This window comes from Rattus norvegicus, chromosome 19 (assembly GCF_021556685.1).
Source record: "Rattus norvegicus strain SHRSP/BbbUtx chromosome 19, alternate assembly SHRSP_T2T, whole genome shotgun sequence".
Taxonomy (NCBI): domain Eukaryota; kingdom Metazoa; phylum Chordata; class Mammalia; order Rodentia; family Muridae; genus Rattus; species Rattus norvegicus.
Genome location: NC_141552.1, coordinates 34,525,344 through 34,597,432, shown reverse-complemented (window position 1 = coordinate 34,597,432; position 72,089 = coordinate 34,525,344). Strand labels below are relative to the sequence as shown.

The 72,089-nt window shown below is 44.2% G+C and overlaps 4 pseudogenes; 2 read left to right on the top strand and 2 right to left on the bottom strand.

Moving 5' to 3' along the window:
* Window positions 1–13,163: 13,163 nt before the first annotated feature.
* Rpl36-ps5 (ribosomal protein L36, pseudogene) lies at window positions 13,164–13,479 on the top strand (annotated as a pseudogene).
* Window positions 13,480–35,255: 21,776 nt separating this feature from the next.
* Window positions 35,256–36,199, bottom strand: Abhd10-ps1 (abhydrolase domain containing 10, depalmitoylase, pseudogene 1; annotated as a pseudogene).
* A 451-nt stretch (window positions 36,200–36,650) lies between these two features.
* Window positions 36,651–37,121, bottom strand: Rps15a-ps3 (ribosomal protein S15a, pseudogene 3; annotated as a pseudogene).
* An 18,566-nt stretch (window positions 37,122–55,687) lies between these two features.
* Window positions 55,688–56,346, top strand: Rpl19-ps19 (ribosomal protein L19, pseudogene 19; annotated as a pseudogene).
* Window positions 56,347–72,089: the final 15,743 nt, after the last annotated feature.

Genomic DNA, 72,089 nt, shown 5'->3' with positions numbered 1-72,089 from the left:
AGTAGGAGTCCCATAGGACCAGCATGACCACCATAGGACCAGGAGTCCCACCATAGGACTAGCAGTCCCACCATAGGACTAGCATGACCACCATAGGACCAGGAGTCCCATCATAGGACTAGCAGAACCACCATAGGACCAGTAGAACCACAATAGGACCAGTAGAACCACCATAGGACCAGTAGGAGTCCCATAGGACCAGGATGACCACCATAGGACCAGCATGACCACCATAGGACCAGGAGTCCCACCATAGGACTAGCAGTCCCACCATAGGACTAGCATGACCACCATAGGACCAGGAGTCCCACCATAGGACTAGCAGAACCACCATAGGACCAGTAGAACCACAATAGGACCAGTAGAACCACCATAGGACCAGTAGGAGTCCCATAGGACCAGGATGACCACCATAGGACCAGCATGACCACCATAGGACCAGCAGTCCCACCATAGGACTAGCATGACCACCATAGGACCAGTAGGACCACCATAGGAAACCATGTTGCCATTAAATTGGCAGAAGTAAAAAACACAAGAAAATCTGAAAGCAGTAAGAGAAAGTGACATGGAAGGGGCAGCCTACACGAGACCATCAGTGTTTTGCTCATGCCCAGCCGGGGCAGATGGTATATTCAAAATGCTGAAAGGAGCTGAATATGGTGGTACACATCTGTAATCTAGCATCCAGGAGGTTGAGGCAGGAGGAGGGTGAGTTCGAGGCCACTGTGGGCCACATAAAGAGACCTTGTCTCAAAACCAATGCTTCACCAAATGCAGTCAAATAGGCATTCTGTGGTGGACAAAGATCGGCTTTTAAAAAAGAAATTTAGATTTCTTCTAAAAAAAGAAATAATGACTTCTGTCCCAGAGAACAGCTGAGGTTGGCTACCATGAGCCCTGCCTTCTGAGAAATGCTTCAGAGAAGTTCCCGAGAACTGCAACATGAGTGCAAGTGTAAATCATGTGGGCGAAGGTTAGAGTTTCGCTGCCTCACAGCAGTGTGACACTCAAGGCGACTATTCACAAAACAATCAGCTTTAACAAGTGTTGGTGTGAGTGCCGACAAAAGCTAACTTTCAACTTCATCATTGAAAGCATAAATTGGTAGAGCCATTATGGGAAGCAATATGGAATTTCTACAGAGAGTTATGAATAGTGTCACACCAGACGAAGACAAGGGAGAACATGCCGTGAGTAAAGTACTTGCCATGCAAGTGTCAAGACCTGAGCTTGGATCTCCATATGTCTAATATTCCTGCACTTCTATGATGAGTCGTGGAGACAGGAGAATTCCTGTAAGCTAGCATGCTAGCTAGCCTGGCATAGACAGTGGACAACATTAAGGACTTTATCTCAGACAAAGGGGAAAGAAATCCGAGTGTGTCCTTTGGCTTCCACATGCGTATATGTTGTGGCTCATGCCTGTCCACCTTCACACATGTGAATGCACACACACACATTATACACACTATTCATATACACAAAGATTATTAAAAATTACCATAAGGTCTAGCAAACCTCACACTGCATATGTCCCCCCAAAGAAATGTACTCAGTATTCCAAAGAGGGGTGGACGGCCCATGCACAGTGCAGCATTGGTGACAGCAGTCAAGATGAGAAATAACCTAAATTCCCACTAACAGATAAGAAGTGTGTCATGTGTTCAGTAGAATATTATCCAGCCCTTAAAAAGAAGGATAGCTTTCTATTTTAGTCAGCTTTCCAACTCTGTGGAAACACCAAGAGTGAATTATAAAGAGAGAAACCCATGGCTCCAGAAGTTCCTGTCCATGGTCTCCTACTTCTTGCCTTTCAGCCTGTCATGAGGCTCAGAGCATGACAGAAAATACAAAGGCAGATATGATCATGGAGAACACTGTGCTAAGTCGACAGAGCTAGAACCAGAGGACAAACATCACGTGATTTCACGTACTGATGTGCAGTATCTGAACAAGTCAACAGAATACAAGCAGAGAGTGGAATGGCAGCTGCTAGCACTGGGAGGGGAGGGAGGAAGGAGCTGCTGGTCAGAGTGTGCAGGCTTTGCTTTGTAGAATGAGTAAACTCGTCTTTTCCTATATGGCATGGTGCCTAGATGCTGTTGGCTTGAATGACTTTCGAAGGTTCACAGTGATAAGGTCTTTAAGGGTGATACCTAGTTAGATGTGGCCTGGGACCCCAGCCCTGTCTCTTTCTTTGCTTTCTCAATGCCATGAAGTGAGCATATTTCTGGTTTATACTCCCTGCCATGCTTAGATTTATCGCAGGCCTAAAAGCAAGAGGTGGGAGGTTCATGAGGTAAAACATCTCATCTTTATAATGATCTATTCCATGTATCGTCACAGTGGTGAAAAACTGACTAAAGAAGTTAAGAACACTGCATTGTCCATCGTGTACTTGGAACACACTGAGGATGGATATGTATTCTGACTCCACAAACCCAAAAGGTAATCGTTCAGTGTCATCATGTGTGTAAGGATAATGGATATACTTATTATTTCTCATCATGTGAATATCAAAATATCATACTATGTATTTATATGATTTTTGTGTTAAAAATTTTCCAAAGAAGATGTAAGAAAAAAGTTACGTTTTCTATTCAAAGAAAGTCCTACTTCTCAGAATCCATGGGTACAAAAAAAGAAAAAAAGAAAAAGAATTCTGCACTTGGTGCAATTACCTTTCAGAAGCAAAGGGGAAATGAAGAGTATTTTTATTTCCAGAAAAAAAGTTTCAGGAAATGTGTGGCTGGTAGATACGCCTTTCAAGAAATGTAAAAAAAAAAAAAAGTTCTTCAGAGAAAAGGGAAGGGATATGACGTAGGTCATGAACTGAGCTCACAGGAGGAAAGGCAGGTAAGCAAAGATTAGGTCAGAGGAGGACAGAGGAAAGTAAATTAAGACAATTTCATTTTCTTTTAAACGTTTGTATTACATTTACTCATGGGGTGTGTGTGTTGGGTGGGGGAGGGTCGTGGTAGAAGTTGAAAGTTTTCTTCTATGTGGTTTTCAGGGACCAACTCAGGTCATCAGACTTGGTGGCGAGTGCTTTCATCCACTGAGGATTATTCTGTCTTGTCAGTTCTCACTTGATTTTCTTACTCGTAATTGATGCTGTAATTTGTTTGAATCAATAATAATGACTCACAGTTATTTATGCATGTATATTTCGACATGTCTTCACATTTATGGGTGTATATATAATTATTTATACTGTCATTCAAGGGAGATAAGTAAGCAGTGAATTTAGGGGTGAGAGGAGGAGTTAGGGTTACTTTGTCACTACCCCATGTTCTTATGCAACCCAGGAGGTGGTATAGGGTTGTCTCAAAGCTGCCGTGTACCCTGAAAACTGTAGGACAAAGGAAAAGTATAAAAGAACACATACATAAACCTAAGTATGTATTTGCTAAGAAAGGAGAAAATTGAACTATGTGAATGCAGAAAACTAGCAGAAGACAGAAACAAGAGAGAGGTAGGGACTCAGTAGAAAACAGGATAGAACACGTGCTGGATAGAACCAACTGTGCTCAAATCACTCTCAAGATTGATGTAAATATGGCCACTGACAGACAGACTTAGTGAGAAACCAGAATCCAAGACTCAGCTATGAATTCAACACAAGAAAAGCTAAATGTGCCTTACATCTATGTAAGCATTTGACCATAGATCTAAAGTAAATAGATGGACGAAGTGATACTAACACTAGTCAGCTGAAAGTGGGGCTAGGGATGCAGTTGGTGGAGTGCTTGCCTAGTGTGTACCCAGAGCCCTTGGGTTCAGTCCCCAGTATTTCATAGAACCACATGTGAGGGTACACACTTTGTAACCCAGCACTCAGAGATAGTCACAGAACCAACAATCAAAGTAATCCTCAGCTACGTAGTTTGGAGTAGCCTGGGCTTCACAAGACCCCACTTAAAAATATACATAAATAGGTCAATTAAATTTGGAATTTCAGAACAAAGAAAGTTGCAAGAACAAAGAAGGTTATGATGTAACATTAAAAGGAAACTTCCCCAACAAAATGTAATATGCTTGTATATGCACAAAACAGCAGAGCATCAAAGTATATGAGGCAGACGCTGGTTGAGTTTCAAGGAGAAAAGAAGGAATATGTTTAAGCAATTGGCAACTCCATCATCTCCATCAGAAATGCACCAACCTAGTAGGCGAAAGTCAATAAGGACATACTGGAGTTAACAGAAGCACTAGTCAAGTGGACACAATGGTCATCTCATAGAACAATTAATTCATGAAAAGCAGAATAGCCATTCTTGTCCAGCTCACATAGATCATTCTCAGCCATGTTAGTGTATCTAAGAGACAGAAGTCATGTGATGCCTATTCTCAGTTCATAACTAAATTACCTAGAAATCAGTTACAGAACGATAGCTGGGGATTTCCTATGTTGTTGGAGATTTAATAACATACATTTACCTTCCAGTTTCCATCTTTGCCCAGAGCTGACCCTGTTCCACAGCCTTCTGTGCTCTGATTCTGCTGAAAGAGAGCTGGTCTCCCAGGAATGCTGACACACCTGAGAGTGCAGGAGGGTCAAGTCACTGTCAAAGACAGCAAGACCAGCTAACACCAGAGATAAGCAGATAGCGAGAGGCAAGTGCAAGAACATAACCAACAGAAACCCAGGCTACTTGGCATCTTCAGAACTCAGTTCTCCCACCACAGCAAGTCCAGGATACCCCAACATACTGGAAAAGCAAGATTCTGATTTAAAATCACATCTCATGATGATGTTAGACAACATTAAAAAGGACATAAATAACTCCCTTAAAGAAATACAAGAGAACACAGGTAAACAGGTGAAGGAATTGAACAAAACTATCCAGAATATAAAAATAGAAATAGAAACAATAAAGATATCACAAAGGGGGACAATCCTGGAGATAGAAAACCTAGGAAAGAGATCAGGAGTCATAGACACAAGCATCACCAACAGAATACAACAGATAGAAGAGAGAGTCACAGGGGCAGAAGGTACCATAAAAAACATTGACACAACAATCAACAATCAAATACATCTCTCTCTCTCTCTCTCTCTCTCTCTATATATATATATATATATATATATATATATATATATAAACGCACATATATATATATATATATATAAACGCACATATATATATATATATATATATGAAACGCAAAAAGCTCCTCACCCAAAATATCCAGGAAATCCAGGACACAATGAGAAGATCAAACCTAAGGATAATAGGTATAGAAGAGAGTGAAGACTCCCAACTTAAAGGGCCAGTAAATATCCCACAAAATTATAGAAGAAAATGTACCTAACCTAAAGAAAGAGATGCCCATAAGCACTCAAGAAGCCTACAGAACCCCACATAGATTGGACCAGAAAAGAAATTCCTCGCATCGCATAATAGTCAAAACACCAAATACACTAAACAAAGAAAGAATATTAAACCAGTAAGAGAAAAAGATCAAGTAACATATAAAGGCAGACCTATCAGAATTACACTAGACTTCTGAACAGAGACTATGAAAGCTAGAAGATCTTGGAAAAATATCATACACACCCTAAGAGAACATAAATGCCAGCCCAGGCTACTATACCCAGCAAAACTCTCAAGTACCATGGATGAAGAAACCAAGATATTCTATGACAAAACCAAATTTACACAATATCTTTCCACAAATCCAGCCCTACAAAGGATAATAGATAGAAAACTCCAACACTAGGAGGGAAGCTACACCCTAGAAAAAGCAAGAAAATAATCTTCTTTCAACTAACCCAGAATAAAATAGCCACACAAACATAATTGCACCTCTAACAATAAAAATAATAAGAAACAACAATCATTGGTCCCTAATATCTCTCAACATCAATGGACTTAATTCCCCCAATAAAAAGACATAGACTAACAGACTGGATATGTAAACAGGACCCAGCATTTTGCTGCATTCAGGAAGTGAACCTCAATGACAAAGACAGACACTTCCTCAGAGTAAAAGGCTGGGAAGAAAGTTTCCAAGCAAATGGTCCCAAGAAACAAGCAGGAGTAGCCATTTTAATATCAAATAAAATTGACTTTCAATCAAAAGTTATCAAAAAAGATAAGGCAGGACACTACATACTCATCAAAGGAAAACATTCATCAAGGTGAGCTCTCAATTCTGAATATCTATGCTCCAAATACAAGGGCACCCACATTCATAAAAGAAACTTTACTAAACCTCAAAGCACACATTGCACCTCACTCAATAATAGTGGAAAACTTTAACACCCCACTCTCCTCAATGGACATATCATGGAAACAGAAACTAAACAGAGACATAATGAAACTGAAAGAAGTTATGAACTAAATGGATTTAACAGATATCTATAGAACATTTCATCTTAAAACAAAAGAATATACCCTCTTCTCAGCACCTCATGGTACCTTCTCCAAAATTGACCATATAATCAGTCACAAAACAGGCGTCAACAGATACAAGATGATAGAAATAACCCCATGCATCCTATCAGATCACTATGGACTAAGACTGGTCTTCAATAACAACAAAAACAACAGAAAGCCCACATACACATGGAAGCCGAACAACGCTCTACTCAATGATAACTTTGTCGAGGAAGAAATAAAGAAAGAAATTAAAGCCTTTTTAGAATTTAATGACAAGGGGTTGGGGATTTAGCTCAGTGGTAGAGCACTTGCCTAGAAAGCGCAAGGCCCTGGGTTCGGTCCTCAGCTCCGGAAAACAAAGAAAGAAAAAAAATAGAATTTAATGACAATGAAGGCACAACAAACCCAAACTTATGGGGTACAATGAAAGCTGTGCTAAGAAGAAAACTCATAGCTCTGAGGGCCTCCAAAAAAGAAACTGGAGAGAGCATATACTAGCAGCTTGACAGCACACGTAAGAGCTCCAGAACAAAAAGAAGCAAATACACCCAAGAGGAGTAGGTGACAGGAAATAATCAAACTCAGGGCTGAAATCAACCAAGTACAAACAGGAAGAACTATGTAAAGAATCAACAAAACCAGGAGCTGGTTCTTTGAGAAAATCAACAACATAGATAAACCCTTAGCCAGACTAACTAGAGGGCAGAGAGATATTATCCAAATTAACAAAATCAGTAATGAAAAGGGAGACATAACAACACAAACTGAGGAAATAAAAAAAATCATTAAATCCTACTGCAAGAGCCTATACTCAACAAAACTGGGAAATCTGGATGAACTGGGCAGTTTTCTAGACAAATACCAGGTACCAAAGTTAAATCAGGATCAGATAAACCATCCAAACAGTTCCATAATTCCTAAAGAAATAGAAGTAGTCATTAAAAGTCTCTGAAGCAAAAAAAGTCCAGAACCAGATGGGCTTAGTGCTGAATTCTATCAGACCTTCATAGAAGACCTAATACCAATACTGTCCAAACTATTCCACAAAATAGAAACAGAAGGAACACTACCCAATTCCTTCTATGAGGCCACAATTACACTTATACCTAAGCCACATAAAGACTCAACAAAAAAAGAGAACTTCAGATCAAATGTTGATGCCAAAATACTCAATAAGTTTCTTGCAAACTGAATCCAAGAACACATCAAAGCAAACATCTGTCATGATCAAGGAGGCTTCATCCTAGGGATGCAGGGATGGTTCAACATACAGAAATCCATCAATGTAATCCACTATATAAACAAACTCAAAAGAAAAAAAACCACATGATTATCTCATTAGATGCTGAGAAAGCATTTGACAAAATTCAACACCCCTTCATGATAAAAGTCTTGGAAAAATCAGGAATTCAAGGCCCATAACTAAACATAGTAAAAGTAATATACAGCAAACCAGTAGCCAACATTAAACTAAATGGGAAGAAACTTGAATCAATCCCACTAAAATCAGGGACTAGACAAGGCTACCCACTCTCTCCCTACCTAATCAATATAGTACTCAAAGTCCTAGCTAGAGCAATCAGACAATAAAATGAAAGGAGGTCAAAGGGATACAAATCGGAAAGGAAGAAGTCAAACTATCACTATTTGCAGATGATATGATAGTGTACTTAAGTGACCCCAAAAATTCCATCAGAAAACTCCTACAGCTAATAAACAACTTCAGAAAAGTGGCTGGGGGGTGGGTTGGGGATTTAGCTCAGTGGTAGAGCGCTTGCCTAGCAAGCACAAGGCCCTGGGTTCGGTCCTCAGCTCCGAAAAACAAAAAAACAAAAACACACACATACACAAAAATTAACTCAAACAAATCATTAGCCTTCCTCTACTCAAAGGATAAACAGGTTGAGAAAGAAATTAGGAAAGTGAAACCCTTCACAATAGTCACAAATAATATAAAATACCTTGGTGTAACTCTAACCAAGCAAGTGAAAGATCTGTATGGTAAGAACTTCAAGTCTCTGAAGAATGAAATTGAAAATGATCTCAGAAGATGGAAAGATCTTCCATGCTCATGGATTGGCAGGATTAATATTATAAAAATGGCCATCTTGCCAAAAGTAATCTACAGATTCAATGCAATACCCATCAAAATTCCAACTCAATTCTTCACAGAGTTAGAAAGAGCAATTCTCAAATTCATTTGGAATAACAAAAAACCCAGGATAGCAAAAAACTATCCTCAACAACAAAAGAACTTCAGGGGGAATCACCATCCCTGACCACAAGCTGTATTACAGAACAATAGTGATTAAAAACTGTGTGCTATTGGTATAGAGATAGGCAGGTAGATCAATGGAATAGATTTGAAGACCTAGAAATGAAACCACACACCTATGGTCACTTGACCTTTGCAAAGAAGCTAAAACCATCCAGTGGAAAAAGACTGCTTTTTCAAGAAATGGTGTTGGTTCACCTGGATGCCAGCATGTATAAGAATGCAAATAAATTTATTCTTATGGCTTCTTACAAAGCTCAAGTCCAAGTGGATCTTGGACCTCCACATAAAACCAGATACACTGAAAGCAATAGAAGAGAAAGTGGGTAAGAGCCTCAAACATGTGGGCACAGGGGAAAATTTCCTGAACAGAACACCAATGGTTTATGCTCTAAGATCAAGAATTGATAAATGGGACCTCATAAAATTGCAAAGCTTCTGTAAGGCAAAGGACATAAAATGGCAACCAACAGATTGGGAAAAGATCTTTACCAATCCTATATCCGTAGAGGGCTAATATCCAATATATACAAAGAACTCAAGAAGTTATACTCCAGAAAATCAAATAACCCTTTTAAAAAATGGGCTTCAGAGCTAAACAAAGAATGCTCAACTGAGGAATATCGAATGTCTGAGAAGAACCTAAAGAAATGTTCAACATCTTTAGTCATCAGGGAAATGCAAATCAAAAGAACTCCGAGATTCCACCTCACACAAGTTAGAATGGCTAAGTTAAAAAACTCAAGTGATAGCAGATGTTGGTGAGGATGTGGAGAAAGAGGAATACTCCTCCATTGTTGGTGGGATTGCAAGCTGGTACAACCATTCTGGAAATCAGTCTGGCGGTTCCTCAGAAAATTGGACATAGTAGTACCTGAGGACACAGCAATACCACTCCTGGGCATATAGCCAAAAGATGCTCCAACGTATAACAAGGACACATGCTCCTCTATGTTCATAGCAGCCTTATTTATAATAGCTAGAAGCTGGAAAGAACCCAGATATCCTTCAATAGAGGAATGGATACATTTACACAATGGAATACTACTCAGCTATTAAAAACGACTTCATGAAATTCTTAGGCAAATGGACGGAACTTGAAAATATCATCCTGAGTAAGGTAACCCAATCATAAAAGAATGCACATGGTATGTACTCACTGATAAGCAGATATTAGCCCAAAAGCTTGGAATACCAAAGATACAATTCACAGACCACATGAAGCTCAAGAAGGAAGGCCAAAATGTGGATGCTTCAGACCTTCTTAGAAGGGGGAACAAAAATACTCATAGGAGGAAACATGGAGACAAAGTATGGAGCAGAGACTGAAAGGCCATCCTGAGACTGCCCCACATGGGGATGCATCCTATATGTAGTCAACATTTGCGGATACCAAGAAGTGCATGCTGACAGGAGCCTGATATTTTGGTCTGGCGAGAAGCTCTGCCACAAACTTACAAATACAGAGGCAAATGCTCACAGCCAACCATTGAACTGAGAACAGAGTCTCCAATAGAATAGTTAGAGAAAAGGACTAAAGTAGCTGAACAGGTTTGCCTCTTAAAAAGAACACAATATCAAACAACCAGACCCCTCAGAGCTCCAAGGGAGGAAACCACCAACCCAAGAGAACATAGGAATGGACCTATGGCTCTATCTGCATATGTAGCAGAGGATGGCCTTGTCTGGCATCAATGGGAAGTGAGGTCCTTGGTCCTGTCAAGGCTCGATGTCCCAGTTTAGGAGAATGTCACGGTAGGGAGGTGGGAGGGAGTGGATGGGTGCATGAGGGAGCACCCTAAGAGAAGTAGGGAGGGGTGGGAAAGCCCATTTATGGAGGGGAAACCAGGAAATGGGATAACATTTAAAATGTAAATAAAAATGCAATTAAAGAGCAAAAAAATTAGAAAATAAAAATTTTATACAATAAACTAAAAATAACACACATTTAAATAACATGTGAATTAGAAAGCATATATCAAGAGTAATTTAAAAATATTTTGGGTTGGGGATTTAGCTCAGAGGTAGAGCGCTTGCCTAGCAAGCCCAAGGCCCTGGGTTCGGTCCACAGCTCCGGAAAATAAAAAAGTTACAAAAATAAAATAAAAAAAATATTTTGAACTCAATGAAAAGACAGAAAGCATAATTGGAAAAAGAGGAATAACTTCTCTACAAAATTTTTCACAAGATAGAAACAAGAACTATTCTGTAATTCATCCTACAAGACCCGCATTACCTAATGCCAAAGAGACAATGAGAAAGAAATGAGATAGACAGAGATACAATGAAAAAGAAAAGACACGTGCAATATTTCTCATCAAGTCCACACAAAAACCTGCAGCAAACAGTTGACAAATTGAACACACTGTTGTTTACAAAGATTTCTCCATTGAAGAGAAGAGGAATTTATTCCAGACACGCAGGATTGATCTAACATTTTAATATTAGCTGGTGTAATCGACATCTTGTGCAGACTAAGTAGAAACGCCATATTAGTGTATAATAGATGAAGAAAAGTTACTTGACCGGATCCAACCAACAGTCATTCGGGATTTTAAGGACTGTAGAGGTTAAGAGCACTGACTGCTCTTCCAGAGGTTCTGAGTTCAATTCCCAGCAACCTCATGGTGGCTCACAACCATCTTAATAGGATCCAATGCTCTCTTCCAATGAGCATGTCATCTACTTCATAAGGAATAGTGACAATGACGCTATTCCTTATGTTCAGCCCAGTGATGCCAACAAACCAATTCTCCTGCTCACAACAGAACAAAACAGGGATTTCTGGTCTTGCTCACTCCTTCTCAAAATTATACCAATAGACCTAACTCAGTATTTGTCATAGGTAAAATAAGAGATTGAAGAAATTAGACTGTCACTGTTCACAGATTACTAGATTACCTATCAAAGATCCAAAAGAATAGAGAAAAGTCTTCCAAGAAAGCAGCAATGACCTACCTCAGGGCTTTGGGGTATAAATTTAATGTGTTAAATAAATTGTTATATACTACATATTACTAGCAAACAAATGACTTTGACACTTAAAAACATATTAACATAGGCATGAAATACTTGAGCATATATCTAGGAAAATATAAATTTAGCTGTCAGAACTCTGTGGATTGGAGACCAGATTGGTCTATGTAGTGAATTCCAGCAAGACCCTGTCTCAAAAATATTATATGAAGTGGCAAAAGGTTCAGTAAAATCAACTCAATATCAAAGGCAAAAAAAAGTCAGAGGACTGGCGCTATGGTGATTTCAAAATGAATTATTAAACAACACTGGTCACAAGACAGGGAGGTATTGTCGAATAAAGAGACAGACAAATAGAAAGGAGCAGAGAGCTTTTAATAGCTACACAGAGATAGCACTTCATCTTTGACAAAGAGCAAAAGGTTTTTGTCAGTGGAGAAAATATTCTTTTTTCAACAAATAGCACCAAATGATTGGATATCCATGTGTAAAACACACATCTGGGCACAAGTCTTGCATCTGTCATCTAAGTTAAATCCAGTGGGTCATGAACATAAATGTAAAACCACAAAATTTGTAGGACATGATTTAGGAGGTTATTCATATGATGTTGGGTTTGGCAACAACTTTTTATAAACTATAGACTCTTATATAGCTGCAGCTGGCCTTAGGGTTACTATTAACCAAGACTGGCCTTGAACCCCTGAGCCTCTTGCCTCAGTCTCTCAAGTACTGGGGTTAAAAGCATGTGTCACCATGCTCAGCCGTGGATAGCAAAGGTATCCACTTTTGAAAGGTAATACAAAAGGCATGGCTTATGAATGAAAGAACTGATGAGCAGGTCTTCATTACAAACAAAATTTTCTGCTCCGTGGACAAAAGAGAAGGAAAAGACAAGCCATCATCTGGAAGAAAGTATTGTCATAAGATGTATCTAATGAAGGACTGTTATCTAAAATATAAAAATAATTCTTACAAAGCTGATCAACTAGAATAGAAACAACCCTGTTAGGACCAGTTAAGAAGATACACAGATAGCAATAATTATATAAACAGATATTGCATGTCATATATTCCTAGGGCAATGTAAATGAATATAGCCACTACTATTGGAATGCCCAGGTCTAGAACAGAGATCATGTCAGATGCTGATGAGAACACAGTCAACAGGAATGCTAGCTTGTTTATTGAGTGGCTTCTGTAAGAAGCAGGCATGTGTTTACTGTATGTGACAGGCAATGTCAACAGAGTGACGAGAACTAGAATCACCTAGGACACCTGTGATCACACCTGAGGCCACACCTGTGAGGGAATTGTTTTTATATTAAGGTTAAAGTCAGTGAAGGGATTATCTTGATTAGGTTAGTTGATGTGGAAAGACTATTTTGGGTGTATGTGTGCATCTTGGTGAATCTGTGTGCATATAGTGCCTGAACGCCTAGAACTAGATGTGAGTCACCTAATACGGGTATTAAGAGCTGAAGTTAAGCTTCCTGTCCGGCCGCCATCGGAGAGCTGCAGCCATGACCCTGCGCAACCCCATGGCCGTGGGCCTCAACAAAGGCCACAAAGTGACGAAAAACATCAGCAAGCAGAGACAGCCACCACCGCGGGCGCCTCACCAAGCACGCCAAGTTCGTGCAAGATATGATCTGGGAGGTGTGCGGCTTCGCGCCCTACGAGCGGCGCGCCAGGGAGCTGCTCAAGGTGTCCAAGAACAAGCGAGCACTCAAGTTTATCAAGAAGCGGGTGGGCACGCACATCCGCGCCAAGAGAAAGAGGGAGGAGCTGAGCAACCTGCTGGCAGCCATGCGGAAGGCGGCAGCCAAGAAGGATTGATGACTCCTCCCCCAATAAAAGATGGTTCTTAAAAAAAAAAAAAAGAAGAGCTGAAGTTAAGCCTTCTGAGAGGAGCAGCAAGTCCTCTTGACAATTGAGCAACCTTTCTAGCCTCAGAAGGCCCATCTTAACTGTGGTCCAGACTCGGGACTGCATACAGTAGAGAACATAAGCTGGGCCCCAGTATCCACTGCCTTGTTCTTTCCGAGGGCAGAGGGAACGTGGTTAGCGGCATCAAGCTCTTACTGCCCCAGCTTCCTCCCCGTGATGGGCTGTGAGCCAAACAAAGCCTTCTTCCCTTCAGTTGCCCCTGATACACCCACTAAGGTATATAATATAACTCGGTAATCAATGTTGGTGTTCCTCCGAAAGAGCTCACTTGTAATTGGCAAGATTTAGATGGAATCAATGTACCCTTCAGGAATCAGCTGTGGTACACCTAGATGCTGGACTATCACTCAGCAAAAGAGAGAAATGAGATACTGAGCAATGCAAGGATATAAAGGACTCTCCACATATCCAAAAGTAAAGGAAGACAATCTGAGAGCGCCAATTATCACCATTATTAATTAATACTAATGAATTGCTTATTCATTTTAATTAAATTATTAATTATTAATTAATCAGTACTCTATTACACCAATCATATGATATTCTGGAAAAGGCAAAACAGTGCTAACAGTGAAAATACTGGTGGTGTCTGTGAGTTAGAGGGGCGGGGCCTGGAAGATTTGGAGGGCTGCGAACCTGCTCTGTGTGACACGGTCATGGTGGATACATATTGTTCGTTTATTCAGGCCCAGGGAATGCAGAGTAAACCTGACATTGTAGCCGACAGGCTTTGAGCGACAAGCGGTGTGTCAATTCAGCCTCACTTCCTGAGACTATTCAGGCAATTGCTTGCTGGGCCGACAATAGAAATGTATTGTTCCGCAGCCTGGAAAGTCCAAGAGGGACACCCCAGAAGATCCATTGTCTACAAGTGCACGTTCCTCACAGCTGGCATCTTCTGTGTGCCGACCGTCACGTGGCGGAGGAGGCAAACATAGATTCCCCCTACCTCTTTTTTTTTTTTTTTTTTTTGGCTTTATTTTTTTTTTTATTTTTTTTTTTATTTTTTTTTTTATTAACTTGAGTATTTCTTATATACATTTCGAGTGTTATTCCCTTTCCCGGTTTCCGGGCAAACATCCCCCTCCCCCCTCCCCTTCCTTATGGGTGTTCCCCTCCCAACCCTCCCACCATTGCCGCCCTCCCCCCATAGACTAGTTCACTGGGGGTTCAGTCTTAGCAGGACCCAGGGCTTCCCCTTCCACTGGTGCTCTTACTAGGATATTCATTGCTACCTATGGGGTCAGAGTCCAGGGTCAGTCCATGTATAGTCTTTAGGTAGTGGCTTAGTCCCTGGAAGCTCTGGTTGCTTGGCATTGTTGTACTTTTGGGGTCTCGAGCCCCTTCAAGCTCTTCCAGTTCTTTCTCTGATTCCTTCAATAGGGGACCTATTCTCAGTTCAGTGGTTTGCTGCTGGCATTCGCCTCTGTATTTGCTGTATTCTGGCTGTGTCTCTCAGGAGCGATCTACATCCGGCTCCTGTCGGTCTGCACTTCTTTGCTTCATCCATCTAGTCCAATTGGGTGGCTGTATATGTATGGGCCAAATGTGGGACAGGCTCTGAATGGGTGTTCCTTCAGTCTCTGTTTTAATCTTTGCCTCTCCCTTCCCTGCCAAGGGTATTCTTTTTCCTCATTTAAAGAAGGAGTGAAGCATTCACATTTTGATCATCCGTCTTGAGTTTCGTTTGTTCTAGGCATCTAGGGTAATTCAAGCATTTGGGCTAATAGCCACTTATCAATGAGTGCATACCATGTATGTCTTTCTGTGATTGGGTTAGTTCACTCAGGATGATATTTTCCAGTTCCAACCATTTGCCTACGAATTTCATAAACTCGTTGTTTTTGATGGCTGAGTAGTATTCCATTGTGTAGATGTACCACATTTTCTGTATCCATTCCTCTGTTGAAGGGCATCTGGGTTCTTTCCATTTTCTGGCTATTATAAATAAGGCTGCGATGAACATAGTGGAGCACGTGTCTCTTTTATATGTTGAGGCATCTTTTGGGTATATGCCCAAGAGAGGTATAGCTGGATCCTCAGGCAGTTCAATGTCCAATTTTCTGAGGAACCTCCAGACTGATTTCCAGAATGGTTTTACCAGTCTGCAATCCCACCAACAATGGAGGAGTGTTCCTCTTTCTCCACAACCTCGCCAGCATCTGCTGTCACCTGAGTTTTTGATCTTAGCCAATCGCACTGGTGTGAGGTGAAATCTCAGGGTTGTTTTGATTTGCATTTCCCTTATGACTAAAGATGTTGAACATTTCTTTAGGTGTTTCTCAGCCATTCGGCATTCCTCAGCTGTGAATTCTTTGTTTAGCTCTGAACCCCATTTTTTAATAGGGTTATTTGTTTCCCTGCGGTCTAACTTCTTGAGTTCTTTGTATATTTTGGATATAAGGCCTCTATCTGTTGTAGGGTTGGTAAAGATCTTTTCCCAATCTGTTGGTTGCCGTTTTGTCCTAACCACAGTGTCCTTTGCCTTACAGAAGCTTTGCAGTTTTATGAGATCCCATTTGTCAATTCTTGATCTTAGAGCATAAGCCATTGGTGTTTTGTTCAGGAAATTTTTTCCAGTGCCCATGTGTTCCAGATGCTTCCCTAGTTTTTCTTCTATTAGTTTGAGTGTGTCTGGTTTGATGTGGAGGTCCTTGATCCACTTCGACTTAAGCTTTGTACAGGGTGATAAGCATGGATCGATCTGCATTCTTCTACATGTTGCCCTCCAGTTGAACCAGCACCATTTGCTGAAAATGCTATCTTTTTTCCATTGGATGGTTTTGGCTCCTTTGTCAAAAATCAAGTGACCATAGGTGTGTGGGTTCATTTCTGGGTCTTCAATTCTATTCCATTGGTCTATCTGTCTGTCTCTGTACCAATACCATGCAGTTTTTATCACTATTGCTCTGTAATACTGCTTGAGTTCAGGGATAGTGATTCCCCCTGAAGTCCTTTTATTGTTGAGGATAGCTTTAGCTATCCTGGGTTTTTTGTTATTCCAGATGAATTTGCAAATTGTTCTGTCTAACTCTTTGAAGAATTGGATTGGTATTTTGATGGGGATTGCATTGAATCTGTAGATTGCTTTTGGTAAAATGGCCATTTTTACTATATTAATCCTGCCAATCCATGAGCATGGGAGATCTTTCCATCTTCTGAGGTCTTCTTCAATTTCTTTCTTCAGTGTCTTGAAGTTCTTATTGTACAGATCTTTTACTTGCTTGGTTAAAGTCACACCGAGGTACTTTATATTATTTGGGTCTATTATGAAGGGTGTCGTTTCCCTAATTTCTTTCTCGGCTTGTTTCTCTTTTGTATAGAGGAAGGCAACTGATTTATTTGAGTTAATTTTATACCCAGCCACTTTGCTGAAGTTGTTTATCAGCTTTAGTAGTTCTCTGGTGGAACTTTTGGGATCACTTAAATATACTATCATATCATCTGCAAATAGTGATATTTTGACCTCTTCTTTTCCGATCTGTATCCCTTTGATCTCCTTTTGTTGTCTGATTGCTCTGGCTAGAACTTCAAGAACTATATTGAATAAGTAGGGAGAGAGTGGGCAGCCTTGTCTAGTCCCTGATTTTAGTGGGATTGCTTCAAGTTTCTCTCCATTTAGTTTAATGTTAGCAACTGGTTTGCTGTATATGGCTTTTACTATGTTTAGGTATGGGCCTTGAATTCCTATTCTTTCCAGGACTTTTATCATGAAGGGGTGTTGAATTTTGTCAAATGCTTTCTCAGCATCTAATGAAATGATCATGTGGTTCTGTTCTTTCAGTTTGTTTATATAATGGATCACGTTGATGGTTTTCCGTATATTAAACCATCCCTGCATGCCTGGGATGAAGCCTACTTGATCATGGTGGATGATTGTTTTGATGTGCTCTTGAATTCGGTTTGCCAGAATTTTATTGAGTATTTTTGCGTCGATATTCATAAGGGAAATTGGTCTGAAGTTCTCTTTCTTTGTTGTGTCTTTGTGTGGTTTAGGTATAAGAGTAATTGTAGATTCGTAGAAGGAATTCAGTAGGGCTCCATCTGTTTCAATTTTGTGGAATAGTTTGGATAATATTGGTATGAGGTCTTCTATGAAGGTTTGATAGAATTCTGCACTAAACCCATCTGGACCTGGGCTCTTTTTGGTTGGGAGACCTTTAATGACTGCTTCTATTTCCTTAGGAGTTATGGGGTTGTTTAACTGGTTTATCTGTTCCTGATTTAACTTTGATACCTGGTATCTGTCTAGGAAATTGTCCATTTCCTGAAGATTTTCAAATTTTGTTGAATATAGGTTTTTATAGTAAGATCTGATGATTTTTTGAATTTCCTCTGAATCTGTAGTTATGTCTCCCTTTTCATTTCTGATTTTGTTAATTTGGACGCACTCTCTGTGTCCTCTCATTAGTCTGGCTAAGGGTTTATCTATCTTGTTGATTTTCTCAAAGAACCAACTTTTGGTCCTGTTGATTCTTTCTATGGTCCTTTTTGTTTCTACTTGGTTGATTTCAGCTCTGAGTTTGATTATTTCCTGCCTTCTACTCCTCCTGGGTGTATTTGCTTCTTTTTGTTCTAGAGCTTTTAGGTGTGCTGTCAAGCTGCTGACATATGCTCTTTCCTGTTTCTTTCTGCAGGCACCCAGCGCTATGAGTTTTCCTCTTAGCACAGCTTTCATTGTGTCCCATAAGTTTGAGTATGTTGTATCTTCATTTTCATTAAATTCTAAAAAGTTTTTAATTTCTTTCTTTATTTCTTCCTTGACCAGGTTATCATTGAGTAGAGCATTGTTCAATTTCCACGTATATGTGGGCATTCTTCCCTTATTGTTATTGAAGACCAGTTTTAGGCCGTGGTGGTCCGATAGCACGCATGGGATTATTTCTATCTTTCTGTACCTGTTGAGGCCCGTTTTTTGACCAATTATATGGTCAATTTTGGAGAAAGTACCATGAGGAGCTGAGAAGAAGGTATATCCTTTTGCTTTAGGATAGAATGTTCTATAAATATCCGTTAAGTCCATTTGGCTCATGACTTCTCTTAGTCTGTCGACATCACTGTTTAATTTCTGTTTCCATGATCTGTCCATTGATGAGAGTGGGGTGTTGAAATCTCCCACTATTATTGTGTGAGGTGCAATGTGTGTTTTGAGCTTTAGTAAGGTTTCTTTTACGTATGTAGGTGCCCTTGTATTTGGGGCATAGATATTTAGGATTGAGAGTTCATCTTGGTTGATTTTTCCTTTGATGAATATGAAGTGTCCTTCCTTATCTTTTTTGATGACTTTTAGTTGGAAATTGATTTTATTTGATATTAGAATGGCTACTCCAGCTTGCTTCTTCTGACCATTTGCTTGGAAAGTTGTTTTCCAGCCTTTCACTCTGAGGTAGTGTCTGTCTTTGTCTCTGAGGTGTGTTTCCTGTAGGCAGCAGAATGCAGGGTCCTCGTTGCGTATCCAGTTTGTTAATCTATGTCTTTTTATTGGGGAGTTGAGGCCATTGATATTGAGAGATATTAAGGAATAGTGATTATTGTTTCCCTTTATATTCATATTTGGATGTGAGGTTATGTTTGTGTGCTTTCATTCTCTTTGTTTTGTTGCCAAGACGATTAGTTTCTTGCTTCTTCTAGGGTATAGCTTGCCTCCTTATGTTGGGCTTTACCATTTATTATCCTTTGTAGTGCTGGATTTGTAGAAAGATATTGTGTAAATTTGGTTTTGTCATGGAATATCTTGGTTTCTCCATCAATGTTAATTGAGAGTTTTGCTGGATACAGTAACCTGGGCTGGCATTTGTGTTCTCTTAGGGTCTGTATGACATCAGTCCAGGATCTTCTGGCCTTCATAGTTTCTGGCGAGAAGTCTGGTGTGATTCTGATAGGTCTCCCTTTATATGTTACTTGACCTTTTTCCCTTACTGCTTTTAATATTCTTTCTTTATTTTGTGCGTTTGGTGTTTTGACAATTATGTGACGGGAGGTGTTTCTTTTCTGGTCCAATCTATTTGGAGTTCTGTAGGCTTCTTGTATGCCTATGGGTATCTCTTTTTTTAGGTTAGGGAAGTTTTCTTCTATGATTTTGTTGAAGATATTTACTGGTCCTTTGAGCTGGGAGTCTTCACTCTCTTCTATACCTATTATCCTTAGGTTTGATCTTCTCATTGAGTCCTGGATTTCCTGTATGTTTTGGACCAGTAGCTTTTTCCGCTTTACATTATCTTTGACAGTTGAGTCAATGATTTCTATGGAATCTTCTGCTCCTGAGATTCTCTCTTCCATCTCTTGTATTCTGTTGGTGAAGCTTGTATCTACAGCTCCTTGTCTCTTCTTTTGGTTTTCTATATCCAGGGTTGTTTCCATGTGTTCTTTCTTGATTGCTTCTATTTCCATTTTTAATTCCTTCATCTGTTTGATTGTGTTTTCCTGGAATTCTTTCAGGGATTTTTGCCATTCCTCTCTGTAGGCTTCTACTTGTTTATTAATGATTTCCTGTGTTTCCCTAAGTGTGTTCATGTCTTTCTTGAAGTCCTCCAGCATCATGATCAAATATGATTTTGAAACTAGATCTTGCTTTTCTGGTGTGTTTGGATATTCCATGTTTGTTTTGGTGGGAGAATTGGGCTCCGATGATGGCATGCAGTCTTGGTTTCTGTTGCTTGGGTTTCTGCGCTTGCCTCTCGCCATCAGATTATCTCTAGTGTTACTTTGTTCTGCTATTTCTGACAGTGGCTAGACTGACCTATAAGCCTGTGTGTCAGGAGTGCTGTAGACCTGTTTTCCTCTCTTTCCTTCAGTTATGGGGACAGTGTGTTCTGCTTTCGGGCGTGTAGTTTTTCCTCTCTACAGGTCTTCAGCTGTTCCTGTGGGCCTGTGTCTTGAGTTCACCAGGCAGCTTTCTTGCAGCAGAAAAGTTGGTCTTACCTGTGGTCCCGAGGCTCAGGTTCGCTCGTGGGGTGCTGCCCAGGGGCTCTCTGCAGCGGCAGCAACCAGGAAGACCTGTGCCGCCCCTTCCGGGAGCTTCAGTGCACCAGGGTTCCAGATGGTCTTTGGCTTTTTCCTCTGGCGTCTGAGATGTGTGTGCAGGGAGCAGTCTCTTCTGGTTTCCCAGGCTTGTCTGCCTCTCTGAAGGTTTAGCTCTCCCTCCCACGGGATTTGGGTGCAGAGAACTGTTTATCCGGTCTGTTTCTTTCAGGTTCCGGCGGTGTCTCAGGCGCAGAAGTCCTGCCGCTCCTGGGCCCTCCCCCACGGGAGCCCAGAGGCCTTATACAGTTTCCTCTTGGGCCAGGGATGTGGGCAGGGGTGAGCAGTGTTGGTGGTCTCTTCCGCTCTGCAGCCTCAGGAGTGCCCACCTGACCAGGCGGTTGGGTCTCTCTCTCACCGGGTCTGGGAGCAGAGAGCTGCTGCGGGCCGGGATCCGCGGGTGTGGGACTTCCGGTAAACACAGAACGTGCCTCCTAGAGAAATTCTGCTTCCGTGTCCCAAGCTCACCAGGCAGCTTTCTTGCAGCAGAAAATTTGGTCTTACCTGTGGTCCCGAGGCTCCGGTTCGCTCGTGGGGTGCTGCCCAGGGGCTCTCTGCAGCGGCAGCAACCAGGAAGACCTGTGCCGCCCCTTCCGGGAGCTTCAGTGCACCAGGGTTCCAGATGGTCTTTGGCTTTTTCCTCTGGCGTCCGAGATGTGTGTGCAGGGAGCAGTCTCTTCTGGTTTCCCAGGCTTGTCTGCCTCTCTGAAGGTTTAGCTCTCCCTCCCACGGGATTTGGGTGCAGAGAACTGTTTATCCGGTCTGTTTCTTTCAGGTTCCGGCGGTGTCTCAGGCGCAGAAGTCCTGCCGCTCCTGGGCCCTCCCCCACGGGAGCCCAGAGGCCTTATACAGTTTCCTCTTGGGCCAGGGATGTGGGCAGGGGTGAGCAGTGTTGGTGGTCTCTTCCGCTCTGCAGCCTCAGGAGTGCCCACCTGACCAGGCGGTTGGGTCTCTCTCTCCCCCCCTACCTCTTTTATGAGAGCACCATGAAAGCCAGGAAGCAGAGCCCTCGTGACCTTGATCTTTCAAGGTCTCTCTTATATTGTAGATTACTCTCCAGCATAATGAATTTAGGAGAGGGCCTCGAACATTAAGACCTCAGAAACTGTGGCACTGCTGTGGTAGGTGTTGGGTATGGGGAGGGGGGCTATGCATATGTGCAAAAACTGCTCTAAAAACAAGAAAACCTATTTTAGAGGAAAAAGAAAAAGGAGGGAGAGAGAGAAAGGCCAAAACAGTATACTTGAAAATGTCTATGCCTTTAAGCTAGGAAGTGAATTCCTATTGAATCTGTAACTGAAATAAACAATTCCAGAAGATAATAAAATAAAAAAAAAATCCTCTCAGCCCATGTCACTCTCCAGGAGAACATGGGTGAGAAGGAAAGAGAGAAGAAGGAGGCACCAGAGCTTTAGTCTCCTCTTTCTACAGGATTAGGGCCGTTCTCCAAAGTGCTAGATAGAGGTGTTTAACCTTGGCTCTGGCTCTGGCTCCCTTCAGGTGTCAGGCATTCGATGGCCATGCATACAAGATGGTGATGGCCTCCTGCCACTCTGTTCCTGTCACACAACCCCAACTTTCCGGGTCTCCGTTTCCCCATCTGAGAAGTGAGATGGTTGTATTATAGATGATCCTTGACCTGCTGCGATGTGACTTAAAACTTTCCCAGATTTCTGATGTTAGCACAGTGATTCACATTCAGAAGAAATTCTCTGACAATTTGAAGTCTGGCCTTTTCTAGGCCAGGGTAGAGAATGAGAGAATGAAGGCAAATACCCAATATTCTGAAGTGCACCCTGCGGTCTGTCAGTGGGTTTTGGATGCCTGGTTTCCTTTTTGCATAGCTTGTCTATGAACCACCCATCTCTGCATACTAAGGAGACCATCGACTGCTCGGAAGCCTGCCTTGCATTACTTGATTTTGCCCAGGTGGAGGTTAACGTGAGCCCCTTGGGCACGTCAAAGCCAGGCTAGGCTATGATATTTGGTAGGAAGCTACAGTAAATGGATCTCAGATTGTGTTTTCAATTTACCCTGGCTATACCCAGGTAAACTCCTCTGCAGCTACAACCTGCCTTTTGTCTCCTCTGCCTTAACCCATTCCAGATTCTGCTCCCAAGTCGAATCAACAGCTGGTGGCTTTTTGTCTGTGTGGCCCCTCTGCTCTTCGGCTCTTATCAAGGTTCTGGCCCCCCATTGTGCTCACCCAGTTGTCTGATCAGAGTTCCCTCAACTGAGGACGTTCTCACAGGGGCAAGCAGACAAATTTACACGCTCCCCTCAAAGGAGTATCGAGCCAGTGGACGAAAGATTTATGCAGCGGGAAGTCTGAGTTTCCCACAATAATCATTCTCTAGCCGAGGTACTTGATAGACAGAATACTTCGTTTCCTTCTGGATCTGGTGAAAAACTGAGTGTGGTGTCAGGAGCTGGAGATGCTGACGTCAGAGGTCCGGCCCAAGCCCTGGCTCCTCACTATTAGTGTGCAAAAATGTTTCCTCTGTGAAATAAACATAACACCACCAGCTTGAGACGTGCTATGCGCGTGTCCATAAACAAAAACGGGTTAGCATCGTTATTGGCTTCTATTCAGTCACTTGCGTGTGGACGGAGAAAGACAGCATTGAACTTCAGGGGTCAGGCTCCTATCTCAGCTAGAGCACAATTCTGATGACTCTCTGCTACAACAGACACAAGGTCCCTGTGCTTCGAGGAGCAAGCTGGCAGAATTTACTGCCCTGGAATTTCTGGGACAGAAAAAACTCAGAAGGCACAGTGACCAGCCAGTGGCACAGAGGCGGAATCCTTTGGCCTGGGAAGGGAAAGGGTGGGCACAGGGAACAGGATGGGGGTGTGACAGCCTAGGCAGGGAGAGGCCGAAGCCAGGCGCAGTGCTTGGCCTCCCGGGGACGGCGGATGGCTGTGGGGTTGGCGGGCAGGAAGCCGGGACATGCTCCGCCGCGGGCCCGGCCGATTTAGACACTCAGCTCTAATTGCGCCGAGCTGAGCCCCGGCACCCGCGCCGAGAGGATGTGCTTCTCTGTCGCCAGGCCCAATTGCTCTCACTTATCGGGTTTCGCCAGCCCGGTGGGGAAGCACACAACCGCGCAGGCCATCGATCTGACGCCAGGGATCGAAGAGACCGCGGAGACCTCAGCCCCACGGGACGCGGTCGATGTGTCTCCAGACTCCTGGAGCCAAGGGACACCTGTCTGTCAGATCGCCACGCCTCCGGGACCCTGGATGACCCAAATGATGAGATGATCGGATGATCCTGGGGATGGGGACCCTGGACTTGGTCCCCACAGTCGCTTATTTTTCTTCCCTCTGGTGTCAGTCATCTTCCTCTCCTCCCACGGCTCTTTCGCCTCCCTTCCTCCCCATCTTCACCTCTCCAGGTCCCTCTTCCCTCACTCTGACAGTCATTCTCCAACTGCTTGGATTTCAAGACTCCAGCAGTGCACGTTGTAGGCGCTTTCCTTCCTTCCCCAGAGCCTGATTCTGAGACCTGTTGCTGCCAGGTTGGGGGATTGCTGGAAGATGGCACACCTCTCCCATCCTCTTCTCAAAGAACCAGAGTAAGACCACAGCTTTAAACTGTCAGAACACGGGCTCCCTCCCTCCGCAGTCATGGTCCCAAAATCCTTCAGCAAATCCCTTCTCGCTTATTTACTCCCCCTCCTCCTATTCTTCTTTCCCCTTCACCCCATGTCCTTGTGCAAAACACAGGGCTGTTCGGAACACCCAGCTCTTGGCAGCCTCCACCTGAGAACGCCTCTTCTCCCCAGGACCCCACCCTTAGAGCCCAGGGCCCAAAGCCTCTGTCTAATTTCTTCAGGGGAAAGAGGTCTGTACCCGAGTGTTTCTCCTAGCAATTAAAGCTGGAGGCTCAGCTCTCTGCTTCCTAATGTGTCCCCATTAGGAGCCTTAAAGCACATCGTTGAAGCTGTTCTCTTCTTTTTGGAGCTGGAGCAGCCTTGGGCTCTCCCTGTGTTAGATCAATCTGTTTCATTATCTGCAAACCTTGTGGCTTCACTAGCTGGGAAGGCTGTCTCTGTCAACCCTCAGGGTCACCACTGTGTTCCGCCAAACACTACGGCCTTTTCCCTCATCTTGCCCTAGCTTATTTCTGACCTTTAAAGAAAAGAAAAGAAGTAAGAGAAAAAACAAAAAAACCACACCGTAGGTGGCTAACATAACATTTGACCAATAAGACCACCGAGGACGAGCACAGTCCTCCCTGCCCCCCCCCAACTTCCCACCCCCTCATCCCCACCCCCCACCCCCACCCCCACCCCCGGTCCCCAATTACCAGCTGAGGTTTCTGCTATCTCCCTGTTTGCCGAGAAGAGGGAGAGTCTCACTTTTACAGGAGAACCTCAAAGCTGTGGTGGTGGGGTTTACCTGTGCCTTGCATACTCTGAGGGTTGAGTCAGGATCACAGCTTCCTGGCCAATGTGGATTACACAGTGATATCCTGGTTTTTTGGTTTTTTGTTTTGTTTTTGTTTTCCTTTTTGTTTCGTTTTGTTTTAAACAAAAGAAGAAAGGAGAGAGACACAATTACACATTTTTGAAGAGGTTGGGTGAGAAGGGATTCCGTGTCCATGTGTGGTCCTTTGAGACACTAGCCTAGAACTCATGATCCTTCTGCCCTCACCTCCAAAGTGCTTGGCTTACGTGTACTACCACTCTGACTCTGAAGTCACACCTAATTTTCATTGGGTATATCGGCGTTTTGCAGTAGTGTACGTCTGTGTGTCAAGTATGTGCAGAGCCTTTGGAGGCCAGAAGAGGGCACTGCATCCCCCAGGAGCAGATTTATTGTTGTGAGCTACCAAATGGGAGCTAAGAATTGAATCTTAGTCTTTTAACCACTGAGCCATCACTCCAGCCCCCAAGCTGTGCTGTTCTTGGAGCCTCGTGAGATTATAGACACACGGCTACACACTCACAGAACAGCTTTGTGTGCTCATGAAAAGGACTTGCTTTCACATGACAACTTACATTCAGCAGTAGGGTTTGGGGATTTAGCTCAGTGGTAGAGCGCTTGCTAGCAAGCGCAAGGCCCTGGGTTCGGTCCTCAGCTCCGGAAAAAAAAGTTACATACAACAGTCAGAGAGATGTCAGTATGGTGTGGCTCCTGCTTGTAATCCCAACACTCAAGAGGCTGAGCCGGGAGGATAGCGGCAGCTTCAGTGCCAGCCTAGGTTACATAGCTAGCCATGGTAGCATAGGTTAGGCAGGCTAACCCAGGCTACTGTGTGAGACCCTGTTTTAAAACAAAGAAAGAAAATTGTCACAAACACCAGCTGTCTTCACAAGAGCTTCTGACAGCATTGCCCTACAGCTTGGCTGCAGGCAGGGATTTACCCACACCATGGGGAAATATGCTCCTCCCTCAAGTATGAGTGAAATGTGAAGTTTGTAGAGCTGTGCAAATTCTTGTTTCTGGTCAATTCTGCATTTAGTCTGTGGTTAGCAACATTATATCGTGTTGGTGTCTCGCTTGGCAATCATCCCTTCATTGAGAGTCTCCATCAAGAATTTACTGAATAATATTTGATTTGGAGGGTCAACTGAGGAGTCTAATGGCAGAGGGATGGATAAAGAAAGTATAACACATACCACACAGATACATACATACACATATACAAATACATACATACATGCATACACATATTCATATACACTTACATACATACAAACACACAATACACATATTCATACACACACATACATAAATATACATATACACACAAGTACACATATACACACATACACATAGTCATACACACATACATACACATATACACACATACAAACACACATATACATACTCATACATACTTACATATATGCACACATATATAGACATGTATACAATACACATACACACATATAAACACATAAACACACATATGCACATACATACACAGGGTTTTTAGCTAGGAAGAAGAATGAAGCTTTATTGTTTGCAGGAAAACAGATACAGCTGGGGATAACCATAGGAAGTAAGCTAGCCTCCAGGAAACATGTGTTCCCACTCATTTGCAGATCCTAGATTTTATAGTTACATAAAATCATGTGTGCACATTTGACATAAGCATAATTGCTAAATTGTCCAGGAGAAGAAAGGGCACAAGTGGGATGGGAGAGGGAAAGCTAGAGGAACACGAGGATACTCAATATAAAATATATACCTGTCTGAGAATGTTCTCATACAATAGCAGGTACAATGAACCTACCCAATGAAGACAATTTAAAAATAATTTTCTAAATGGAAAAGAAATATGTCATCGCTATCGTGGTTTGTGCCTACAATCCCAATACTCAGAAGGCTGAAGCAGAACTGCTTAAGTTTGAGGCTAATCTAGAGACCTCCCTGGTGACAGAGTGAAACTCTATGCCAAAAACCAAATGTGAAACAAAGCAACAACAGAACCCTCATACCTTTTGTAGCTACCTTCTGGTATTGTCCGTGTATTTTAATACAATAGAACTCCCACAGCACCACTTTACCCGATGCCTCTAACTCTCAGCATCAGGAAATCCAGTTTCCATCCATTCCAGATCTGTACTAGAGAACTTCCTTTCTTCCCTCCATATTGTCTTCCTTTTGGGGTGTGTGTGGTTGAGACAATGTTATACTCTGTAGCCAAGGCTGGCCTAAACTTCTGGAAACACTCCTGCTCCAGCCCTTGAGCATTGGAATTACAGTGAGACCATGCCCAGATTTCACTTCTGTTTGATATGGAGCCTTGAATATAGCCAAGGCTAGCCTCAGACCTCTGGCAATTTTCTTGGCTTAGCCCCCCCTGGGTCCCAGGGTTACAGATATGAACCACCACACCTACCCTGGAGAACCATTTACTTCCCAACTTTCAGCCTATGAGGCTATGGTATGGGTGGGTCTTGCAATGGCTGGACAATCTGGACGTTTATTTCTCCTTAGCATGTGACTTCATTTTCTCTCAAAATGTGTTGACTCAGATGTATCAGTGACAGCTTCAGCACACCCAAAATGTGTTGGTGTCACATTGAGGAAAGAAAACAGTGCCTGTCCTCTTGAGGGCATTTGGCTGGGAGTGAATCCAGACGTGAATTCTTGCCTTCTCTTCATCTCTGAAGCTTATAGCTTCTGGCCTGTCCATAATCTGTCTTGTTGTATGGGTCTGATTCTGTGTCCCTATGCCTTGCTAAAAACTGTCTGTCTCCTCTTTCTGTACCTAACAAAGGGCTGTCCTATGGGGAAGGAGGAGTGAGGGACACTTTACAGAAATGTTTAACAGGTTTAGTTGCTGTTTTACAAAGGATTGAATTTTCCTGATTCCGACTGACCCCAACAATAACAGTATTGCAAACACTGCAGCAACACAGACTTATCAATCTGTATCCATGATGTCTCTTCCAACACTTATGCTGGGTATTTGCTTTGTAAGGTTTCTTTTCAACCTATTTGTTGTTCTTAGCATTTATATGACCACAGTGCATGTGAATGTGCATGTGCACACACATACACACACTCACACACAAAACCACACACATGCATGCCTTATTCACGGGTCAGAGGAATGGAAGAGCCCATACCACAAGGTTACAGCTATGTATTAGCTTAGGGTTGTAAAAGTTGATTACACGGAAAATCCAATGCAAGTAAAATTGGCTGTTATGTTCTCTTAAAGGCAGGTTAAACAAACAGGCTGGGCACACAGTAGGATAATAGTCTTTTTTTAAAGATTTATTTTATTTTATTTATATGAGTACACTGTAGCTGTCAGACACACCGGAAGAGGGCGTTGGATCCCATTACAGATGTTTGGGAGCCACCGTGCAGTAGCTGGGAACTGAACCCAGGACCTCTGAAAGAGCAGTCAGTGCTCTTAACCACTGAGCCATCTCTCCAGCCCCAGGACAGCAGTCTTCAGTCTTAAAGTGCTATTAACTCTGGCAGTGAGGTCCAGCAAAATTTCCAGTGTTTTAGAATGTAAGATATTTTCACAATAATTTACTGCTACAGCCTTTATTCAAACCTACCTTGGAGAACCATTGCTTTCCGACTCTCAGCCTATGGGGCTGGGTTATGGGTGGGTCTTGCTCTTGCTGGCCAATCGGAATGTTGGATTCCCTAAGCACATGACTAAATATGCACGTAGAGACTGCATCTGGTGCTTGGCTTTATGCAGGGCTCTAAGTAGCATCCGGCCACCAGGAAGTGAATTCTGAGATGGATCCAGCAGCAAAAGGGACAGAGAGGAAGCAGTCTCTGGCATCTTTCTCTGGGCACTGTGTGGGTCTCAGTCTGAGGGGCTTGTCTTCTTAGCCTGAATGGCTTGGCTGGTAGAGCTTTTAGAGGTCAAAGTGCAGTAGTTCCTGTGGCTTTCGGAGCTTCTGGCAGAGCTGAGATGCTCCTTCATATCCCTCTTCTCATCTATGGGGGTGACAGCCGTGTTGAAGGCTAAGTATGTGCTGTGCCCAGGCAGTGTGTGTGCTATAATAAGAGAAAATAGACTCAAATGGAAGAGGTCCCGGGCTGTGAAAACAGCTGTTTAAATTGCTCACTGCTCGACTCAGGGAGGATCCACAGGCTCTGGTGTAAATGGCTCACCCTGGCATTGTGCGATGTAGAACAGTACACGGCTCCAAGGGATCAGGCCAAGATTCTTTTGTTCCCCAAACCTGGCTCGATGGGTAGCAATGCAGAAGACACAGAGACTGCCTGAGCCCCAGGGACGTTTGCTCTAACTCATGTGTGCCTCTGTGGTCCACTTGCAGGGTCTGCCGTCAGAAGGCTGAGTTCCCTGCCTTTAGGGGCACCAAGGGTAGTGCCAGGGGCACACGAAGTAAGCTTTGTTGTGTTCTGTTTAATGCCAAGCGTTCTTAATAATCTCCAGTCAGTGGAAATGGGGGTGGTGGTGCGAGGAGGAGCCGGAAGGGGCTGTGGAAGAGCTGTGCTCAGCCAGTCAGCAGAAACATTAGTCAGTGGCCAGCTCGAGGAGCTCATTAAACCTCCATGGTCCCTGACAAGGTCCCTTTGCTTTCCATGTGTGGATAGCCTCGTGCCTCTAAGCATGTAGGTCTGCCTGTTTCTGGCCCCTGCATCCTCCCTGCTTGCCCCCTGGTGGGGGTCCGCTTCCCTGAAGTCTTTTCCAAATGCCAAGTGATTTCCTGCATGCATGGATTGCATTTTTCCCCCTTGCAAGTTTAATCGCAATGCTCAATGTTCAGTTGCCGAGGGCTGTGAACTAATTTCTCTTGTCATTGCCACTTGGTGAAAATGTCATCATTAGTGAAGTAGATATGCTAAAGAAGGGATAGTAGAGGAGAGGGGTATGAAGGGGCATCTCAGCTCTCCCAGAGGTGCCCAAAGCCACAGGGACTAACAGACCCCAAGATGGCCAAGGGAGTGGTCTGTCAGGGGTACCGGTGTGAGCGTCACTGAAGAATACAGCTGGGGACCTGTCATCAACCTGCGCTCCTGAGTAGATCAGGGCTTACTCCATTGGTCATTGTGCCCTGGGGACAGGCTGCGACAGCCCTGAGTGACCCTTGTAATGAGAAAAGTTCCTGGAAGATGTTTCTGCATTTTGCTAACTCACAGTTCACTCTGTGACCTGGCTTATGTAAGGGTCCTTGCAGCTAGTCGCCTGCAGAGACTGTGGACAGGCGGCCTTGTGGCTTGTTACTGGACAGTGAGAACTCTTCTGTTTGCCAGGGTAGACTTCAAGCTTACTTCCACCTTCAAACACACTTCCTGTCTCGCAGCTGCCAACCCTGCCATTTCCCTAGCCTCTTTAATTGCCTGTGCACACTGCCTTTCATTTCATGTGATTTTTTTCCTTTTAAATTATGACAATTTAATAAAACCAGAGCGGTGGGAACAGAGCCAGTGGCACCTTCCTCCATTCGCCTCTGTCCTTGTCATGGGTGGACTTGGAATATGCTGCTAGGCTTCACAGTCTGCTTCATATTTGCTTTGGGGAAAAATGGATTACCAAACACAGAGAGATGCAACTCTCCTATAGAAATGTGCTTGATACCCCCATAGCCATTCTTGTCAGGCCTTGCATATGCTAGCCAGGGTCCTAGCACTGAGCCACAGCCATAATGGCCACAGCCACAGTCCACAGACAGCCCTGTGAGGTGGGGGTCTGTGGTCCTCACTTTCACGCGAGGGTCAGAAATGGTCTGTGATTTGTCTCAGGGTCTGTAGTTTAGTAAATGGCTGAGCCAGAATTTGAACCTAACACGAAGTGACTATGTTGTAAATGTTATTTATACAAGGCTTTCTGCTAGCAGTTATAATGAGATCTGGCTTCTTCCCAAAACTTGGGACATACTGCTAGGATGGGAGACTCTTTGGACCTCAGTTCCCGAATCTGTGCAATGGGTCCTGGTGTTCTTACTGCCTTCTGGGCAGACCAAATTGGAGCATATATGAGGATGTGTGCTCTTGGGACATCAGGAGTGCAATGTTGCCTCTCCCTCATTAATTTTGGAACAGAAAAGCTCAATGGCAGCGACAAGGATCTCATCCTTCGTCTTTTCTTCTATGTCAGCTCTACAAAACACATTTGATTCCATTACTGCATTAAACCCTCTTAACAACACTGTGAGCAAACAGGGATGAGATTTCTCCCCATCTGAGGTTACGGCAGCCTGGCAAGACCAAGCGACTTCTGCAAGGTGACAACCACTTTGGGACTCAAAGCCAAGGCTTTAATGTGTTTGAATGTATTTGTCTATCTCCAAGTTTACTAGGGGTCTGCCTCTAAGAATCAATTTTGCATTGGAGTATTTTAGAAGTGCTCGAAGGAGGGAGAGAGGGAAGGAAGGTGGGGAGGAAAGCAAGGAGGGATATCAGCGACACAGAAATGGAGGAACAGAGAGAGGGGTGGTACAGGCAGTTCAGAAAATCTTCTTGAAGGAGATACCGAGTATGGGCCTTGGACAAATAAGAGAAACAGGCAGGCAGGGACACTCGACCTCTCAAGGTCATTCTCTGCCCAAGGTCTCTCTGATTTTCAGGATCCAGATGCCATCCTTAATTCTCTTTCCACCTCTCTCATCAGGGACCGAAGGCTCAAAATTAAAAAGTCATCATTTGCCGGAACAAGGCAGCTTTGGGCCCTAGGGCTTGGTGAATGAGGACCACACTTGACGCTGCCTGTTCACAGCCTGCCTGGGCTGTGGGGAAGGAAGAATCTTTGCCATCTGGCTGCTAAGCCACACTGGTGGGGGAGGACACAGCACTTGGCTGGGGTCCTTGATGGTGGGGGTTAGGCTGTAACTTGTGCCTGGGTTTATCTACCCACTCACCACTTCTTTTTATTTATTTTTACAGATTGTAAAAGATCTTCAATTGTGTGCACATGTGTTGTGTGTGTGTGTGTGTGTGTGTGTGTGTGTGTACACGCGCACGTGCATGCACATGTGCTTATGTTCATGCGAGTGAAGGTGCCCTTGGAAGCTAGAGTCTTTGAATGTTCCTGGAGCTAGAGTTATAGGGGGATATGTGCTCCTCAACATGGGTATTGGGAATATTGCAATATGCAAGGTCAGGGCATATTGTCGAACCATTTCTGAAGTCATTTATTTGTCCATATTTACCTTTCTGTTGTGTATGTATATGGTGTGTGTCAGGGGGACACACGTGCACATTGTATGAGGTCAGAGGATAACTTTGTGGGGTTGGTTATTTCTTTCCACCTTTATGTGGGAGGGCGATAAGCTTCAACCCACAGAGCCATCTCAAGAGCCCTTGCTCTCTTTTTAATTGCTATCGAACTCACTTTCTAGTTCAGGCCTGAAAAGAGTCAGTGAATCTCTCTACAGAAGGGAGCAGGACGGTGCACGGGGATGGGGGTGGCGTTGCATAGATTAAAAGAGCTGGAAATGTGTTTTTAGTCACAGTAGGCTGTTTGTTTTGTTTTGTTTATTTTTCTGGCATCATGGTTACCTGAATGAGCCATGCACATTGTGCAGTTGAGGGATTCAGAGTGAAGTAAGAAGTCATGTCTGGGGCTTAGCCTTGCCTGAGATGTTTTTTTTTTTGGCTTGCTAAAACCTGAGTTTAAGATCTCAGACACAAAACAGGAGTGATGGGCAGGAGATACACCGGCATATCTGTTCACAAAGTCCAAGCAGGGAAGATGTGAGGTGAAGTGTGCCAAGCAGAACCATGGGGAGTGGCAAACAAGACCCATCCCAAAGAGGACACTAACCTCTCTTACCTGATATCATGACAGGAAGAGACCACAGATCAACATATTTTCTGATTTTTCAGGGGAAGCTAGGAATCTGGATTTTCAAAACACATAAATCTCCTAAGCAGTCGACTGCCAATTCAAATGAGTATTTCAAAAACACAGGGAGAGAGACACACATGTGACTTTTTGCACTGAATTGGCCTGGCCATCTCTAGAGTAGGGGAAATTTAGTGCAAAGGAGAGGGTAAGAAACACAGCTGGGTCAACAAAGGAAAGGTTCGAAAATGCCAGAGCTGTAGAGAGAGGAAACAGCCCGTCAACTCTGAAGAGGAAGACATGGTGACTTATCAGAAGGCATCTTGCAACAAGAGTTAGGCACAATTGATGTTTGAAATGGGGGTGTCTTAGTTACTTTTCTATTTCTGTGAGAAAACACCAGGGCTGAAGCAAGTTGTGAAAGAGTTCATTGGGGTTCATAGTTTCAGAGGGTGAGTCCATGACATGGTAGGGAGTGAGGTGGTAGGCAGGCAGGCAAGCATGACATTGTAGTAGTAGTTGGGGACTTATGTATTGATCCATAAACATGACGATTAGGAACAGTATGGGTTTCTGAAATCTCAAAAATGTACCCCCTTTAAAATGCCTTTTCTAAGAAGACCACACCTTCTAATCCTTCCCAAACAGTTCTACCAACTAAGAACTAAGTATTCAAACATATAAGCCTATGGGGCTGTTCTCATACAAACTATCACAAAAGGCAAGGGGATTCTGGTCAATCTTAGCTTGATGTTATAAGTTCCATTACTTCTAATATATGGCCCAGCTCAAGTAGTTTCAAGGGGGAACAATTTTAGCAACTAGGCTAGAGACGAGATAATGTGATATTTTGGCAAAGAATGTGGATGCTTTCTGCCCTTGTCCTAAAAGTCTGCCTGAGGCTAAATTGAAAGTTTTGGACTGATTTTGTTGGCAGAAGAGATTTCAAGATGATCTAATATTGGCTTTGTCACGTGGTTATTAGTAATCTTATGCAATTCTGAAAGGCAAAGGGCAATCAGGGCAAAAAGAAAGACAAATCGTACAGTTTGGGGAGAAAGGGGGCACCAGAAAATTTAATGTTGGAGCCAAGGCTTGTGCTGAAAGAGGTTAAGGAGAAGCAGCAAAATGGAGGGGTGCCCTCAGGGCAAGGCACTACTAGGCTAACTTGCAACTTGTGAAAAGAAAAGGCCTGAGAAAACTTCTGCCCCTAAAAAGCAATATTAAATCACAGCTGTGGCAGCTGTGACTTAAGAAGAGGCAAAGGCATCCCAAGTGAGCAGCTGAGCTTGGCAGCATTAGCTATGTAGGTCTGGCTTTAGAGTCATGAAGGATAAACAAAGAAAGGGGTTGTAGACTCTTCCTCTACAGTTAAGTACACTTCTGAGACTAGGCTTGTGGCAGGAAAGTCCTGCCCAGAGGTCCTGAGAGACCATTGCGAGAGGCTGTGAAAGTGAAGCCTGGATGTGTCAGAGTCGTGGGATGCCTGCCAAGGAGAGATGCTAACAGGGTGTGGAACCAGCCCAAGAGAGAGAAATGTGTTGTAGCCAGCAAAGCCAGAAGTGTGGAACTGTCTTAGCCCTTTGACATCAGATGTGGAGCCACGGGATTTGGAGTTTGCTCTGTTGTGATTTGGTCTTGCTTTAGCCTAGTATTTCCTATAATGTCCCTTTCTCTCTTTTGGAATGGTAGTGTATATTCTGTGCCATTGTATGTTGAAAGTATAGAATTTGCATTTTTATTTTACAGGGGGTTACAATTAAGATGTTACCTTCAGTCTCAGAGAGACTTTGAATCTTTAAACTTCTGAGGTAGTAAGAGACTACAGGGACTTTTGAAGTTTAACTCAGTGCATTTCGCATTATGATATGGACACGAATCTGTGGAGGCCAGAGAATGGATGTGCTCAGTACTCAGTTGGTGAAACTGCTTGGGAAGGCTGAGGAGATGTGTCCTTCTTGGAGAAGGTGTGCCACTAGGGGTAGACTTTGAGGTTTCAAAAGTTTGCAGCATTCCTAGTTAGCTTTCTGCCTTATGCTTGTGGATCAAGGTATAAGCTGACGGCTACTACTACAGAGCCATGCTTGCCTGCTTCGTACCATGCTCGCCATGATGATGGTCATTACTCTAGCCCTCTGAAACTTAGCTCAAAAGATGATGATGGTGGTGGTGGTGGTGGTGGTGGTAGTGATGATAGTCATCATCATCGTCATCGTCATCATCGTCATCATCATCATCATCTCCTTCTTCCTTGTCTTCTTCTTCAGTATAATTTGTATATTTGTGTGAAGACATCATTAAATAAACACTTATTGGATATTCACAAGATAGAAGTAAGAAGGGAAACTCTAAAATATCTTATTTCTTGGTTTCTTACCACTCTGTCAATCTTCTGGATGCATTAGCGTGCATTCCAAGTAACCACAGAAGGACACTTGTCAGCCAAACCATCAACAGTGTGAACAAGCAGCTGAATATCTGCTTTGGCCTTCAGCCTGTAGTTGCTGGTGTTTCTGGAGAACAACGCCTACATCTGGTCTGACTACTCAGTCAGTAATCTTCAGGGACACTTGCCAAGGAACTATATTGTCCTTTATTCCATGGAGCAACCACAGAGGGGTTGGTCAAAGGAATGGAGCTATGTAATAAGCAGTGGGACTCTGCTTCTTCCATGGAACTGTACAGAATGTGGTAAAATCCTTGCTGTATTTAGATGGCAAGGGCCACCCATCTTTCATTTCTATCTTCCTTTGTGGCTCAACAGGAAGTGAATGAAACTGTCACCAGGCCATCTGCAACAGTAGGCATACCAATAAGTGCATGACCTTTATTGGCCATGCAATTGCAGGATGCATATGAGCCATCCACCAAGGCTTGATCCAACCAGTATCTCCGGTCCTCCAGCTCTGTCATCAAGTATGGGAAGTATGTTCTTTCTCCATTTCCATTCTGTCCATTCTGCAAAGTTACTATCTACATTTCCAGCTCCTGAGTAGTTAAACCTCAGGACTTAGAGATTTGCAAAACTCCTTAACTGCCAGTGTCTTTTTTATCATTCATATTAGAAAGATAGCCAGGAATGAAGATCACTCCTGGGCTTTTGTCTTTTAGTTTCTTATAAACCAGGAGTGGAAGGTCTGGTCAGTTAAGGAAAGGGAGTGTTATCTTTTGTCTCCAAACTGGGAGCCACCATCCTCATGGGGGCTTTCTAGCTATTGCTGTGCTTGGGCCTTGATGTTGGCTTAAGGAAACAGCTTCCCAGCTCCACCCTAGACAAGGTACCCAAGCCACCGTCTTCCCAGATGCCCCTGGGCAAAAAAAACTCTTATAAGTTGTCTTGGTCATGGTGTCTTATCACAATGGGGTTGTTTGAATATGCTTGGCCCAGGGAGTGAGCTATTTGGAGGTGTGATCTTGTTACAGTAGGTGTGGCCTTGTTGAAGGAAGTGTGTCACTGTGAGGGTGGGCTTTGAGAGTTTCCTCCTAGATGCCTGAGGATGGCAGTCTTCTGGTTCCCTTTGGAACAAGTTGTAAAACTCTCAGCTCCTCCAGCACTATGTCTGCCTGGATGCTGCCATGCTCCCACCTTGATGATAATGGACTGAACCTCTGAAGCTCTAAGCCAGCCCCAATTAAATGCTGTTCTTATAAGAATACCGTGGTCACGGTGTCTGTTCACAGCAGTAAAACCATAACTAACACATACAGCAATAGGAAAGTAACTAAGCTTATATGCCAGGAGAAGACATTATTCGGAGGGAATTTCTATTTCGTTCCAGCCTCTGGTTGTTTAAGATTTTTGTTTTTTCACAGTCCACAGAGACTTTTTATTTATGCTTTACATTTAAAAAAAGAATCCCGGGATTTTCCCTCCTGTATGTCTTCGTCTTGCCTCTTTGTGGTCCATGATGCCAGCCAAGGTCATCAGCACATTAAAACCAAACTGCCATGATGGGAACAGATTGTTCTGCCATTTCTCTAGGTCTTTGAGTTGAACATCAAATCTAGGGCTTATAACTCCACACTTGTTCAACCTTTCTGTGAGATTCACAACAATCTTCCCAGCTCTGTGGTCATCAATGATCTCGAATTCACCAATGTATCCGTGTTTCATCATCACAGTTAGGAACTGAACGATGACTTTGGAACACGGCCTGATGAGGACCTGGCGTTTGCCTCTCTTCTCAGCGTTGTTGATGCTCTTGATAGCATCTGCCAGAACATTCATTCACACCATGGTGACGGTGAGAGAAGATGGCAGAAAGAGGGTGGGAGGGGCAAACAGACGGAGTTATGGGTGCAAGTTTTTAAATAATATTTATCTACTTAGTGTATGTATGTGTGGGCGTGGCTGCCATGGTGCAGAAGACAACTTTCGGAAGTTATTTCTTTCTAATGTGTGGGTCCGGGGGACTCAAGTCAGGTCATCAGGCTTGAATTCAAGCCCTTTACCCATGAGCCATCTCTCTAGACTGTTTTTTGCTTTAATGTAAATTCTGACAAGCCTAGATTACCCAGAATCCTAGCTTCCATTTAGGTTGAAGTAACATGCGTTATCTATCAGGAGTTATTTCTACAGATTCACTGTCATGTTTGGTGAGGTAGGTGAGCCCTGGAGATTGATTTAGTTGGTGAGGATGGTTTTGCTAACCTTTCTATCCTACAGCTCTAGGGGAACATGAGGTAGGGGGCTGAGTTTTGGTCCACCATTTGTCTGTCTCGGCTCTCCTATGCCTCTCTGCAGTGGACGCAGTTTCAGGTATGTGTGTGGATTATGAGGTAGAGATCCTGAGCATGGGCCAACTATTTTTATCTGGCACCCGCCCAAGTAAAAAGTGATCTGCTCTAAAAGTGGAGGAAAAGATGATTATTGAATGAAGTAGGAAACACACCTTTCTGAGGCATTACATGCTCGTGTGAGCATGCATGTGCATGTGTATGTGCCAACGAGTGAAAGGTACAAGCGTGTGAGTTTATGTGCATGGGGAGGCAGGAGGCCAGAGGATAATGGATGAGGTTGATTTTCTACCTTATGGTTTTGAAGCAGGATCTTCCACAGAACTCAGAGCTCACTCCTTGGCTAGACCTGGCTGCCAGCCTCCCAGGGATCTTCAAATTTCTACTTTCTTAGTGTGGTCTCACTGCTCCTGGCTGCTTATGCACATGCTAAAAGCAGAACCCAGGACCTCATGTTTGCACAGCAAACATTTTTACCAACTGAGCCATCTCCACAGCACCTTCTGAGGCACTTTTCAGGGGGGATTTTTACCCTGGGTGAGTTTTGCTTTTTTTTTTTTTTCCAACATTGCTCTTAACCCTGCACATGCTATGCAGTGGGATGCTAGAAAACGCTAAGAAAAATGATATGACAGGATTGAGGGAGTACTGAGCTCTATGGAGTTGAGGAAGACTCAAGAGGAACTGAACTCCTAGAGACACCGTAGAGGGCACAAGGGTTTTGTGCTCACAGAAACCAGGAATGTTAAACACACAGTATTGTGTCATCACCAGAAGAGATGTATAACCTGTTTTCCTCCCAGAAGGCAGGGAATGGGTGCAGTTGACAGCCTGGTGATCTGTGTGGTCTGGAGGGCAAGCCCACGCTGGAATCTTTCAGACTATTGCATTTATCCCACACTCCTAGTCTCTAAGACCTTTATGTTGAGCACTGTTTCTCAGCGAAAAGAACCAATCTTTATAGGAGATGTCACATGTGATTTATAGCTTGGTGACCTCTGCAAGACCATACCAGATCCTCTCTTAGGCCCTTAGGCTATAGAACAGACTTTTATAGAAGAGGTCACATGTGCTTTATGAAGATTTCAATGTAATCATGCCTTAAAGTTCATTGTGTACACAGGATTGAGTTGATTGTTATGAGGAAACTTTTTTCCAAATTTACTGAACTCAAATATATCTAAAATAAAGTGGTGTCAGACTCCAGAAGCTTGAACCAACATCAGCTGGTTGGTTTCCCTTCTTATATCCTCTGGGTCCACACTCTGTTGGTTTCTGGTTTGCAGAGATCCTTATAAGACAGTAAGTAGAAGTTTCCGAGAAGCTGAGGATGGAACTGATTATGTAGGTGTAAAGTCCACTGAAGGTTTGACCTGTGCTGTTCCCATACAGCTGACCTTACACAGTGACCTTACAAACTGGAGCCGGACAAGAGTAATTTTCACTCTCACACAGCAGAGTGTGGGCAGTCACTGATGCCAACCACCATAATGCTTGTGGGCCGTTTCTTTTCCTGTCTGTGAGTACTGATGCTGGGTGGGATGCTGCCTGACTCATGAGTCCTTTACTCTGTGAGTCCTCAGATCGACTCCACTAAACGTAATTTGTCTGAGGTGTCATAATTAGTAGTAGTTATTAGTAATTTTCATACAGGGAGAGTCATCCCGGGCAGAGGGAACACTGTATAGCTGGGATAAACACTAATCCGGCTCTGTCTGGGAAATGCCACGTCATTTCCTGTGGGCGGTGGTGACAAGTGTTGTGATTACCTACTGTCATATGCTCTACCCAGGAGTCTGAGCTTTAATCTCACAAATCTTGTTTTGGAGCAAAACAGGAGCACCATGCTCTTCCGAACCAAGTTTAGAGTTCAGCTCAAGAAACTGGACATGTGGACAAGATGATTTTAACTAGAGTTTCTTTCTTGGCACATCCATTGCACGTGCTGTTGGGTTTCAGTGTGACAGATCCATGCATGTCCACGTGTGGGTGTGCCACACACCTTTCTCGACACTCCCGACTCTCTGGTAATTCTCATTCTATTTCAGGCCATTTGGCTTTAGTTTCCATTTGTATAAAAGAACACACAGCACCCAAGTAGATGACGTGGAAGGTTCCGTGCTTCTCCAGGTTCCTCCTTCTTCTAAGAAGCCCGGGAATGAGTGGAAGTGCTTTCCCACTGGCAGAACTGTAGAGACAGGTTTCTTATCTGTCTGCCTGTGGAATCTCCCAAGTGCCTTCCTTGCATATCCAGCATGCGTTTACTTGATTTACTTACTCGCTTGGAAAATATTTATCCAATATGTTCTCTGTGATGTACAATGTTAGAGTTTGTGAGTAAAAAAGACAAACAGGAGGTGGTCATGGTGGTTCACCTGTGTGATCCCAGATCCCAGAACAACTTTGGAGGTAGTGGCTGGTGGAGGTTTGCTTGGTCCACACGGCAGGACCCAGCTTCAAAACCAACCAAAGAAAAACTGCAAGCAAGCAAACAAGAAGGTGAATCCAATGGGCATAACACCTTTTTCATGGGTTTACTCGGATAATAATCCAGGGACAAATGTATTGGGAGGAGACTTATACACACTAGGTATGGGTGACTTGACGACTTTTGCAGAGGTGACTTTCTTCTGGTGCAGTTTTCCAGTTGAAATTAAAAAAAAAAAAAAGCAGGGGTCAGCAGTAGAGGGTGGACGGCACCAAGTGCCTAGAGGAGTGAGGGCCAACCATTGAGAAGGGCCTGTTCGGGTGGAAACTGGAAAGGGCAGTCTAGCTGGAGGGAGAGAGAGGAGGGAGAAGGTAGAGAGATGCAGGCTGAAGGGAGTTAGATGGCACCGCCACATAGGTCCCAGGGGGAGGTAGGGCTTGTCCTGGGGACAGCAGGAAGTCTTTGAAAAATTAGGAAATGGCACCATTCAGTGGGAGGTTAGCAGGTGTGCTTAGGAAAGCCATTCTTGGAGTTGGGAGTGAAGTAGATATAAGTAACGAGGTTTCGTTGTGGGGAAAGAGGTGGTGAAAATGGAGAAATACTTGCTTCCTTGTCTATAGCACAGAAGGGAGAGGGAAGGGTCAAGGTGCACTTTTGATTTGCATGTTGATGCACTAACCCACCAAGGGACCCACAGAAGCTCTCTTATCAGTGTAATAACTAGTTTCATGGATTTCCAGTTCTGAGAAAAACAACACCCCAGATTTACTTGAATATCATTTCTATACTACACAATTCTACTCTTTAATTAGCTCATATGCAGTACCCTGTTCCCCAGGAGCAGGCATTGAACTCAGGGTCTTACATAGGCTAAGCACGTGTTCTGCCATGAGCTACACTCCAGACCTATAGCAGTTCTGTAGACATTGTAGACACAAGCTCTTTATCACATATGTGAGTTGGGATATTTCCTCAGCTCTGTACCTTTAAAGAAACAAAAGCCTTTATTTTGATGGAGCCCAAGTTGTCTATTCATGCTTTTTCTATCATATCTAAAAAACGACTGGCTCATCCAAGGCCACTGAGATTTACACCAATTCATTCCTAGGTATTTTGCACCTTGACGTTTCGTATTTACACTTTTGAGTAGGTTTCTATGGGCTATGACAAAGGGAGTTTATCTCATTCTTTTGTGTGTGACTATCCACTGATCCTAGCCCCATTGAAGTCTATTCTTGTGTCATGAATAGCTTTGCTACACTGCGTAGGCTTATTTCTGGAGCCTCAATTCTATTTCTTACCATGCGTAGATGTGTGTGCATGTATCCATGTGTGTATCCCATTAGATAATAAAACGTATGTCTTCTTTATACTTGTAAATGATATGGGTCAAAAAGGCTGTTTTGTTTACCAGGTTTTTGTAGTAAAGTTAAAGTCAGAGAGGATGAGTCAGTCCTTCAACTCTGTTTCTTTCTTTCTTTTTAAAGACCAATGTGTTATTTGGAGCCTCTTGTAATTCCTTACAAATTCGAGCAATAGTTTTTCTAAATTCTCTAAAAATGACCTTTGGAATCGTGACAGGATTTCACTGTGTTCACCCCATAGGGAATAACAATACCTTCTTTACTACTGTGGTCTCCTGAGCCATGAGCTTACTTTTTTTTCCTATTTACTTAGGTTTTGATTTACCCTCAGCATTTTGTGGTGGATAGAATATGAATCTTAAACTTCTTTTATTAAGTTTATTCCAAAGAGTTTTGTTCTTTTAGTGTTATTATAAGCGAAGTTCTTGCTTTAATTTGTTCAGATTGCTCATCATAAGTACACAGCAATCCAATCAGCTTTTGTGTATTGATCATTTATTCTGTGACCTTGGCGACCTCTTCCTTGGCTCTAGTAGGTTGCAATGAGTTCCTTAAGGTTTTCTGAATGCAACGTTTTGCACAGACAGATGTCATTATGTTTCTTTCTTTATAATTTAGATACCTTTATTTCATTCTACCGCCTGCCTTCCCCGACTTTAACCTTTATTATAATACGGAATAATAAATAATAATTAATAATACATATAATTAATAAATAGTATGGAATAATAGGAATGATAAGAACTCACATGCCTGTTTCACTTGTAACACATGTTTTGTTGAGGAAAATGAATCATTGGTGACAAGTTTCTTGATGACACCTTAAGTAGAAAAATAAACAAAACCCAATAATTAACAATAATTAAATAATAACCAAACCTGCCACATTCCCTCTATTCTGGAAAATGCTTTCATCCTGAGGTCTCTCCGTTATGGCGTGTGAACATTCAGTGCTTCAGTCACTGTTCTACTGCTATGAAAATCACTGTGATCAAGGCAGCTCTTATTTAAAAACACAAAACAAAACAAACTATTAAACTGGAGGCTTGCCTACAGTTTCAGAGGTTTCGTCCATTATCATCATGGCGGAGCATGGCACTGGAGAAGCAGCTGACAGCACCTTGGTCAGCAGGCAGACAGGGAGATATTGGGCCTGGTGTGGGCTTTTGCAATTTCAAAGCCCATCCCCAGTGACACTGTTCCTGCCACAAGCCACACCTCTTAATCCTTCTAGTCCCATCAAGGAGTTCTACTTCCTAGTGACTAGGCATTTGACTACAGGAGCCCATCAGGGCCTTTCTTATTCAAACCACCACATTCGGGGATGCCATAGAATACATTCTCTAAAAGACAGAGGAGACTGTGATGCAAGGCCAGGCCACTCTTCAAGGACGAATTCATTCTGTCTAACTTTGGGAAATTCATCATTAATTAGACCCTACTGCTGGCCTCATTGGGGACTGTCTCACCTCAGACAGCTGAATTGCCTGTTGTCACACCTTTCCCTGGGTGGACTACACCAGTGATCACCTTGGCCCATGCTAGTCCCAGAGCTCCTGTGGCCAGCACTGCTGTTAACAGTTATTGACACCATCTAGATCTTTCCTCTGTCTTGCTTGCTTCCTCCTTTCCTTCTCCTTCTGTTGGTTCCCAGTGGCTTTTCAAAACATTGTACAGGCCAAACCCCACTTCCGCGCTCACCTCCAGAAAACTCCCATATGCATCACACACGCCTGCTGGCTCCTATTCCAATAGAACCCCAAACTCATAGCCCTCATAAGAAATATGACATCAGAAAAAACATGACAACATCTTGTGGACCACTTAAACACTTTCTTTTACCACATGTGGCCCTGGGTCATCTCTCCTTCATGAACACTTGTTACTGAACAGCAGTTGGCATGGTCTTGTAGTGACTTTCTAGTCAGCAGTTGGCATTTGGGGGATAGACTAGCACTAGCTCTCCCCAGATATTGACCTGAGAGTAATTATCCCAGGAAGGTAGATTGTAGTTCATGTAAGGTCCTGTTGCTAATTTTATCCTGATCAACATTTTAAAATTGATTCTAAGTGTGAAAGGCTGAAAAACAGCCAACCAGAAAATGGTAGAGCCCAAGTCCCCCAGAAGCTGAAAATATGATCTTACAAGGAAGAGTTCTATAAACAAAATTAAGGGGTTTTGTCTTATTGGGATTATCTTGCATTTTCTAGATGGGTCCTAACCCCAAACATGAGCACCTTTACAAAAGAGACAGACAGAGGCCTGGTACCCAGAGGAAATGATAAAATGACTATTGAGGCAGAGATTGGAGTCATGTGGCCACAAGCCAAGGCAAGACAGAAGAAGATAGAAGAGGCAGGGAGCATCTTGATTTGAACTCAGTGTGGACTTTCATTCTGAACTATAAGAAAACAAATGTCTGCTAGCTCAGGACATGCAGTCTGGGGTAATTCGCTATAACAGCCTTGAGTAGCTAATATCCTGGTTTTTACTCACTGTGAGGACATCGGCCACATCTTCAAAGATGTTACCTCAGAGGAAAAAGGCCCACCATCTCCCAAGTCAGTCTCCTTCTGGGAAACTTGCTGGAAGATACAGATGTCCGATTGGTGTAGAGACAGGAAGCAGCTCAGACCATCATGGAGGCAAGAGTTGTGCAGGCTCAGCAGGAAGGCAGTTCATGTCACCTCTAGTGAATGTAACTTAAATGTTTGTCTTTATGTGTAGGAATTGAGTTCATACCAAATTCACTAGGCTGAGCTGTACAGCTTGAATCCCCTCCTTAGCATACATAATAAATCTGTCTCACCACTGTGAGACAGTGCTGGGACTCTGTCTCCTGAATGATTGCGAGATCTTAACTTTACTAGACAAAGCTAGCAGTGATCTCAACATCTTGAGTACCCTTGTTGGTGGCCATATCCAAGCACTGGACTTTCTCCCTTGTGATGGTTTGAATAAAAATGGCTCCCATGGGCTCATATATTTGAATGCTTAGTCATAAGGGAGTGGCACTACTTGAAAAGGATTAGGAGGTGTGGTCTTGTTGGAAGAAGTATATCACTGGGGTAGGCTTTGAGGTTTGAAAGCCCAAGCCATGCCCAGTGTCTCTTTCTTCCTGCTGCCTGCGTATCTAGATGTTGAACTCTTAGCTACTCCTCCAGCACCGTGTCTGCCTGCATGCTGCCGTGCTTCCTGCTATGATGATAATTGACTAAGCCTCTGAAAGTGCAAGACAGCTCCAAATAAATGCTTTCTTTTATAAGAGTTGCTGTTGTCAAGATGTCTCTTCACAACAACAGAATACTGATACACCCCTTTTTGTCTACCTTCACCTATACGGTCTGTGGAATTAATAACTTTTCTCATTGCAAGGGTTCACAATCTGAGGGTATGTAATCATCATGCCAGGGAATTCTTGGTGGCAAGTGGTTCCATGGAAGCAGACAGAGCTCTGTGGCAGTGGAAGGAGAAGGTAATTTGGGCTTTTCATCTCCTCATATATCAGCAGATCAGGAAGCAAAGAACAGGCAGAGGAAGAAAAGGCTGGGCTTAGGATAGTTAAATGAGAATGATCCCCATAGGATCATAGTTTGAATACTTGGTCTCCAGTTAGTAGAACTGTTTGGGAAGGATTAGGAGGTTTGACCTTGTTGGAGGAGGTGTGTCACTGGGAGCCAGTTTTGGGGTTTCAAAAGTCTATGTCATCTTCAGTTAGCTTTCTTTGCCTCGTGTCTGTGGATCAGATATAAATTCTCAGTGCTCCAGCACCATGCCTGACTGCCTGCTGCCAGGCTCAGTGTCATGATAATCATGAACTTTAACCTTTGGAAGTATAAAGCCCCAAATACCAAATAGTCATGGTACCTTATCCCAGATTACAAAAATAACAAATAACACTATTAACTCATGTCTCCTAGCTATCCATTTCCCCCAGGTAAGCTCCATTTCCCAAAGATTCTACAACCCCTCAAAGCAATGTCATTAGCTGGGAACTAAGCATTCAGACATATAAACCGTATCAACACTTTCCTTCAGCTTAAAAACTAATTTTATTACCTTGGTATCTTTCATTGCTTGGATACAATAGATTTTTAAAAATAGGTCAATGTTGTCAGCCCAAGACAGTGAAGGTTTGGTTAATAACTCATGGATCCTACAAAGCTGTAAGGCTGAGCTTCCCAAACCTAGGGTGGTGTGACAGACTTGGGGTTTATAAAGATTTTTCACTCATGCTCTTGCCTTCCTGTCTTCACTCTATCCCTATTACCTCCCCCCAACCCCTGACGTGCTCATGGCCAGCATCTACTTCTCTACTTCTCTTCTCTGCTCTCTCTCTATGCCTTCCTCTGCCTCTATTACCCTCTTGATCCCCTCCCCATGCCCTGAATAAACTCCATTCATGGCTAGAAAAGAAAGTTTCAAAATGACATACTGAACAAGACAAAAGTATAATCTCACATATTTGCTTTCAAAACAATCAATTGTCCCATGTATAGAAATGGAGACCCTTCTAATTTTTCAAATGAAAGCCCTTTTTTTTTTTAAATGAGAAAGGTCCTGTAACATGTCAGATCAACCTTGTGCAGGGCCACATATCAGATATCCTGCACATCAAATATTTATATTACAACTCATAACAGTTACGGAGTAGCGACAAAAATAATTTTATGGTTGGGGGGCCATCACAACATGAGGAACTGTATTAAAGGGTTAAAGCATTTAGAAGACTGAGAACCATTGGTCTATAAGATTTAGTTGGGCATAAGCTCAATATCAGACAACTGAGTTCTGGGTCCTCTGAATAGTTTGCAGAGTCATGGCCTGTGTTGATGCGAGCTCAGTGATCTGACTGAGGGACACTATGAATTTTTGTCTGCACTGTGGTCTGGGCAGCATGCATATGGAATTGTGTTCTCCTCTGGTGCCAGATGGATCTGTCTGCCCTCCAAACAGGGAAAGTCCGGGGAAAAAGAAAGAAGCAGAAACATGAAGAAAGTCTGGGGGGCTGGAGGTCACTGTCCTGGAGGCATGGAGCAGACCAAAACTGAGCAGAGCACCGTGTTCCGTTTCCTACAGAGCCGTTGTGTGGATAAGACGCAACCCAGAACCTAGGCCGCACAGAAGCTGGCTCACATAAGAAGGCAGAGATAGAGCTGGCACCTCAAAGGAGTCTCTGGGATTTCTTTATGAAGAGGAAGGATGAGCATTCTATAAGGAATGCTCTGAAAGGTTTCCTGCATCTGGAAAGAAGTTGGGGCAGATAAGCATTGCCTGGCTCTGCTGGTCCTGGGTTCTTTGAAGTCCACTCAGGCCTCACAGGAAATGAGAGGCAGGCAATGGAATTTCCACTACAAAGATGAGAGCCACGGTGGTTGGTGTGGTGGTTTGTCCCGGGTTGCAGAGGACTGGCCAGGCAGAGTTCCCTGACATGGGCCCAAGAAGAACTGCGTGGAAACCTGAATTTCAGATTATACCTGTTAGGGAAGTCTTGAAGAAGACTGAAGAGGGCCTTTGGGATCTTTTGCTGGAAAGATCTACCACTCCATTGCTTGGTTTTACTAGAGGTTGGCTTCTTACCTATGTTTGCCTACTTACATTTGTCTAGATGAGCCATAAGAACAGACTAGCCTTGCTCATTTCTCCTGGGGAGAGTTCTGAGGGAGTTTGCTCAGGTTTATCAGACCGCACCATGGGGAGTAATAATTCGCCTTTTAATTAGGATCGCTTTTGAGTGGCCTTCCCAGACTGTCTGTCCCTCTGCCTTTGGGAGGCAGCCAATTGGGAACCTCAGAAAACCTTTTAAGTGTGCTTGGCTCTCAGCAAGACTGAGAGACTCTGACAGGTTGTAGAGATGGCTGTTTTGGTGGGTAAGAGGTCATGGCATGAGAAGGGAGAAAGAGGATTCAACTTATACTGATGACTTATTATATATTTTCAGCTATCTTCCTAGTAACTCAAATATCTAAGGGTTTAATGTATTTTCAAAGCACTAGGGAGGTTGAGGTAGAAGGATTGTGAGTTCAAGGCCAGTCTGGGCTATGTAGCAAGCCCTTCTTCCAACATAAAACAAAACAAAACAAAACAAAACAAAACAAAGCAAAACAAAACAAATGAAGTCTAAATCAAACCTAACCTAACCAGATAGAACCAACCAAACCAAACCCAAGAAAACGACCATTCAAAGGGGGGCTATCAGAGATCATTGGACCATCTGATGGTGGCTGTGTTTCTGACTTGGCAACCCTTGCTCTGCCCTCAGTTTCTCCTCAGTAGATGGGCATCTTTCACGGGGAAAGCATTTGTGACATCCTTCTGTCAGAGCCAGAGGGCTGAGAGTCAGCCTCTGTGTTGATTGCAGGTACGTTAACCCAGGCCTGGGCAGACCTGTCTCTTTCAACTTTCGGAGACTGAGGTGACATCGGAGAGTCCCTTCATTCCACTCTCTTCTCTGCCCCTGTTACTTTTTTTTTTCCTAAGCAAATATCTCACATTTGACTTCTAGCCCAGGCAGAACCCATCTACCTCTACCATAAGACGACTAAGGGTTGTCACCAGGCTGCAAATTAGGAGCTTCGATTGCTCAGGAAAAGATATTACAATTTTATCTCCTTGTACTGTTCAATAAAACATTAGTATCTCAGCGCTTTTATTTAACAATAGGCAACCTTAGGCCAGTAATTATGCAACAATTATAATCATAAAAACTGTCCCCTGCTGCTCACCTAGAAACACGAATATATTAAACCAAGACTCACCATCTAAAAGGCAAGCAGCAAAGCCCCCTCATTTTTAATGTCCCTGCAGTGCACCATGGGAAGCTAATAATTCACCCTCTAATTAGTATCCCTTCTGCTGCTGTTGGCGCAAGGACAGACAAAGAGGGAGCGGCTTCGTTACAAACTTGCCTTGGTAATCTTTAAACGTCGGCACGCTCTGCGGGTTGGCTGACTGGAACTGGCCAAATGGGGTGTGCAATTAGAGGTGGGCAGCAGCTCACCTTGTCCTGACTGGGCATTCTTGTCCTAACAAGCTCTGGGCAAGCACCCCGCCAGCTTGTCCTTTCTTTTTCAAGCCATGCCATGTTCTTGATTCTCCTTTAAATCTGCCTGTGACTGGACTGGCTGTGGTGGTTGAGGGGGAAACCAAGGACTCCTTGGCCCTGTAAGTGCTACCATGTGGAGACCTCACCCAGGGGCTATTGTTCGTGGTGGCTGCCTTGAGTGGCCGGAGAGCAGCCATTGGGCAGGAGTGGATACACTCTGAGCATGAGAGGATAGACTTCTCTGCCAGGTCTTCTAAGGTGAACTGAAGACTGACTTAATTGCATTGATTCTCTGACCTCTGCCCCCAGGATCATGCCTGTGACTTCAGGAGGGCTTGTAGAATTATGTAGCGGTCCTTAAGGAACACAGAGTCTATTTTGTGCCAGAGTTCTTCGGGCCTATATTTGAAAGTAGTCATTGGGTGTCATATCAGGAGTGTCAAGGTCATATGCAGCAGGGACAATAGGGTGCAGTGGTGACTGTGGCTAACTGGAGCACATGCCCTGTATTCAGAGTTGTTTCAAAACTCTAGCTAATTAGTGATACAGCCCACAAATCTACTGTGTAGATTATGATGTGAATTCTGAAGTAAACTTTTTTTAATGTCCTAGGACTACACAATTAAGTAAAACTATGAAAAACAGCTTTGTTTTGTTTTGTTTTGTTTTTTCCAGTGCATCGTCTATTTCTGAGAGATCTGGCTAGAGCACCTCTAGGGTGTGATTCTGGGTTACCGGCCAACTTCCGTGGACACTTAGCCAGATGACATTGCTTTCTCTGTGCTGAGTTCCCGATTCAATGTGACCAATAATTGGCCTTCTCTGTGTGCCCTGCTTGTGAGGCCAGCCAGTCAACCCCCTCACTGGACAGCTGAAAGCAGGCTGGGAGGGCATCAGAGAATAGCTGGGTGCAATTAGGCTGCCAGGATTAAACCCGAGCCTAAAACGACGGAGCATTTTTTCTCTCCATCACCAACTCATTAAGGGCCCGCTTGACAGCCGAAACATTCCCAAGGCTGGCCACAGCAGATTTCCTTCCCCAGAGCCTCAGAGAGCGCCAGAGATTGGGTAATGAGATGTGCTGGAGCTGAGATGAGAAGGCCTCGGAAGGCTGAGTCATGAACTCTCGGGACTCGGGACTGAGTCTTCCAGAGACCCAATCCGGCCAGAAGAGAAGAGGTGAGAAAGGCAGGCTGGGAAGACAGGGCCCCTTGCTCGAAAAGGAGAAAAACCTCCCAGGACCAGCTGTGGCTCAGAATCCTCTCTTGTCCTTGGCCACAACAGCGGTCTGAAGACCGAAAGGAATGCTGGGAAAGAAGATCAAGTTTAAATGGAGTCGTCCTTCCTGGAGCCCTAAGGGACCAGAGATTTAAAATATTTTTGATACAGTCCTGTTTGCTGCAAGGGACCCTCTGGTTTCTTTCCCAGAGGGAGGATTGCCATTTATTTAACTTTTTAATTTTTTTTTCTCAAATTACAATGGTGAAAATCGTCTTGGCACCCTTCCTCCACCTTGGTATGGGGAGAAGCCCTCACCGTGCAGCTGAGTCTGACCACTGAGTGTCTGCTGCAGTAACCGAGTGTTGAACGCCATTGGCTCTCTGTGGTTGCTCTGGATAGGGAAAACTGAGAACTCCGGTCTTAGGAAGCTATGTCTATTAGTTTTTGGAACATTGCATTTAAACAATCTGTGGTAGATTTTGATTCAAGAGAACGGTTGTTTTCGGTAATTGAGGAAGTCTCTGCTACACGTTTGAGTTCTTTCAAAGATAGCTGCTATCCAGTGAACTTAGGGCTGTGTTCATCAACCCTTGCTCTTACAAGACTTGAGTTACATTTTTCTCAGTAGATGGTGTTGATCTGATTATCCCCGTTTGCCGATGGGGAAACTGAGGCCTGAAGTGAGGTGACTTCTGAGTCACGCTATGACAGCTAATTTGGCATTCAACTTCAAAGCCTTCCTACAGTCTTGGCTTCCTTTTAGCTTGTGATGAGTGGTTTTCAACGTAGAACATGGTTCTTCCTCTTCTTCCTCATCCTCCTCCCCCTCTTCTCCTTGTCACACAAATTTCTTTAGCTAAAAGACGATAGCAAATAGGCCAATCAACCAACCATAATTGTAACGATGCCAGAACATGAAACAAACACAGAAACGCCTTTGTAGACAAAGATTAAAATGGAGGAATAATAATACTGTGCTGCCCTGATATCCACCCAGCAAGTGTGGCAGTGCTCATATGATTGGCTTATGACTTAGTGTTCTATGGCTGTGGAGAGAGAGAGAGAGAGAGAGAGAGAGAGAGAGAGAGAGAGAGAGAGAGAGAGAGAGAGAGAGACTGGCTTGGGCTTTTGAAATTTCAAAGCCCGTCCTTAGTGACATACTTTCTCCAACAAGACCACACCTATTCCAACAAGGCCACACCTACTCCAGCAAGGCCACACCTACTCCAGCAAGGCCACACCTACTCCAATAAGGCCATACTTCCTAATCCTTCTCAACTAGTGCCACTCCCTGATGAGTCAGCATTTGCATATATAGGCTTGGTGGGGAACATTCTAATTCAAACCACTACAGCTTTGGAAACATTCCATGAGCACAGCAATGTCAGAACAGCCCATCTACCTGATGGTGGGGACCAGAAGAGATAGGAAGGTGAAGCCCTACCCAGAGCAAATACAAGGTGGGAGACTAAAGAGCCCTTGGCATTTTCTCTGTATCATACTGGCTGACAGCTGGACAGATTGCTTGCCTCTCTCCTATCAACCTCTTCTGACTATCCAAGATGGCCCTGTAAGGACCAGCACAACCACAGTGAGTCCACAGTTCCGTAAGTAGATGGGTTTCCTGGGTCTTTGACTTCAGAGCTCATGCAAAGTGAATCCAAGAATACTGAGCAGAACCCTATGAGGACACAGCAGACAAGGGTTCTGTACACAAAAATAAAGGATGGGAAGGCAGCATGGGTTGAACCTACTAGGCTGACACATATGATTGTAAGCAATCTGGAGCCAGTATGGCCCTTCCCAGGGTGCTAGACAGCCAACTTATCTTTCATTAAGGCAAAGAAGCATTAAGATGTCCACAGCTCACCCTGGGAAGGGCTGTCACAGAGCAGCCATGTGGGGTCCCCAGAGAATCTGAGTCCATGTTGATTGTCCACACCTCATGCTATCTGCACAGCATCAACTGATCAGCCTCCCAGTGGTTCCCATGGGGGAGGGGCATACCTGAATGGTCTGAACAGCACTGTGCAAGGCCAGAAAACAGGGAAACTATAGGTGGAGAAAGAATTCTGGAATAGGGGACCCCAAGGTTGGTTCTTCTGCACTTTGTCAGGGAAGCTGGCAGGCAAGGCCCACCACTGCTCTGTCCTATGGCTTGATAGAAAAGTCTTAGCTACTGAGGTCTGAGTCTGGAAAGAACTAATGGTGGTCCCCTGCATACCAATCACCCTGAACACCCAAGGGGGGTTCTCCGAAGGAAGAAACGAAGCAGAATTTATCTTTAAAATAATACATATACATTTTCTGGGCAGGGGTTACCTACTGATAGCTTCACTTCATAATGGACCTTCACTTGCTTAGTCAAAGACAAAAGGCACACTGACCTGCAGGCCAAGAAGGCCACATCCTAGCCACCAGGCATGGCTCCTGTTAGGACTCCAGTCCCACTGCAGGATAACAGAGACAGCCTCGAGCAACCAGCTCCAAACTGGGGGTGGAGGATGGGGAGGTGGAGTACAAAAAGCACCAAGGAAGAAAGGTCATCTGGGTGCTGGCCATGTCCTTCCCCTTCACCCCAATTCCAGGTGATAGTTTGGAGGTGCTCTGTCCCTCCACAGCAGTGGAGGATTACCTGGGTCAGTTGTGTGGGGTCTGGGCAGGGCTGCCATGCTTTTCTAGTTGGGAGGTTCTGTTCAGACCCCAGCACAGCGACTGGCACTCTTTCTCTCAGAACATGTTTTGGAATCCAAATTCCCATTGCTTGCCCTAGAGTTAATGAGTCATAAAACAAAACAAAACAAAACAAGACAAAACAACAACATCAACAACAACATCAACAACAGACTGAAGTCCTGGCTCAAAGGTAGAGGTATGAAATGGAATTGGAAGGCTTCGTTCAAGTCCTGCCTGTGCTTTCCTCTCATGTCCCACACAGGTTTTGCCATCTTAAGCCAGATCCAAGAAGTGCATGATGGAGAGAATGAATCTTTTTCTGCACACGAGGGCTGGAGTCACTAAGCGGATGTCAGTCATCTCCCGAACGTACTCAAACCCAAGCTCAGTCTCTCCCTCCAGAATCACTGGAAGTTCAGGGTCACACTAGAAATGTCGAGAGTCCTCACCTGAGACTCTGACTGTAGCACTTCCTCTTCCTGCAGCTGTTGGTTGATGATTAAATTATTGTAAATAGGTTCTACTCACAGCGTAATAAAGCAGCATTAGCATGACTAATCACACACCTGATTGTCTAACCCACTCTTCCTCCCCCCAACCTATTTTCTGCTTCCTACGCCTCAATAAATCCAGTGCTGACAGAGAGCTCTTGTTAAAGCTGATGAATGGGGCATGGGGAACTTTACTGGGGGTGCCTGATTTCTCCCACCATAGGAAGGACCTTTGGAGAGGGCCCCATGCATGAGAGAGGTCCTCAGGTACCAGCTCTCCCCAGTTTGTCCTGGGTTCTGGTGTTATTATTCATTGATATTCATTGATATTCATCTGCCGGTTCATCTGTTAGTGCTACTTGGTAATGCCTCTCTGCTTTTGGCACTGATAAGTTCCTTTATGTGCCTTATTTTATCTGGGGGTGTTTTAGTTTTACTCAGGGCCAATGCCTGATCTTAGGAGGTGTGAATTATTGTTGCCTTCCTCATTTTATGAATGAGAACACTGAGAACTAGAATAGTTGATTAACTCCCCCACATGCGAAGCGTTCCCGTTTGTTTTCCTTTGCTGGGATAAAAACACCCCGACTGAAAGCAACTTGGGGGGGGAAAGGGTTCGTTCCTGCTTACAGGTTACGGATAATCATAGAGGGAAACCAAGGCAGGAACCTGGAGGAGGAGGAGGAGGAGGAGGAGGAGGAGGAGGAGGAGGAGGAAAGAGGAGGAGGAAGAGGAGGAGGAAGAGGAGGAGGAGGAGGAGCTGAAGCAGAGACCATGGTGGAGTGCTGTCTACTGGGTTGCTCCCTCTGTCTTGTTCAATTAACTTTCTTATATAACAGACCCTCCTGTCTAGGGATGGCACTGCCCACAGTGAGATTGGCCTTCTTACATCAATTAGGAGTTAAGAGGATGCCTTACAGACTTGGCCACAGGGCAATCTGATCTGGGCAATTCTTCATTTGACATTCCGTCTTCCCAAGCAACTTGTGTCAGCTTGACAGCTGAAACCAACAATGACATGGAGTTAGAGTTGGTACTGAAGTGAGTTTGATTCAGAGGTGGTTTTCCCATCGTGGGTCTCATGCCTTCCCTGCACTGAGAAGCACCTTACAAGAGCAGTTCCGCCGTGGGTGGGGGAAGGGAGAGGGCTGGAAAGTGAAGGGGCTGGAAGAGTGGTGAAGATGGTACCAACCATCCAACCATAGCTTTGGGGAGCTGATAAATATCTCCCGAGTTGCCTGGCCCTCTGGTTATTGGTCAAGGGAAGTGGTGGGTGGCCTGGTGATGTAGGCAGTGGTCGTGTGGCTCTATGGGCATGTGGTGTGACCAGAGACCAGGGTTTCAGTGAGCAGAGTTGTGTTTCTGCTTCAGCCCTTCTTGTCTTTGTCTCCTTCCTGTGCCGGGCCTCGGTTTTCTCCTCAGAGGGCTGCACTGAGGATGGAATGAGATTGAGACCGTGAAGGCTCTGTGTAGTCTGTGAAATGATTTCCACTGGCAAAGCACTGTGCCCAAGCTTCCCATCCAAGACAAAGCACTGTGCCCAAGCTTCCCATCCAAGACAAAGCACTGTGCCCAAGCTTCCCATCCAAGACAAAGCACTGTGCCCAAGCTTCCCATCCAAGACAAAGCACTGTGCCCAAGCTTCCCATCCAAGAGGACCCCGGCACTTAGATGTAAACACTTGAGTTCTTTGCAAGTGGACATGGACCTTCCGGTTAAGCAAGTAGGCAGGCAAACGTTCTATACCACCCATTATCTAACCATCCGGAGAGGTTTGTCATAGCAGCAGAGACAGACTAAAGGTGTTATATCCTTTATCTGAAGTGCTTGGGACAGACATGCTCTTGGTTTCGGCCTTTGTAATGTTTAGAATATTGCACATATTTAATGAGGTGTCCCTGTGGGAAGACCCAAGACTAACCTGGGAATTTATGTTTCACATAATCTTACATGCCGTATCTGAAGTAATTTTACAAGTTCCTAGTGCTGCTCAGGTCAGATCCAGAGTTTCTCATGCGCACGTCATGTTTATTGTTGGTTTTGTTTCCTGCTCGTTTACTTTTACGTTTTAGATTTCGGAGTGTTTAGGGTTTTTAGATGTCCAGCCTGCATGTATTTTCCACAGCAAACCACTCCCAATGTACCCTGAAGTGTTGGCCCTTACTCATGGCAGTAACTGGCTCCATGAGTCCATGTGGTATCTCTAGAGGACAGGGCTCAGAACTGGCTTTGTGAGTCAGCTTTCCAGCCCTGTGTGTGACAGGTCACCTGAAATAAGACAGTTTCAGGGAGGAAGAACTCATTTGGACTTATGGTTTCAGTCCATGACTGCTTGGCCATTTTGTTCTGTACTTCCGAGAGCACAGTGTGTTGTGGAGGGAGTGTGGGATGCAGGGAGAGTCTTGTTTTACAGCATCCCATAAGCAAAGAGGGAATGAGAGAAAGGGGCCAGGGTCCACTATCTCCTTCCAGGGCATGGCTCAATGATATAAATTTCTCCTGCTAGACCCCACTTCCTATCCACCGTCTCCGATAATACTCTAGGCCAGGGACCAAGCATTCAACACGTGCTTCAGGGGACATTTACTTACCCTCCCTCCCCCAAAGAGAAAAATGTTACTTCTGCTATGTAATGTCCAAGGGAGCCATGAATACGTTTGGGGGGAGGGAAGAAGGGTCCTAAGGCACATATTTGAAGGTGACACCAACTCTTAGGCATTTGACTGACCCTAGTGTGAGCATTTTCCTACATTTTGTGCCTTGAGTACATTGTCTCAGTCTCAGAGAGGGGTGAAGAACCAGGCCTCATCCTTTAGAGGGAAGACCGTAGAGCCACGCTAGGCTTTCCTTCTGCTACTCTGCCCGCAGCCATGAGTATGCCCAGGCTTCAGAAGAGGCTTGCCTCCAGTGTCCTCTGCTGTGGTAAAAAGAAGGTCTGGTTGGACCCCAATGAGACCTGTCTCCGATGACAACTTCTGTCAGCAGAACAGGAAGTGGATCAAAGATGGGCTGATCATCCAGAAGCCTGGGACTGTCCATTCCCGTGCTCACTGCTGGAAAAACGCCTTGCCCGATGGAAGGGCAGGCATATGGGCACAGGGAAGAGGAAGGGTACTGCCAATGCTCGGATGCCGGAGAAGGTGACCTGGATGAGAAGGATTTGGGTCCTGCGCCCGCTTCTCAGGAGATACCAGGAATCTAAGAAGATTGACTGCCATATGTATCATTGCCTGTACCTGAAGGTCAAAGGGAATGCATTCAAAAACAAGCGATTCTCATGGAGCACATCCACAAACTGAAGACAGACAGGGCCCGCAAGAAGCTACTGTCTGACCAGGCTGAGGCTTGCAGGTCTAAGACCAAGGAAGCACGAAAGCGCTGGGAGGAGCGTCTCCAGGCTAAGAAGGAAAAGATCATCAAGACTCTGTCCAAGGAGGAAGAGACCAAGAAATAAAACTTCCCTCATGTCTGTACATAGTGGATTGACTGTGGCCTTGCATGGATCGGCCATTGAAATAAAACAAGCCTTTGTCTGTTGGGGAAAAAAAGCCACATTGTTCAAGGCATCAACCCTCAGGGGCGGGGAGCAAGGCTCTCAGTGTGTGAGCCAACACAAGAGCTTTGCAAAGGGAGCAGGTGTGGTAGAGTCAGAGCTTCCTGGAGGTAGGTGGCCTGAAGCTTGTATCACTGAATAGAACTCTCTCCAATCACTGGGTAACTAGTTTTCTCCAGGAAGCCTTTGCCCTATCCCCATTTCCTCATTTCTAAACACGTTGTCCAGATCTGAACAGTTTGGGTCATTCCTTGGGTCTGATCTGCTACACTTAAAAGCTGGAGGGTCATTCATTGTTGACCTTGAAAAATAAAGTCTTCGATTTTAGCTCTCCAGGGACAATCATCAACATAACTACTGATGTGTGTGTGTGTGTGTGTGTGTGTGTGTGTGTGTGCTGTATGTATATGTGTGCATGCACATACATACACCTCTGCACAGCTACATGGAGGCCAGAGCAGCATTGAGAGTACTGCTTATCCACTCACAGCCATATTGCTTTCAGATATGATTTCTCATTGACCCTGGATCAAGGCTAGCAGTCAACAAACCTTGGTAATCCTCCTGACTCTACCACCCACAAGACATGGGTAACAGGCACATTCACAGTCACAGCCAGCTTCTTACATGGCTCCTGGGAACAGAACTCAGGGCCCCATGCTTGTTTAGCATGCACACTCTTACCCACCGAGTCATCGCTCTCGCTCCCTGCATTATTGCTAATGACGCTTTTGCACAAAGTCACAGGTTGTTTTTAACGTATGCATTGTTTGACGTGTTCATTAAATCTAATCTAAAAGCTTTCTCCAGTGGGACTCTAGGAATTAAAGAATTTATGAGTTTTTGAGGAATTTTCCAAGGACGCTGGTAGTTGAATTCATGTTTATGTCTAGCCCTGAGAAATGCGTATCCTTTGGGACCAGAGGGATTGACAACTGAATCAGCAATTGGAAGCTCTTAGCATGGGGAAAGCCTATAATCAACACTTGGTAGGTAGCAGAAGGCTACTGCTAGTCTGAGACTAACCTGGGCTACACAATAAGGACCTGTCTTGCAAACCAAGTCAGCCTGCAAACAAACACTAAAACCAAGCCAGAAGCAGCCACACTTAAATTTGTGTCTGTGGCAGACAGAAACTGATTCCCGCCTAGTATGAAAATCCAACTACATAGGCTATTGTTGCCTCTGGACTTAAGGCCAACCATAAATCAAAGGCATCAGGATAGGTAATGTAGGTGAAACCAACAAGGCCGCCAGCTCAAGTAGTGACATTGGCTTATGGGCGATGCCCAAGCTTTGCTTCCAGCTCTGACCTGTTTGTCAAGGAGGCCTGGAAGTAGCTTACAAGTTTCTTCTCTTCCTTCGCCACTTCATTGCCAGCCTTACCCTCTGACCTTTAAGGTAGGTCAATAGAAGTTCATATAAACTGTAGCTCTGATAATGTCACGTTCAATGGCTTCCAAATTACTCCACAGAGGTGGTAGCGATGCTCCTGTCTGGCCACAATTCCTCATGCTTCCTGTCTAAGGAGTGTGTCCTACTGTGCTGAGCTTGCCTTGCCTCAGATGTACTCTGCATTTCTCATCAGATGCCCTCCCATACTACTAAAGTCCTAAGCCTATCCTTCATCAAGGCACAGATTAGCTTCCACCACAGCTATGACATCATCCTTGATCTCATTGTAGGGCTCTTGATTTGAGACCTCATGACATCTTTGAGAATAATAGGAATATGGATAAGGGAGAAGCCGTGGAAACTAGGATCAAGTTGTCACTTCCTCTGTGCCTGAGCTCTAGAAAGCATACAAAAGCTAGCTTTAGGACGGATGCTTTGCTGGTCTTGAGTCTTTGACTTCGTTGATCGTAACTTTATTGAATGAGGAATGAGAACTTCTGGCATCCCTGCTGGTCCTGGTCTCTCCTGTGGATTCTTGCCAATTTAGCGGAGGCCTGGCTGTTTCTGCTGGATTGCACCACCGCTGCTGCTGACTCCTGTTTGCTATCCTGACACTAGTGATCTGGACTGCTGATATCCTGGCAATTGGAGATTGAAATAGCCCCAAAGGAACTGCTTCTAAACAGGTCCACGTCCCCCACATCATGATAACCTTTCTTCTCCACTACCTCTGGTGGGAGGTGGGGTAGAAGAGAGGTTAAAGCATTTAAGGACCCTTAAAAAGTAGGTTTTGAAAAATGTAAGGCTACAGTGCGCTAACTGCCATTGGGGATGATACATTGTGTCAACTCTTAAGGGGTTTAAGATTAAAAAAAAAATTACAGGCTTAGTACTGTATAGCACTCAGGCGGCTGATGAAGGGTAATAGTAAGTTGGAGGCTAACCCGGCATATACAGTAAGTTTACGGCTAACCTGTACTACATACTTCATATCAATAAACAAACATTAAAGGTAGTTTTTAAGCACCTACTATGAGCCGAGTATCAAGGCACTGGAGATAACAGTAGTGAGAGGGAACACAATGCTTTCCAATAGAGCTTGTAGTTCAACAGGTGAAAAACACCCGTTGAGCCTCGAATTGTGATATTTGACTGCTAATGTTATGTATGTATGTATGTATGTATGTATGTATGTATGTATGTATGTATGTATGTATTAGAGTATGGGGCATGGATAGTGTTTAAAAAACCTAAGGGTTTGGCATCTTATTCCGTGCTTCGTGCCAATGAACGAAAGGGTGCTGATAACAAAATCAGTCACCAGTCCAGGCTGTAGCCATTCCTGCCAAGAGTTGCTGGGCGCGGGCTCCCACGGGAAAGGTCCAGAATGAAACAGCACAGAAATCTTGGACCAGAGATGACGCCTGCATTCATAGCTAGTGTGAAGTGGGAGGTAAAGGGAGGTTAGTTCTGATGTTGTCTTGGGCCAGATTCCTCGTTTCTTCTAGTGGGGTGAGATATAGTCGTGTCTCTAGAATTGAAAATGCATAAAGGGAATGCATTGGGGACAAGGAAGCTCCGTCACTAGAGCACCTGCTTGTGGCACAGGTTCCACTGCTGACCTCTCTGTGGCATTAAGAAATCTCTCTCACTTTCTGAGGTTTAAGTCTTCCCATAGGAAAAATAAGGGTATTGGACTAGATGAGGCTTCTTTCTTTGTTCTTTTTATTTATTTATTTTTATCCCTTTCTCTTTCCTTGGAAATGTTGTAACTTAAGCTATTTTTCCAAATAAATGCATATTTGGGAGTTTCTAGTATTGGGGGAAAAGTGAGATGAGAAACTGGGGCTTCTTTATCCAACTCTTGGCCCTCACTACTTCCTGCCACAGCCTGATAGCAGTCCAAGATGCACTTCTGAGAGAGCCCGAGTTTGCAGTAAACCCAATGGGAAGACCCATGATCCTGCAGCTCAGCCTTGTGCTGAAGCATCTATGACTCAGGGCAACAGAACCCACAGCCTTTAATTAAAATCACTTCAACTTATCCCCATTAAGTATGATTGATGCACCAGCCAGAGAATAAGTGCGTTAATGCTATAATTATCTGTTAAGGATGTTTTATTGATTCTTCAATGATATTCCAGTCAGTTTGTATTATTTAGTTTCTGGCTTAAATCAGGAAGAAATGGCTATCGGTGAAGAAATTAATCATCTAAATCAAATTGCCATTGATGCTTTTAGAAATAACGCTCTGGGATCGCCTTAGTCAAGAGGCTCACTGGCTACTGTTGCTTACCGTGCTGATTGATGGTGTGGGCTGAGAAAGTTAGTGCACAGCTCAAGGCTGGGGGTTAAGTGCAGAGTCATCCTGGGCTCCTATCAAAGTCTTTCCTCCAGGTCCGTCTTCAGACTCTACTCTCCAGTCTTCTGGGTCTAGTCTTTGAGTTGAGGGTCAGGAGATGACAGATTCCGGACTGGACTGGTCACAGAGATCTGTCAGCTTTTGGTCTCTAGAACACGTATAGTTTAGGTAGGGTCCCATGGCTCCTGAACCTTTGGTTCCTTCATCTCTTGGAGGAAAACGGAGAGGCTGAGAAAGGAGAGCCCATGTTTGGGGTTGGTTTTGAGCAGAACTCTTTTAGTTACAATTGACAGGAACTTTGGTGTGGATAGTCACAGGTAAAAAGCCCTATAAGGGAGAGTCGGTTTTTCAGAGGAATTAGCAGGTTCTAGAAAAGCCACAGAGGCAGGCTTATCTATGCTAATGTCCCTCAGCATCTGGGCATTAGATGCAGTGCCCTGTCCCAGCTCATACTCTGTGGAGAAAGCAGCCACATCTGCTACCTCCTCTATGCTTTGGCCCCCTGGTTGAGTGTGGACAGCTTTGGTTGGCTCCTGGGCTTCCTACAACAGGTCATCTTGCTCAGACAGCATGAATAATTTCCATGTGTGCTTAAAGCTCTCTGAGGACAGTCAGAAGAAGCAGAAGATAAAGGTGACAATCAGTTCAAAGCTTCTAGTCAGACATGGTCTGGTCAGGATCCCCTGTGTTCTACTGGCCAAGGCTAGTCACCTGACTAAGACAAGTGCTAAGAGCTGGCATGTGTATAGCTCCACAGAGATGATGTAAGTGGCACTTGAGAATCCTCAGAAGATCCACCATGACCCCTCACTCCAGAGAGGGAAGGAGGGGCTTTTCCAAAAGAACATCTGCTGGGTCAGCACAGTGGACAAGACCAGACTAGACAGTGACCTCCCCATTTAGTGTTTGAGAACACTCTAATGCCCTCCCCCACACTCCCCCCTCCAAAAGGCGAACGAAGGCTGCAGGGACAACACGGTCCTTTTTCTCTTTTTTTCCCACTCACCATCATTCGAGAAAAAAAGGAACGGAGGAGAAACTTCCTTTCCTTAACCCACCACTGTAAAGCTCTTACTGTAGAGGAGGGAGGGAGAGGAAACCAGGCTGCTGTGAAAGAAAAAGGGAGGTGGGGTGTGGAAGAGGTGAACAGAAACATCTCTCAAGCCCGCCCCACTCCGGCCCACACACAGTAATTTGAACACTCACCACCCAGTGCTTCCTTCCAGTAGGTGACAGATTTGTGACCCCAGCAGAGCCATCTCCGTGATCAGGACAGAGGGCAGAGTCCTCAGCCAACAGGACTCTCTCTCATTCATGCCTTTGGAAGAACTATTCACTCACACCATGCTTTCAATTTACCAGCCAACAATTAGAGCGGGCTAACAGGCCAACAAGCTGGCGTGGTGCTCCCAATTATCGTCTGGAAATGGATTTCTATGGCTGGGGTTTTGAATCGCAGCTTAAATCAAGAGCTCACGAACCCAGTTGTGGTTGAGGGAACAGGACCAGCAGATGTGATAATGAGGGCTCTGACTCCAACTCAGAGACAAAGGGACACAGGAAAGGATAGTGCTCTGCTCTCTCTCTCTCTCTCTCTCTCTCTCTCTCTCTCTCTCTCTCTCTCTCCCCTCACATACTTTTTTCCTTTTGAAAATTTGCCTTTGAGGACAACGATGCCCCACATCTCATCTTGAGGCAGCGACATGGCAGATGGCAGCCTGTTTAATGGCCCCAAAAGAACAGGAGCCCTTTAGCTTTTGGGACTTCAACCTCTGCCTGCCCTGGTTGGTATGGGCACCCAGACTTTGCATTCTCATTCCCTCAGATCAAACTCCCCAAGCTAAGCAACTGGAATCCAGAGTCACAGAAGGAGAAGAAGGAGCAGCATGTGACCTGAGGACTGATTTGTTTATGCAGATATGACTGAGGCCCAGAGCTCCGAGCCACAGGCATCTGATGCTGGCTCTTAGCACTTAATTCAGATTACTTCCCTCTTATGAAGAGCCAATTTGCCAATTATCCCTGAACTGTCTGATTAGGTGGCTTTCACCTAAAATGCTCTGCCACACGCTATGGGCTTCTGAGGTTAGTTCTCTTTGAAAGACGGGCGGGGCTTGGCCGAGAACCACCAGATACAAGCCAGCCTCTCTTCTATAGGGTCTACATACCTTCGAGTTTGCACCTAGACGGTGTGAGTTTTAAAAAGCCACAGCAGCGGCCATAAAACTCCCATTTCCCTCTTCTTGCTTCTAATTACAGTCACCTTGGGACTTCTAAAAAATGTTCACATGGAGGCTCCCACTCCCAGGGATGCCAATTTTGGGAGTCTGTGTTGGGGCCCAGACATTCGTACTTTTTAAAGCTCCCAGATGAGTTTCACACAATCCAGTTATGGGAAGAGGCGATTTTATGCTTCCAGAATGCCAGGGATGGGGTATAGATTCACAAACATGAGCTCAGGAAAGAGAAAGCACTGCCTGCTTGTGGGGTAAGGAGCCCCTAAGCCTGTTTGAACTGGAATTATGAAGTGAGGGTGTTGGCATGCTGAGGACAGGTAGAAGGAACCAGGGACTAGTGGCCTTCCCTCTCCCCAGAGAAAAGTGTGGGACCTCAGTGAGGGGTAACACCTGCTACTGTGAGAATTCATGTTTATTAATATTCAAACTTCCCTTATTCAACCCATTCTTAATTGTTTCTATGTATATAGAAATTCTACATACATATACACATATAGCAATACCTATATTTATATATGGAGAGAGACCATATATACTTATATATTTTTCTATCTATCTATCTATCTATCTATCTATCTATCTATCTATCTATCTATGTATTCATCTATGTATCTATATTATATATAGAGAGAAAAAGACATATTTATATATACATATACACACATACATAGTCACATATACATATATTCATATATATCATCTACATATACATTTACATATGATCTCTCTTGGACTGTAACCTCCATGAAGTCAGGGAGCTGTCAAAGTTAGCACTCACTGGGCCTAGCAGAACTTAATCATCGATCTGTATGTATCCCTGAGCCATTTCCCCCAGACTCCTACAGATCCTGTAGGTCATATTCCAGAGCTTCTGAAAGGTGGAAATTTCGCTTATAGGTTGATAAGGGATTCATTTGACAATAGAGTCAAAGAATCAGCCATAAAAGCAGAGCTGACAGCATCCTTTTAAGAGCTGGCCCAGAGCATTTGATAAGAATACAGGGGGGAAAATCAGGGCACAGAGAATCATATTTGGGAGAAAATCTCTTTTGAAAAGCTTAGGATGGGTCATGTTGTTTTGTTTTCTTCTTTTTTCATGCTTGTCAACTTGGCTGAATAATTTGCTTAAAATAAATGTCTGAGAATGGTAGTTTGCTACATAAGGGGAATCAAACAGACTCTGGGCTCTGTGAGCAGCATGTCTACTCTGGAGGGCCTGGCTTGGGTGGCACAGATTTTGTGGGTGGGGAGATAGATTATGCATTCAGACAGGTTCAGTGTCTTCTTGGCTTCTGCACAAGATTTCTAGGGTGCCAGCACATTAGCCAATTTCCAATGCAAACAGGCACCATCCATCAGCAGGGCTGAAAAGAGCACTGTATCTACAGCGTGTCAGGTTCTCAGACATGAGCCAGAGGAGTTAATATCTTATCATTGTCATCTTTATTAAGCCTTTGTTAAGCTAATCTTGGCTAATGATGTGTCTCTGTCAGAGGTCTTTTAATAAAGTAAGTGTTCTTTACATAACCTCTCCAGAGAGAATGCTGTAGCTTTGGAAGCAGAGAATGACAACATCCAAAACATAAGTAGCTTGGCCAGTGCTTGTGACACAGATCCACTTGCTGGGGTTTCTCACAGCAAACCCAGGGAACCGCTCAATAATCATGGCTTTGAGAACAATATTCATAGGCTCGTACAGTTGGGTGTTCTTTAGTCTACGTAACAGAGTTGGTGAGTTTGGGATGAAGCGTGCACAATATCAATCTAATCACCATGGGCAGTCACGTCCCCACCTAGTGCCAAAGCCATGGCACTTGGACAAACAGAGGAAATGACACAGACTGGCTTTCACAAACGGTATGTCTGGACTGAGAGCAGCCACCCTTGGTTACTGATAATTCAAGGTGAGCTGGCTCACCCTGCCACGGAAGAGCCAAGACTCCCCTGACCTGCCTCTGTCATTTAACTACTTTCCTTTAAAACATCGACCAACTAACTTGTACTAGTACTGTAATAGTTTATGCAGTAAGTGGCTCTCAAACGGCTATGAGTCTCTGCCTCCTGGCAGCCACAGAGTATATCCTGGACTGTTTGTTCCGGGGTGTCAGAGTATCTCAACATGGAGGGAAGTCACTTTTGTGGTAAGTTATGTAGGACTCAAGTTCTGTTTTGCTAGCAGACTCTTTATCGCACAGTCTTGGGGAGGCCCATGTGACTAGGGACCGAGAACAGCCTTGAGGTGGCAGATAACAGGGAACAGAAGCTGCCTGACAGTCATTCTTAGCTGAGTCTTCCCAGAAGATATTGAGGATTTGGAAGTGGATTTTTCCTGAATGGGCTTTTGGATAAGCCTTCAGTTCTGGCTGATTGGTAGTTCTAGACATTATTAACACTTAAAAAATGAAGACTATTTTAGTGTGTGAGTGACTTACCTGCCTCTGTGTTTCATTACCATGTGTGTGCCTGGTGTCCACGGATGTCAGAAGAAGACATCAGATGCCCTGGAACTGGACTTAGAGATGGTTGTGAGCCAATGTGGGGTTGGTGGGCACCAAACCTGGGTCCTTTGTAAGAGCAACAGGCATTCTTAACTACTGAGCCATCTCTCCAGTCTCAATTATTAGCATATATTAATTGCAGATTACAATGGGTTTCATCATGACATTTTTATGGTATATAAATATTATGTATAATATACATATATTATGTATGATTTATTCACTTCCCTCAGTTACTTCCCCACCCCACCATGCTACCTTTCTCCCCTTTCCTGAATGGTGTGCTTTTTACTGTTTGGTCATTTCTTTGTTAAATCTAGGGTCTGCATACGAGGGAAAACAAGCATGACTTTGTCTTTCTGAGTCTGGCTTATTTTATTTAACTTGTTGAACTTAATTCCACCTGTTTTTGTATAAGCGTCATGATTTCATTTTTTTTTCTTCGTGACTGAATGACATTCTGCAACGCGTATGTGCCACACACATCCTTTTTCCTTTCATGTGTTGATGGGCATCCCGGATGGCTCCATATCTTGGCTTCTGGTAACATCAAACAGTGCAACAACAAACACAGACGTGCAAGTTTCTCGAGTTGTGCTGGCTTAGCAGAGTCCTTGGGTGGTCCCTGTTCGGGAGTTATTTTGTTATTGTTGTTTATTTGTTCTGAGACAGGTTTTCACTGTGTATCCTTGGCTGACCTGGAACTTGCTATGTAGATGGGCTGGATTTGAACTCAAAGAGATCCATGTGTTACCTCCCGTCTTTGCTTCCCAGTTGCTGGGATTAAAGTGAACTCCATCATGCCTGGATAGTTTTAGCTTTTGGAGGAACCTTCTTATCAGTTTCCACAGTGACTATACTAATTTACATGCCTGGCAGCAGTGGATAAGGGATCCTTTACCCCAGCCCTGTATCCTCAACAACCTTTGTTTACTCCATGCTTTGCCTGCCGTGTAGACTGCAGGGTTCAGAGGGATGCTGATGGAAGCGTAGTCTGCTCAGTCCTATCCATGGAACTATGGCCCGTCTTGTGATTAAGCCCCTGTGTCTGCAGCCATTCGCATTTGGTAGTACAGAGCTTAGACACTGAAGTTTAGGGGCCTAGTCTTCTATCAAAGGCCCCTGCTAAAGAGCCTTACTGACTATGGGCAGTGGCGTATGTGCAATATATCTAGGGATAGGCTGTGGGGTACAGTTCTGGAATCCCTTTGTGAGGCTTCCCAATAATGTTACTTCACTCTGGTATGTGGGTCTCTATTCCTTGGTTCTCTCTCTCTCTCTCTCTCTCTCTGAAGAAGGCCTACCTGGTCACTATCTAAACCCTACCACCTTATTCTATGGAGGCAGGACAAATGCATCATCCTGGTTTCTCCTGAGGACAACTATTTATTTATCAACTACCTACCTGTGACTCTACCTTTCCTTAATAGGCCATAGTCCTTCAGGATGGCAAGCATGCTCTCTGGCCAGACAGTAGGCCAGCACAGCTAAGTGTGCTTTTCAGAACCAAGCTCCCTGATGTGCCATGCTTTTTCCTTCCAGTTGGGTGACACAATCTCTGGGTCTCGGTTTTCTCTCTGGAAACTAGGACAAGAGCATAGCACTCTCTGTGTGGTTTGGCAGGGACTGACCAAGTGGCGCTCTGAGTAGTTACTAAGTACTAGGTGTCACTTAAGTCAATGTGAAGAATCGCTTAGCTGCTTTTCTTCCAGAATGCTTGGCTTTCCTCAACGCTCTCAACTGTGGAATTCAGATCCTACCTCTGGTCTTTGTGTCAGACTGTGGCTTTTTCATAGATGTCAGAAACTGGCACCTCAAGGTCACTGTCTCTTCCCAGAGTACCCTGTTGTCCTTCATGAGGCTCCCTTCCACCTCTACTTGTTACTTGAGTGGACCACCTTTTCCTGAACCTTATCCATAAGATGGGACTAAAAGCAGCTCCATATTCTTGAAGGGGCTGAGGTCAGAGCTAAATATGGGAGTTAGAGAAGGGGGGAGGGACCGGAGACACCATCCCCTTAATAAAATCAGAAGACAAAGCAAAACAAAACAAAACCCTGCAGAACGAGACAGAGATTGAGGAGGCAAACGAGTGAAGAGGATGTTCCAAGCCCCTGTCTTCTCTTCTTGGTCCCGGAAAGAGTTGCTGTTGTTTCTGCCTCCTCATGAGACAGTGTATGCTTGATGCATAGTGTGGGGTCTCATCCATATCTAGGTCCAGAACACAGGCAGTGATAGGTAGGCATGTGTTGGATGAATGTGTGAGGGAGGGGGACTTGGTTTTTCTAAATGCTTGTGATTCACACACGACAGTATTCCTGAGGCACAGAAACCTAGTGGGCTGAAAACTGGAGGCCGCAGGCCTTCTAACTTGGATTCAGGCCAGGCTCCCACCAAGTTGAGGGATTTTGGTGTCAACCATGGCCTGTAGGAGCCAGAGGTGTGAGCCCAGAGGGTGGTGGGAGAGCTGGATGGATCTATTAATTCTATACTACACTGGAGCTGAACTGGTAGTTTTGGTGACCGTTAGATCCATCCTCTGTGGGCTCAGGGGACATTTTGATGGTGGCACATGCTTAGGCTCATCCACTCAGGAGTAGGGCACGAGAACCAATCTGTCCAGGTGACAACCCAAGGTCAGAGTAGAGAGAACTCTGCAAGGCCCAGAACAAGGTCCCAGCAGGTTTTAACATTGCCCTTGCAGTTGTCACAGTGAATATGAATAGTAAGTACCACATGACCTCCCAGAGCCAGGCCAAGTGTCCTGGAAGGCTAGAGGTCTCGCTTCATTCATCTGGATCCTCCACAGAGGGGCAGGAAAGATCAAGTCTGGGTGAATCAGTAAGCACACAAGTGAATGGGCAAATTCACAGCAGGGTGTCAGGGAGCACCAAAGCAGGAGCCCAGACCAGTCACTTTGCCTTCTCTGATCCTTGATTCTATCCCCTGTCAACTTAGACTGGGTCTGAAATCAGGGCCTTAGGGACTACATCAGATTGTAATCTGTTTTGCTTGTGCAGCATTAAGATGTAAAATTATACACTCTGAATGCATTTATGCATAGCACAATGATCCACAGAAGCGTCCCTGGCTAGCATGAGTGTCCTATGAACTCTCTCTCTCTCTCTCTCTCTCTCTCTCTCTCTCTCTCTCTCTCTCTGTGTGTGTGTGTGTGTGTGTGTGTGAGAGAGAGAGAGAGAGAGAGAGAGAGAGAGAGAATCTTGTAAGCTCAAGGACACTTGCAACAGAAGCATCTAGAACTCATTTTCTCTGATGTGCTAAAAATTTATTAACAGAAGAGGGTTAAATAAATGAAGCAAAACAGTAAAAGGAACAGAGGAAGAAAAGAAAAAGGAGACAAAAGGGAATGACAGACTGGCGGGAAAAATAAGCAAGGAAAAAAATGTTTTGTCCCAAAGAGAAACTCTAACCTTTGAATAAAAAACAAATCCACCACCAATTAGGAGAAGAGAACCAATTGACAGTTACTGGGAGAGATTGCTATTCCTGAATGTCCAGGCACTTCCCCAAATGCCTGTCCACAACTGAGTTCAGAAATTCACCCACCTCTGCTCCTGTAAGCAAAAAGACTTGATTTCAGGACCAGTAGCCCCGTCAGATGCTGCCCTAGGGAACAGCTCACCAGGCCACAGTGGTTCACACCCAAAGGCCAGGGGGAGCAGGAGGCTGGCAGTGCGGGCGCTGGCCGTGGTGCTGAATTATTAATGCTCATTTCAGTTATCCTTCGCTTCAGCAGAAATATGACAAAGCAATCCTGGATAATGAAATCAACCACATTTCTGCTGCTCACAGCAGGTTTTCAGGGGGCAAATTTTGCCCCCACAGCCACAGCACTGATTGAGTTACATGTTTGTGGGTGGGGTGTGACTCCCCCTGTTATCGATTGGTATGTAGTACATAGATTAGAGGGACCTGAGGGCCTTCGTTACAGTGGGTCAGTGACTGCTCAAAGCCAGATGGTAGAAGGGAGACTCTGCAGAACCAGCAGCTGTCATTTCTGAGAGAAGCCCTGGGGGACGGCAGGAGGCCACACAGCCTTCATCCAACCTGACAAATCTTTACCATCCCTGTGTCTACCTGTCACCGAACTGTTGTACTTTGAATGACATCTGAGCTTGCAGAATTGCTTTAATATGAAGAATGAGATATGAGATCCTGCACCTTTCCCTGACTTTTCTTCCTCTATGTTCCCCACTCCCCACCTATGTAGTATTAAATTTTCTTTCAAAATCCAAGAAACTAGTAATTAAAGTTATAGTCAACCATTCAGCAACCCCAGGGCCTTGATCCAGAGACAGTCGACATGTTACAGGCCAAGGAACACATGGACATGCTTTGTTTTCTCATGATGAAAAAATAGTCTACATGTGACTAAAGATACTCACTTTAGTTGCCTATATATTAAAATTAGGGATGTGACAGAACCCAGAGTCAGGGCTTCTCCTGATATATCTGCAGATCCCAAGCCCTCAGACAGACAATTGTCAGAGGTAGAAGCTCAGTTGTCACTGTGGTCTTTCCTCCAATGTTTTGTGCAGTGTCATTGAACACAGACACACATACACCCCCCATAAAAGAGAAATAAACAGATTCACCACCATATACCATTTCCTGATTTCCTGATGCCAAAAGGCAGGCAGAAGAACTTGACGGATTTTTGTCATAACTGTAATTGGGATTCACACAACATCGTTTCTTAAGGCATTCATATTCAAAGTGTTATTTTCTTTTGAAATGCTTCAGCTGGGTCATGGCTCTCTCATTACTCCAATTGTAAACCTGCCCAGGAAATAGGAACACTTCTATTCAAAGAATAGAAAATAGAGATCACTTCCAGTCTGCAGTAGAGTGACTAGGTTAATGTCACCCTGGACTGTAGGGTAGAATCAAGTTGAGAACAGTGGGGTAGAGCAGACACATTTGATCAGACCAGCTTCTGTTGGCTAGCCTGTGGTGCCTGGCACCAATGGAGAGGTGAAGTAGTATTTGATCATTATTAGCTATTGGGTAAGTTATCAGCTAGTAGTTGAGAACTTGGCCATTGTGCCATTCATATGGACTTTGGGACACTCTCAATCCCATCTCATCTCTCATCCAAGGGCACATTTTTGGGATAGGGTCTCATGTGGCTCAAGCTGGGCTGGAACTTGCTATGCAGCTGACGATGACCTTGGATTTCTGACTTTTCTACCTCAGCCTCCCAGGTGCTCAGATACTCCTCCCTCTCTGAACTCATTTTTATACAGAAAAAATGTTATGTGACCCTCAATATGGATCTAAAAGCAGGTGAATAAATACTTGCTGATGATAAATCATAAGATTTATTTTAAAATAATTCTTTCGTATGCCTATAATTTCTCCATTTCTTAGAGATGAAAGCAAATTTGCTTAGTAATGAATGTGCTTCTTTATTTTTTACATAAAGAATTAAATCTTGGCTAAACAGTTTATACAGCAAGGCATAGAGCATCTTCAACATTTTTCAAGTTGATGGGTATTTTGACTCTATGAGTGTCTGTGCTGAGAATGTCCCTTCACATAAATACATAGTACAAAATGACAGGAGTTTGTTTGGGGCCATTTCAGAAATGGTTGGAAATTTTGTTCTAATCCAGAGTCAAAATTCATTTAGTAGACTTTTAAATGAAATTCAAATCAGAAACTCAAGCACCATATTCTCTCTCTCTCTCTCTCTCTCTCTCTCTCTCTCTCTCTCTCTCTCAGTGTGTGTGTGTGTGTGTGTGTGTGTGTGTGTGTGTGTATGCATAGTTTTGTTAAGAATTGAACCCAAGGGGTTGGGGATTTAGCTCAGTGGTAGAGCGCTTGCCTAGCAAGTGCAAGGCCCTGGGTTCGGTCCCCAGCTCTGGAAAAAAAAAAAAGAAAGGACCAGATTGTTTGGGGTTGGGGATTTAGCTCAGTGGTAGAGCGCTTGCCTAGGAAGCGCAAGGCCCTGGGTTCGGTCCCCAGCTCCGAAAAAAAGAACCAAAAAAAAAAAAAAAAGAATTGAACCCAAGGGGTTTGGGATTTAGTTCAGTGGTAGAGTGCTTGCCTGGCAAGCACAAGGCCCTGGGTTCAGTCCCCAGCTCCGGGAAAAAAAAAAAAGAATTGAACTCAAGGCCTTATCCATGCTGGCAAGACCTCTATGGCAGAAATACCTCCTCCCCAGTCTTCTTTTTACCTATTTATTTTGAGGCAGGCTCTCAGTAAGCTTCCCAGGTTGATCTTGAATTTATTCTGTAGTTTGGGCAGGCTTCAGCTTCCTGAATGGTGTCTTAGAGTTTTCATTGCTGTGAGCAGACACCATGACCAAGGCAACTCTTATAAAGGCCAACATTTTATTGGGGTTGGCTTACAGGTTCAGAGATTCAGATCACTATCATCAAGGCAAGAACATGGCAGCATCTAGGCAGGCATGGTGGTGGAGGAGCTTAGAGTTCTCCACCTTGATCTGAAGGCTGCTAGGAGAAGACTGACTTCCAGGCAGCTAGGATGAGGGTATCAGCCCAGCCCCACAATGACACACTTCCTCCAACAAGGTCACACCTCCTAATAGGGCCAAGTGTATTCAAACCACCACAGTGAGCGTGTAAGCCTATGCCTCAATTCCAGACTCAAGCCAGCAAGTTTTAAAAACATCCTGGCATAATACCACCCAAAGTACATTAATTTGATACCTAATGGTGAGGGATGATGGCAGGAAATATTAAAAGCACTTGTTTTATGTAATTATGTTTAAGCACACAAAACTTTGTATGTTCAGTAAAAGCATTATAATCCATAACATGCAGAAGTCTGGAATCTAAGCCCAAGTGTTCAGGAAGGATTTGTTGGCCTTGCCTGGAGTGACACGCACAGTGCCAAGTGAGCATGTTGTATGTTCAGAACCAGCACTGCAGTGAAGTCCTGAGATGCAACATGTGTGAGTAGTACCAGAAGTGCCTTGAGTTCATCACACCTTCAGTTTTGATTTAATTTATGCCTACCGTGTGTGCAGAAAACTTTGTGTTGCCAAAATTTTAAAAATTAGTAAATTTATACAGAAGTCTACCATAATTGTCATCAGAGAGGCTCATCCAGCCACTGATGGAAAGAAGGCCCACAGCCAAATATTAGGTGGCACTCTCAGAATCCTGCAGAAGAGGAGGAAGAAGAAGTCAGAGGGTTAAGGACACCATAGGAAAAGCCACAGAATCAACTAACCTCAGA